Genomic DNA, 62,847 nt, shown 5'->3' on the forward strand with positions numbered 1-62,847 from the left:
GGCGCGGGGGGAGCTGCAGCGCCGGCTGGGCTGCTGTGGCTTAGGGGAGCCCCCCGGGACCCCCGGGACCCCCAGCCCTTCCCCGCTGAGCCGCCCCGGCCTGGAGCCCCCCTGGGAACCCCAAAACTGCCCCGCTGTGAGTCTGGGGTGTGGGGGAGGGAGGGAGGGGGTTTGGGGACCCCTCGGGGGAGGCAGGATGGGGTTTTGGGGCTGACTGGGGAGTTGGTGGGGTTTGGAGATTCCTCTTGGTATTGGGGCGTTATGGGGGATTTGGGGACACCCCTGGGGGATTTGGGGACACCCCTGGGGAGTCTGGGTGGGGAGGGTTGGGTTTTTCGGGGGGAAATGGGGGGTTTGGGGTGTGCTGAACCCCCCAGGAGGGTCCCACAACCCCTCCCACTGCTCTGCTGTGTGTCCTGGGGCAGTGTGGGGGTTTGAGGACCCCCGGGGTGGGCAGGGGGTGTTGGGGATCCCCCTGACCCCCCTGTTTCCCCCCCCAGAGGTGCCAGTTCCCCCCGGGGGGAATCCCCCCGTGCCCCCCCTGCGCCCCCCAACTGCTGCAGCACTCGGACCAAGCCCTCAAGATTTTGGGGGGGGTCGGCCTCTTCTTCAGCTTCACCGAGGTACTGTGGGGTGTGGGGAGCCGCTGGGGGTCTCAAGGGTTTTTGGGGGGATCACACAGCCCCCCAACCCCCTGTTTCTTGCAGGTTTTGGGGGTCTGGCTCGCCCTGCGGTTCCGGAACCAGCGGGACCCCCGAGCCAACCCCGGTGCCTTCCTATAGTGGGGAACCCCTGGGGGCACAGACCTGGGGGGGTCCAGAGCCCCCCAAACGCTGACCAGCTGCCCCCCCGCGGCCGCATGAAGCACTGGGGACAAGGACACACCCCCCCATCACGGGGTGACCCCCGAAAGGGCTGCAGCCCCCCCACACCGGCAGGGGACATGGGGCAGAGTCCCCCCACCCCACAGGGTGACATCTCCCAAACTGGTTTGTACTGGTCATTCAGACACCCCCAGCCCCACCACGGTGTGTCCCCCCCCAGGTCACCCCCAGAGTGGGGAGGGACACCCAGGGCAGGACCCCCACCCCAGTCTGACCCTCCCAAACTGGTGGGCTCCCCTCCCCCATAGAGTCACCCCCTTTGGGGTGGGGGGGCTGAGGGGTCACCACCCCCCCAAATCCAGCAGCTCCCCCATCCCACCCCCCTAAACTGGTCTGTACTGTTTACACCACGAGTGGGACGAGTGACCCCCCAGACCCAATGGGGGGGAGCAGGGGTGTCACCTCCCCCTGCCGCTGTCACCACGGGGTGTCACTTGTCCCCTCCCAATAAACACACAACACTGACCGTGGCTCAGGCTCATTTTGGGGTGTCCCCAAGTGCCCCCCATCTGTCCCCAGTGACTCAGGACACGCAGGTTGGGGGGGGCACTGCCCACACCCCTTTATTGGCAGCAAAATGGGGGATCCCAAAAACTACCCCTCTGATAACCCCAAACCCAGCCCCAGTGCCCCCGGGGGGTTCAGGGTTTTTGGGGGAGCACCCCTCACCCCCCCAGTGGGAGAGGTTAGGGGGTGTTTTTGGGGGGTGTCACCCCACAGTTCCACCGTGCAGCTACCCTGGGGGAGGTCAGGGGTGATTTTTTGGGGGGGTCACCCCTCAGCCCCCCCCTGCAGGTATTGGTGCCCCAAGGCCTCGTGAGCCGAAATTCGCTTGTGGGGACTGAAGGTCAGCAGAGCCTGGGGCAGGGGACACGACAGGACAGCGTCAGGGACATGGTGGGGACACGACAGGACAGCGTCAGGGACACGGTGGGGACACGGTGGGACGCCCTCCCTCCCCCAAAGGGCTACAGAGCTCAGGGGGCTGACAGGGATGTCCCCCCCCGGTGTCCCTGATTGTCACTGCTCAACACAGCATCCCTGTGCCCCCCATGTGTCCCTGATTGTCCCATGTCCTGCCGTGGTGTCCCCTCCACTGTCCCCATGGGTCCCTCAGTGTCCCTGTTCCCCTACCCATGTTTCCCCACCACAGCATATCCCCATGTTCCCCCCAGTGTCCCCCCACCACAGCAGTTGTGTCCCCATGTTGTCCCCCCCACCAAAGCCCCACCAATGTCCCCATGTCCCCCTCACCAGCAGCAGCTGCTCCCCACTGTCCCCAAGCTCAGGGACTTCCCCCCGAGGCTCCCGGGGGGCGCAGGGGGCGAAAGCTTCCCTGGGCAAAGCCACGTCCTGCGGCCACTCGTCCTCGTGGGGCAGCCCGATCAGGCTGGGGGGGCACAGGGGGGGAGGGGGGCTGTGACACTGATCCCCACCCCAAACAGTCCCCAAATGGGTCACCCCACTGCCAGCACCCCACCCACAACTGTCCCCCCATAAAAATCCCCCCCAGGAGATCCCTGCTGTGACCCACAGTGACCCACAGCACCCACCCAGAGCAGCACCTCAAGGACACTGCAGTGTGACCACAGTGTCACCCTGTGACCCACAGCTCCTGGGGCTCATGGCCACCATCACCTGATGCCACCTGAGACCCCTCAGGACCCGTGGCCACCCAGGCCCACGGCCACCTGGCTCTAGGGCCACCCAAGACCCTCAACTCCTGGGGGTCACTGCCACCCCAACCCGTGGCCACCAGGACCCCAAACTTTGAGGATTTCCCAGTCCCAATCCCACCGTGACCCCCACCCAGCACACACCCCCACGCCCCCCAGGACCCACCACGGGGGTCAGGGCCATGTGGCAGCTGTAGATCCGGGCCAGCCCGAAATCGGCCACCTTGAGCTGCCCAGCGCTGGTCACCAGGACGTTCTGCGGCTTGAGGTCGCGGTGGACGATGCTCTGCGTGTGCAGGAAGTCCAGAGCGCGCAGGAACTGCCGCATCAGGTCCTGGGGGGACAGGGGGACACGGGGTCAAGGACATGCCAGCACACCCCCCCAGGGTCTGGGGACCCCCTGCACCCACCTTGATGGTGTCGGGGGGCAGCCCTGGTGGTGGCACCTTCTCCAGGAAGGTTTTCAGGTCCTGCTCCACGTGCTCGAACACCAGTGTCACCTTGGCCTCGTGAGGGGTGTGGGCGCTGGCACACACATCCATCAACCTGGGGACAGGGGACGTGCTGGGGGGCGTGGGGTGGGACAGAGCCCACGGGACAGCTGGTGGGGCTCTGGGACACACATTGCTCCCTAACCCCATTGCTGTGCCCTGGGACCCCTATCACTGCCCTGGGGACTCCCATCTCTGCCCCGGGGTCCCCACCCCTGCTCTAGGACCCCCATCCCTGCTCTGGGTTCCTCATCCTTGCTCTGGAACCTCCATCCCTGCCCTGGAACCCCATCCCTGCCCCGGGGTCCCCAACCCTACTGTGGGACCCCATCAATTGCTCTGGGGTCTCCATCCCTGCTCTGAGACCCTCATCCCTTCTCTGGGATCTCCGCTCCTGCCCTGGGACCCCAACCCTGCCCTGGGACCCCACCCCTGCCCTGAGATCTCCACCCCTACTCTGGGACCCCATTGGTGCTCTGGGACCTCCATCCCTTGCTCTGGGATCTCCATCCCTGCCTTACTACTCTGGGACCCTCCATCCCTGCCCTGAAACTCCCATCCTTGCTTTGAGACCCCCATCCCCACTCTGGGATCTCCATCCCTCCTGTGCGACACCCGTTCCTTGCTCTGGGGTCTCCACTCCTGCTCTGACACCCCATCCCTGCCCTGGGACCCCATCCCCGCTCTGGGATCTCCATCCCTGCTCTGAGACCCTCCATCCCTGCCGCCTGCCCCACGGGGTGTCCTGGCAGGGCAGCCCCCCAGGCCCTCTCGGGCTCTCACCGGACGATGTTGGGGTGCTCGAGGTGCTCGAGGCGCCTCAGCAGAGCCACCTCCCTGACGGTGCTGGGGGGCAGCCCGGCCCCCCCCGTGGCCACCCGCACGTTCTTCAGCGCCACGAAGCGCCCGCTCAGCCTGTCCCGCGCCTTGAACACCGTGCCGTGCGCGCCCACGCCCAGCTCGGCCACCGGCTCGTACTGCACCTCCTGCGCCATCCTGGGGTCGCCGAGACCCTCAGGGACACCCCGGAACCCGCCCGGTACCCCACAGCGAACCGCGCCGGCCTGGGGGGCTCCAAGCGGGCGGTGAGACCCCGGGATGCTCCTGGGGACATCCCGAGCACCCCACAGCGGCTGGCATCGCAGTGTCCCCCAGCAGCACCCAGTGCACCGCAGAGAGACCCCCCAGTACCCCAAACCCCCCAGCACCGCACCCCAAATTCCCCATCTCGGCACCCCCAGACCCCCCAAACCTGCACAACCAACGGGATCCCCGAACACCGCACACCGCCTGGCATCCCAGTGTGCCCCCAGTAGCCCCCAGCACCCCCCAGGGAGAGATCCCCCAGCACCCCAAATTCCCCAGGGAGAAACCCCCCAGCACCCAGTGTCCCATATGGAGAAACCCCCCAGCACCCCACAGGGAGAGACCACCGCCAGCACCGCAGAGCCCCGAGCCCCGCACCCCAAACTCCCCATCTCGGCACCCACCCTCGCGACCCCCAGCAACCCCAAACCAGCCCCCCCGACCCCCCAACCCCGCACAATCAATGGGACCCCCCCTCTCCAGCCCCCCGCGACCCCCGGGCGCTGCCCCCTGCCCCCCCCCGGCCCGCGGGGGTGTCCCCGGGGTTGGGGGAGGGGGTGCCAAAGTTGGGGGTTCCCGGGGGTACCCCGGAACTCACCGGGCGGCGCGCGGGGCAGGGGGAGGGGCGGGGGCGCCGGAACAGGCGGGAGGGGCGAGCGGAAGGGCCGGGGGGGGAGGGGCGGGGCGGGGGGAGGGGCGAGGGACCCCCGGGAACCCCCGGGAGGGGGAGGGGCTCGAAGCCGGGAGGAGCGGGGGGCTGGTGTGGCTGTCCCCGAGGCAGGACCCCCCCTCACCTGGGCCACCCCGCCCTGCGTGCAGCCCAGGTGACTCTCGCCACCCCCCCAGCCTCGGGTCCCTCAGCGGGTGCCACCAGCCCCCCCAGGTGACACCCGGCCGCGGTTTGGGGGTGTCCAGGTGAGCTCAGGGCTGCTGAATGTCCCCAACCTCCCCTCTTCCTTGTCGCGCTCACCTGGTCCCTCTGTCACCTGAGGCTGGGGGGTCACCACGCTCCGCTGCCCCAGGGTCCCCACGAGGGTCCAGAGTCCCCTTGCTGACGTCGTCCCCTCCCCCACCTGGGACATTGACCCCCCCGTGTGGCACCGACCGGGTTAAACCCCCCGGGGGTTCCCCCGACACCCCCAATCCTTCTGGGTCACCCCAACCTCTCCCCCTCATGGTGTCCCTGTGACCCCCAACACCCCTCGGGGTGTCACCCCCTGCCCCACCCCCCATGGGTGCCGCACGTCACCCCTGGGCACACCTGGGCACACCTGGGCACACCTGGGCACCCCTGGCACACCTGGGCAGGTCAGGGCAGGTCACCTCCCCATCCCCAACCGGGAGGGTCACGGGGGGGGGGTTGAGTCACCGGGGGGGGAGGGGCAGCAGCTCCGGCAGCACCAAAATCACTTTATTGCCAATAAATAAACCCAAATCCCCCAGCGGTGGGGGGAGGGGATGGGGGAGGAGACTGCAGGGTTGGGGACACCAAAGAGTCACGGCCACCACCAGGGTTACCATGGGGTTGGGGACGCCTTGGGGTCAAGGCCACCACAGGGTTTGTGACACTGCTTGGGTCAAGCCCACCATGGGGCTGGGGCTACTGCCAAGGGCAGTGTCACTGTGGGGTCAAGGCCACTGCAGGGTCAAGGACACTGCTGGGCTTGGGGTCACCACAGTGTTGGAGTCACCACAGGATCAGGGCCACCACCAGGCTCAGGGACATGATGACATTGGGGACACTGTGTTGTCAAGGCCACCACTGGGGTCAATATCACTGGTGGTGGTGGTGAAGTCACCACCGAGGTCAAGGTCTCCCCTCTGTCCCCGGTGTCCCTGGTGTCCCCATGCCTCCAAAGTCCTCGATGTCCCCAGTGTCCACGACGCCCGCGGTGTCACCGCTCGAGGAAGCGCAGGCCGATGGGGGTGGCAGGGGCCAGCAGGGTCCGCGTCATGGGGCGCACGTGGCCTCCCCTGGGCTCTGGCCGCACCTCAAACCGCAGCAGGATCTGGGGGAGCAGGGACAGGTGAGTGACACGCTGGGGACACGGCGGGGACACGGCGGGGACACGGGGACGTGGGGACACCCACCTGCGCCAGCGCCATGTGCAGCTGCAGCTCGGCCAAGCGGCGCCCGACGCAGCTGCGCGGGCCGAGGCCGAAGGGCAGAGAGGCGAACGGGTGTCCAGGGCCGGAGGGGTGCCCAGAGGTGTCCCCAGAGTCCCCAGCTGTGTCACCGGTGTCCCTGTGGCGCAGCCAGCGCTCCGGGCAGAAGGCGTCGGGCGCCGGGAAGAAGCGGCTGTCGCGGGATGTGGCGTAGTGACAGAGGGTGACAAGGGTCTGCGGGGACACGGGGGTCAGCAGGGACAGCCTGGGGACATCTCGGGGACACCAGGATGGCTGGGGTGTGGGGTGTCCCCCTGCTCACCTGGCGGGGCACCAGGTAGTCACCGACACGGATGTCACGGTCGAGGACAACGCGGGCGTTGGCAGGGATGACAGGGTACAGCCTGCGGGGACACCGGGATGTCACTTCCTTGTCATCCTCATCCCCGTCCTTGTCTTCATCCCTTCCCTGTCCTGATCTTCACCCTTACCCCATCCTCTTCCTCATCCTCATCCTCATTCCCATCTTCCTCTTTGTCCCCATCCCTGTCCGATTCCTGTCCCCATTTTGTCCCCAAACTCATCACATCTCTGTCCCCATCCTTATCTGTCCCATCAGCAGCCCCATCCCACTCATGATCGATTCCTGTCCCTTTCCTGTCCCCATCCTGTCCCTGTCCCCATCAATCTCCATCCTTATCTTTATCCACATCCCTGTTCCCATTCCCATCCCTGTGTCCCTCACCCTCCTCATGTCCCCATCCCCATGTCCCTGTCTGTGTCCCCATTTTTTGTCCCCATCCCTGTATCCCTGTTTCTCTGTTCCTGTCTCCATCCCCATATCCCAATCCCTGTCCCCCTTCCCCATGTCCCTTGTCCCCCTTCCCATGTCCCATTATTATCCCTGTGTCCCATGTCCCTGTCACCTGAGCGTCTCCTTCACCACAGCACGCAGCAGTGGCAGCCGTCCCAGTGCGGCGGCAGTGGCAGCAGCAGTGGCACTGTCACTGTCGGTGACACTGTTGGTGACACTGTTGGTGGCAGTGGCAGCCACCAGCTCGCGGTGCAGGGCTGCCTGAGCCCCAGGGTTCCGTGCCAGCTCATACAGGCTCCAGGACAGCGTGCTGGCCACCTGGGGACACAGGGGACACGGTGACATCAGTGGCACCCACAGTGACAACAGGGACGCCCCAGTGTCACCCCCCTCACCGTGTCCACCCCGGCCAGCAGCAGCTCGGTGACGTTGCCATAGATGCTGCTCAGAGGGATGTGCTCCCGGGCCAGCAGGTCGGTGACACACGTGTCCCCCTCGGCTGGCAGCCCCCGCGCAGCCACCGCGGCCACACGCCGGTCCACGTGTCCCTTGGCTGGGGACAACAACACCCCATCAGTGCCACCGTGGCTGCGTATTGTCATTGAGTCCCTTTACCGGGGACAACACCCTGTCAGTGTCACCGCAGCCACATACCATCAAAGTGTCCCTGGGCTGCAGAGGACGATGGCATAGGACTGTCACCATGATCATGGGACATCCCTGTGACCCCACGGGATGTCTCTGTGTCCCTTGGATGTGCACATGTCCCTGTGATGATTCCCGGTGTCCCCATGTCCCCATGTGCCACATGTCCCCTCAATCAGAGGTGGGCAGGAGTGTCACTACGGCCATGGGACATCCCCATATCCCTGTGGGATGTCCCTGTGTCCCCACATGATGTCCTGGTGTCTCTGTGGAATGGCCCCATGTCCCCACAGGATGTTCTCATGGTGTCCCCTATGACCCCTGTCCCCCCTGTCCCCCCTGTCCCCCATGTCCCCCCTGTCCCTGCAGAGAGCTGGTCCCAGGCACAGCCATGGGATGTCCCCACATGTCCCTCCTGTCCCCGTGTCCCCTCACCGAAGGCAAAGAGCTGGTCCCAGGCACGGCAGAAGGCATCCCAGGGCGCAGGAACGAGGCGCAGGAGGGGACGGGGCAGTGCCATTGTCACCAGCGTCAGGGCCAGCACCGCCCCCACGCACTGGATCACACCCTCGGTGGCCGCGGTGGCTTCCCCGGTGTCCCCCAGGCAGCCCAGGCGGGAGGAGAACAGCACCCAGGAGATGGCTGTGGGGCAGAGGGGACAGTTGGGACATGGGGACACACTGGGGACGTGGAGACACAGGGGATGGGGGGACATGGGGACACTGGGAGCATGGGAGGGACCCTGGGACATGGGGACACTGGGGGACAGAGGGTGCCCTGGAGACTCGGGGGACACAGAGAGCCCTGGGGGTGGAAGGAGACCTGGGGTGCCCTATGGGGGGACACAGGGGGGTCCCTGTGGGGTCACACTTTGGGGTGTCCCATCCCCTTTTGGGGTCCCTCTCACCCTCGAGGCCGAAGCGGTTGAACTCGGTGCCGATGTCGGGGACAATCCCCCGCGGGTGTCGCCGCCGCAGCCGCTGCAGCCGTGCCACCAGCTCGGCCACCACGGTGGCCACGGGTCCTGCGAAGGCTTCGGCCGCCCCAGGGCGCAGCAGTCCCCGAGCCAGCACCCGCCGAGGTCCCCGCCACGCGTCACCCTCCCTGGGGACAGGGACACTGTCACGGGGTGTAGAGGGCAGGAGGGGTATGGGGGACAAGGGGCATGGGGAGGACACGGGGACATGTGTGGGGGACATGGGGGACACGGAGGACAGAGGGACAGGTATGGGTAGAGGACAGAGGACATGGGTGGGGGTTGGGGACACAGGTGACACCGGGCATGGAGGGGACACGGGAACACAGGGGATATGGATGGGGATTGGGACATGGAGGATGCAGAACACAGGTGACATGGGGAACCAGGAGGACACAGGGGACACGGGGGGCGACAGGGACAGGGGGGTGGTGAGGGCATGGGGGATAGGGGGACAGGGGACACAGGTGAAGGACAGGGACATGGCAGGGACAGAGAGCATGCAGGGACACGGGTGGGAGACAGGAACACAGGTGACAGGGGACACACAGAAATAGGGACACGGGGAGGGACAAGGACATGGGGGGACATGGGGCTACAGGTGGGGGATGAGGAATGGAGACAGGGGTGAGGGAGGAGGACACTGATGGGGGTCAGGGACACACAGGGTGAGGGACAAGGGACACGGGGGTTACAGGGGACTTGAATGGGGAATGGGGACATGGGGGTTGTGGGGACACAGGGGACATGGGGGATGGGGACATGGGGAACACAGGCAGGACACAGGTGGGACACGGGGGACACATTGCCCACCCAGGTGTGACCAGGGACACCTGTGGGAGCCAGCGGGTCCCCAAGGTGGGGACAGGGGGCTGCCCGGGGGGTTGGGGTCCCTCCCCCTGCCCACGCCGGGGCTGGGCTCCCCCCGGGCAGTTACTCACATCCTGCGTGGGGGTGTGGGGGGCGGGGGGGCAGGAGGAGGGGTAGAGGGGCTGAATCACGCCTGAGTCACCCCGGGCCCCCCCGCACCCCACGGATTCTTCCCGGAATGGGTGCGGGGGGGGAGCAGAGGCCCTGGGGGCACAGACACCCCCCAGCCCACGGGGGACCCCTGTGCGACCCCCCCGCCTGTGACCCCCTCCCCAAATCCCACATGCAGCCCCCAGCCCCCCATGCCAAGCCTCCAAACCCCAACCCCAGCCCACAGACGCCCCCAAACCCCCACGAGGGGGCAACTCGCAGCCCCCCTGAGCAGCCCCCAGCCCCACCATTCACAGCTCAGCCCTCCCGCAGCCCCCCACCCAATTAGCGACCCCTCCGTGCACTCACAGCGTGAGGAGCCCCCCCGGGATCCCCCGGAGGCTCCGGTGCTCCTTCCAGGGGCAGCTCAGGGATCGGCTGGGTTGGGGACCCTCCTGTCGCAGCACCTGAGCCACCAGCGCGGGGTCGGCGACATGCACCGTGAGCACCGGACCGAACCGAGCCTTCCAGAGCGGCCCGAACCGGGAGCGGCCGTGAACCTGGCGGGGACACGGGGGAGGTCACGCTGCCCGAACCGCGACCGGGCATGAACCGGGAGGTACGGGAGGGAAGGGGGATGGGGGAACATCCCGCACCGGGACCGGGCTGTCGTCCTGGGGGAAAATACAGGGGACTACAGCAGCCCACAGAGCCTTCCGCGCTGTCCTGAACGGGGAGGGTCAGGGGGAAATGGGGTCACCGGGGGTCACCCTGACCCGCACCAGGCACCAGCCTGCGGCTGGGGACACCAGGGTCACACGGTGGGGTGGACGGGTGGCCGGGGCGGAGATCCTCTGCCGCAGGGGGTGTGGGGTGGGACAGGAGAAACAGCAGCACAGGGGGAGGTCCTGGTGTCCCCGCGGTCCCACACCTGCTGTGCCCCCCCGGGGGTGACCAGGTTTTGGGCACCACTGTCCACCTTGGGATGGCACTGTCCCTGTCCCTCTGTGCCCCACTGTGGGGTGACCCCATCCCCGCTGCCACCTCCCCCGCCAGGTCCCAGCACCGACCGCGCCCGGGCTGCTCTTGCATCTGCCCAGCCCCGGGGAGCCGATCGGGGTCCCAGTGCCATCCCCCACAAATCCTGGGGACCAGATCGGGGTCTCCCAACCTCACCCAGCCCCGGGAATGGAGATCAGCGTCCCTCCCCCTCCCCTCCGCACCCCCAGGTGGGAGGACCGCGGTCCCTTCTGTCCCCTCCGAGACTCGGGGTGGTGGCACTGAGGTACGCTCTGTCCCCTCCAAGCCAGGATTGTGACACCAGGGTCCCCAGATCTCCTCCATACCCCAGGACAGCGGGACCAGGATCCCCACCCAGGCTCCACAGCAGTGGGAATGGGGTCCCCCCGCCTCCTCCAAGCCCCAGCTCAGAGACCCCGGCGTTCCCGATGTCCCCAACCCCACTTACCTGCATCTCATGCAGCCTCCGCACGCCTCCTCGGCAGAGCAGCTCGAAGATGAAGGCGGTGGAGCTCGGCCCGGGCATCTCGGCCAAGCCCCGGAGCCGCGAGGGTTCCGGGGGACCCCGGGGGTGTGGAGCGGGGGGCGGTGGAGAGGCAGCAGGGGGGATTGGGGGACCCCGGGGGACCCCCGGCTCGGGCAGGGAGTGCGACAGCAGGGCGGCACGGGCGGGCAGGCGCAGGCTGGGGGGCATGGCGAGTCGCAGGGGGCTCAGGTGGCACCAGGGGCTGAGGGAGAGTGGGAGGGGACAGCCCGGGGACCACGGAGGCGGCGGGGGACACAGGAGCAGCCGGCGGGACACAGGGAGGGGCGCAGGGCTGAGCCTCGGCTGCGCGGGGGGCTTCGGGCAGCGCCTTTATAGCGCCCACGTGCTGCCGGGCAGGCCACGCCCCCTGGGCAGAAACCCCGCCCACAACACCAAACATGGTCACAAACCCCGCCCCCTTACTCTAAACCCCGCCCCCTCACGCATTCAGCCCCACCTGCGCACTGAGCCACGCCCACCCCCGGCCGTGATTTGCATATCGAGCTCTCCGGGCCAATCAGCGCGCACGGAGCGGCAGCGCGGCCCCGCCCCCCAAAGCGCGCACACGCGAGCGCAGAACGGGGGCGCGCATGGCTCCGGGACCCCCAGAGACCCCCCGGCGACACACGGACCCAGCACCCCCGAGGGGACATTCCGGGGGTGTCCTGTCCCCACAGTGCCACTCGCGGCTCCAGCGGCGGCCCCGGTCCCGCGGGCGGGGTTAGTCCCACCGCAGGTCCCTTCGGGAGCACGGAGGGACACACGGCTGTCCCCCCCCGCCCCAGTACCGGATTCCCGGGAATTTCCGCCTTGCACCACCGGCCGGGCCGGGCGGGGCTGCCGGAAAACCCCCGGATGTGTGTGTTTGTCACTGCGTCCCCCACCGCCCCGGGGCTTTCTGCGATGGGGAAACTGAGGCAGGAACTTCATCACTGGGCGGTGGGAGGGGACAATTGGGAGGGGACAATTCCCGGCAGCCTCCGTGGGGTGGGGGAGGGGCGTGTGACCCACCCCCCCTCCAAGGGAGGGTTTGGGGGAGTTCAGAAAAACCAGGCTTTGTCCCCAAATTTTTTACATTTTATTACAAAAGGAGCTGTGCGAGGGAGGGGTCCAGCCCCCCCAGGTCAGGGTCCCCCCGGGGGGGGGTCGGGGCGGCGGCGGAACACGGCGGTGCAGGGGGGGCGCCCCGCCCGCTGGGCCCTCTGTCCCTCCTCTGTCACCGAAGGCAGCAGTGGCACCAGCGGGTCTGCGGCCTGGGGGTGCACAGGGGGTGACACAGGGGACATCCCGGGGACAGCACAGGGGCGTCAGGGACACCCCAGTGAGCCCCACACTGCCCCTCCATTGTACCCCAGTGCCACCCCACTGTGCCTCAGTGCCCCCCATTAACACCCAGTGTCACCCCATAACCCCCAGTGCCCCTAATATTCCCCCATACACTCCTGTGCCCCCAGTTGCCCCCCAGTGCTCCCCCACATCCCCCAGTGTCCCCCCATTAGCCCCCAGTTTCCCCCACTCAATCACAGTGTCCTGCCATGCTCCTCAACATCCCCCAGTTGCCCCCCAGTTGTCCCAGTGCCCCCAGTTGCTCTCACCAGCTGGGCGGGGGGCAGGGGCTCAAACAGGGGGTGCTCCCCAAAATGCTGCAGCATCCACTGGTGCAGCTCAGGCACATCTGTCACCGTGTACACCAAGCCCTGGGCACCCCAAAAACACCGTGACACCCCAGCCACCCCTGGGGCCACACCAGGCCTTGGGGGAACTGCAAAACCAGGGACACCCCAAAACATTTCCCCTGCACTGTGTGTACTTTGGGACACCCTGTAACCTCGGTGACACCCCAAAAAACCCAATCCCAGAAGGGCTGGATCCCCCTCTCCCCAATAATCCCTGAGGATTCCAGGGGAATTTGGAGATCCCTGGGAGTGCTGGGGAGGTCAGGGGGAATTGAGGACCCCCGGGGGGTGACAGGGGGAATTGGGGACCCCCGGGGGATGACAGGGGGAATTGGGGACCTCAGGGGGGTGAGCAGGGACTCCCCAGGGGTGCAGTACTCTGCCAGCAGTGCAGGGAAACAGGGGGGAGCCCCAGGGGTGTCAGGGGGCTCTGGGGTGGGTCAGGGGGTTTTGGGGACCCCCGGGGGTTTGGGGACTCACCCCGGGGCGCAGCACATAGCCGTACTCTGCCAGCATGGCAGGGCTGATGATCCTCCACTTGTGCTTCGTGCGCTTGAAGTGAGGGTCAGGGAACAGGAAGAACAGCTTGGAGAGCTGGGGGGCAACGGAGGGTCAGGGGGTCAGCACCCCACTGGCACTGCTCCTCCCAGACCCCCAAACCCCACGAGGTGAGTGCAGGTTGGCTCAGGGCAAGGGGGACAGCAGGGGGGCTTGGGGGTGCCATGGGGAGGCACTGGAGGGTGGTGGTCCTGAGGGTCCTCACGGGGGTTCCAGGGATGCTGTGGGGTGCTAAGAGGGTCCCAGAGGGGTGCTGAGGGTTAAGGGGTATTCAGGGGTGATCAGGGCGTTTTAGGGTGTCCCGGGGGTCTCAACTGGGTCAGTGTTTCAGGGGTTCCCAAGGATTTGGGGCAAGTCTCAGGGCAGGTTCAGAAGACACAGAAGTTTCAGGGGGTGTTGAGGGTGGTGGTGTGGGTTTTAGGGGATCCCAGAGAGGTCCCGGGTTTTGGGGATCCCGGAGAGGTCCCGGGTTTTGGGGATCCCGGAGAGGTCCCGGGTTTTGGGGATCCCGGAGAGGTCCCGAGTTTTGGGGTCCCTGTCTCACCTGCGCCCTGCGGAAGAAGTGCGGCAGGTGTTTCATGGCGTTTCCCCTCACGCACGCCACGTTCCCGAAGCGGCCGGGCTGAGCCGCCCGCAGCGCCCGGATCCTGGCGCGGGTGAACGCGGCCACCTTGCCCCGCAGCTCCAGCCCCAGCGACAGCGTCTGCGGGAAGCGCTCGGCCAGCGCCACTGCGGGACAGGGCGGGACAGGGCGGTCACACCCCGCGGCACCCCACCGCCCCCCTGCCAGCGCCCCTCCGGCCCCCTGCCCACCCTCAGCCCGCAGCCCCCGCGGCCCGCCGTGCTCACCCAGCAGCCCCCCGTAGCCGCACCCAACGTCTGCGAACTCCACGCGGGCCGGAGCGCTCCCCGGGGGCGCGTCGGGCGGGAAAAAGGTCGGGAACAGCGAGGCCCAGTCCATGTCCTGAGGGCGGGGCGGGCTGCGGGCACCGCGGGGCTGTTACCGGCCGGGAACCGGAGCGGGAACACCGGGGGGGACACCGGGGGGACACCGGGAGGGACACCGGGGGGGACACAAAGGGCGGGGGAAGTGGGGGGTGTAGTCCCCCCTCGGTCGGTGTGACCGGGAGGGGATGGGGGGTGAGGGGGCTCCAGCCCGGTAGTTCCTGGGGCGGTCAGGTTACCGGCGGGGCCATGCCGGGATCCCGGGCCGGGCTGTGCCGGCGGGGCGCTGGGCAGCCCCGGGACCGGGCCGGTGTCACCGGGGGGGTTCCGGATGGGTACCGGGCGGCTCCCGGGGGTCCCCGCACTCACTACCGCAGGGTGTGGTCAGCCAGCGGGTTCGAGTGCGCGCGCTGCCGATAGTAGCGCTTCTGCGGCAGAACCGCGGCCTCCTCCTCCGCCGCCGCCATGGCAGCACCGTGCGGCGCGGCGCTGTGACGTCAGGGTGCGGCGCGGGAATGTGACATCACAGGCAACCTGCCAGCGCGGCGCGGCCTGCCCGAGTTCACAGCGCCCCCTGTCGGCCCAGTGCTCCCAGTGCTTCCCAGTGCCTCCAATGCCCCCCAGTGCTCCTAGCGCCCCCCAGTGCTTCTCAGTGCTCCCAGTGCCCCCCAGTGCCTCTCAGCGCCCCCATAACACCCAGCCTGGCACTCTCAGTGCTCCCCAGTGCTTCCCAGTGACCCCCAGTGCTCCTAGTCCCGCCAGCACTACGAGTGCCCCCCAGTGCCCCCAGTATTCCCAGTCCCCCCACAGTCTCCCCGTGCCGCCAGTCCCACCAGTGACCCCCAGTGCTCTCCAGTGCTCCCAGTTCCCCCATGCCCCTACTTCACCTCTCCTGCCATTGTCCCCAAGTCTCCCCAGTCCCTGCCAGTGTCCTATCCCTCCAGTCCCCCCAGTGCCCCCAATGCCCCCCAGTCCTCCCAGCACCCCCCACTGTCCTCAGTCCCTACAGTGTCCCCAAGTTCCCCCAATCCCCAGTCTCTCCAGTACCCCACAACCACCCCAGTCCCCCCCAGTGCTCCCAGCACCCCCAGTGCTCCCAGTTCCGTCCCTCCCCTCCCCTCCCCGGGCTCTTCCCGCTCGGGGCCGTTTGGGGAATTCGGCTGCGGCCAAGCCGGGGGCGATGTCTGGAAACCCCCGGGGCTGTGGGGAGGGCCGGGGGGTGTTGGGGGTTGAGCAATGTGGGGCCAGACCGTCCCGTCCCGTCCCGTCCCGTCCCGTCCGGGCTTCCAGGAACGGCGCGGGCGGCGCCGGGCGGGGAGCGCCGGGGCGGGGAAGAGGCGGGGGGACTCAGGGATCGCCTCCTCCCGCAGCCCCCCAGGGCGCCCCGACCCCCCCAGGGCGCCCTGACCCAGCGCTGACCCCCGGGGGACACCAGGGCCACCATTAACCCGGTGACGCAGGCGGTGACGCGGCTGCCCGGGGGGTCCCGAGCGGGGCCGGGGGGAACCCGAGCGCTCGGGTTGTTCATTACTCCCCCGGGGTCACCCCTTCCCCCTCCGGTTACTCGTTATCCCGGTGATCCCGGTGATCGCGGGCAGCTCGGGGGGCACCGGGAACGGGGCTGGGACACTGGGAGGGCACGAGGGGGAGATAGATGGCGTTGGAGGGGGAGGGTGCGACCTGGGAGGGGTGGCACGGGGATGGGGGGTGGCACTGGAGGAAGGCTGGCACCGTGTCCCCTTCCCCGGCCAGGGAGAGTGGGACAGGGACACTGGGGTGAGCTGGGGCAGGGCGACACAGGTGAGGGACATGGGGACACAGGGGGACAGAGGGGGACAGGGGTCTGGGGACAGCAAAGCCAAGAAGTGCATAAAGGAACATGAGGGACACAGGGACACCAAGGACAGGGACACACGACCAGGGACATCATGGCCAAGGCCACCAGGGCCAGGGACACCGGGATTAGGGACACGGGCACGAGCAGGGACATGGACAACAGGGACCAAGGACAAGGTGAGGCACACAGGGCTAAGGCCACCCGGACCAAGGACAATGGGATCAAGGTCTGTGGTGATACTGGTGGCACTGGTGTTGATGGGACAGTGACAGGAACAGGGAAGGGACAGGTGGTGGCATCGGGAGGAATCCCTGGAGGGACTGCTGGGGTGAGATGGGGACAGGGCTGGGTGTGGGGTGACACTGGGGACACGGATGGGGAGACAGGGGACAGCAGGGATGGGGCAGGAAAGGGGCTGGGACTGGGGGTGACCACGGCTGGCCTGGGGACATTGGGGACAGAGCAGGGGACATTGGGATGGGAGAGAGGACACCAGGATGAGGCAGGGGACACCAGGGCCGAGCCCAGGGGTGCTGGGGAGGAGAAAGGGGACACTGGAATGGGCAAGAAACACTGCGGGGACTGGCCTGGGGACACCAGAGATGGAGCAGGGGACACCAGGACAGGACAGGTGACACTGGGAGGGACCTGAGGATGGAGCAGGGGACACGAGGACCCAGCCGCGGACACCAGCATGGGGCAGGTGGCACTGGGGACACCGGGATGGGGGAGGGGACATCAGGGGACATCACGGGACATCGGGGGACACCAGACCACCTGGGGACCAAGCGGGTGCCGTGGGCGTGGCCCCATCAACCCTAGAAGGGGCGTGGCTTCACTAGCACTGACCAATCAGGTTCGGGGGCTCGGCCTGGCCACGCCCCTTCCACCATGGCGGCGCCCGGGAGCCACGTGGGCGGCGGGGGGGGGCGGGAGGAGGAGGAAGAGAAAGGGGAAGGGGAAGAGGAAGAGGAAGGGGAAGAGGAAAAGGAAAAGGAAGAGGAAGAAGAGCAAGAAGGAGAAGCGGCGCTGCGGGCTGTGTTCCCCCGAGACCCCGCGCTGTTCGCCGAGTTCTTCCCGGAGCAGCGGCGGTTCCGGCTGTGCGGGAGAGTCCTGCGCATCGCCGAGCACCACGGGCCGCGGCTCGGGCTGGCCGGGGCTGTCTGGGAGGCGGTGAGCGCACCGGGGGACACCGGGGGTGGGGCGCTGGGGAGGGCTGTGGGTGACATCCCGGGGGACACCGGGGAACACCGGGTGATGGGGAAAGCAGGGAGATCCCGAGGGTAGGGGGATGTCGAGGACACCGGGAGAGAGGGAGGTGACATCCCGGCGGTACTGGGAGTGATGGCGAGGGGGACACGGGATGATGGGGTGGCAGGGGATCCCGAGGGAGACACACTCGATATCCCAAGGGTACCGGGAGGGATGAGCGATGGGAGACCCCGGGAGAACCGGGAGTACCGGGCGGGGTGAGGAAAGTCCCGGGGACAACGGAGGGGTTGTGACATCGCGGTGGAGGGATGTGACTTCGTGTGGATGGTCTGGGGTTGGGCGTTGTCCCTACGGATCCCCGGTCAGGGGGACTCCTGGGTGCCCCGCAGTGTTGCCCCCCCCAGTCCCTCTCTGTCCCCTCCAGGCCCTGTCGCTGTGCCGCTTCCTGGGGGAGCAGAACCTGCAGCTGGCGGGGCGGCGGGTTTTGGAGCTGGGGGCCGGGACTGGCATCGTGGGCATCTTCGCTGCCATGCTGGGTGCGGGGGGACCGGGGAGGCCTGGGGCGGGGAGGATTCATGGGGTTGGGGGAGAAAATTCTGGGGCTGGGGGGGAACATCCTTGTGGTTGGGGGTTATCTGTGGGCTGGGGGGACACCTATGAAAAGGGTGGGGACACCTGTGGGGCTGGGGGGCACCCATGGGTTGGGGGGATCCCCATTGCCCTGCCCAATACAGAATATGAAACTGGTGTGAGCAGCTCTCGAGTTTATTAGGATGTGGGGAGTCCAGGGGTGGTGAATCCCCACTTTAGAAAGGTTTATTGGGGTCAGGGGGCTCCGGGGAGGCTCTGGGGAGGTCCAGTGGGGGTGATCATCACTGACTCGGGGTTTTTCGGGATGTGGGGAGGGGTTTACTGGGATCTTGGGGTCACCCGCACTCTGACCCGGGGTTTATTGGGGTCTGGGGGTCACAGGGGTACTCAGGGGGTCCACAGGGTTCCCCGCTGACCGCCGCGCTCCCGGTGCAGGGGCGGAGGTGACGCTCACGGACCGTCCGGCGGCGCTGCCGCAGCTGCGGGACAACGTGCGCCGCAACTTCCCGGGGGGCGCGGGGGAGCCGCGGGTGCGGGCGCTGCGCTGGGGGCGAGACCAGCGCCACTTCCCCCCCAAATTCCACCTCGTCCTGGGCTCCGACATCGTGTACGACCCCCAAGCCTTCGCCCCCCTCCTGGGCACCCTCCGGCACCTCGTTGTCCCCCCCGCCCAGGCTCTGCTCAGCGTCCGCCTGCGGGGGGGCGACGCCGGGACCTCCCACTTCTTCCGCCAGATGTTGCCCCCCTTCTTTCGGGTGCAGCTGCTGCGGCGGGAGCCGGAGGGTGACATCGAGATCTACGCGGTGACACCCCGGGAGGGAGGGGGAGCCCCGCTGGATCAGGGGAGGGGGGCGCTCCCCATCCTGGGGTCTCTCACGGGGGGCTGGGGGGCTCCGGACGGGGATTAAAAGGTCCTCAGCTCAGCCGGTTGTGTGTGATTTGGGGGACAGGAGGGGTTTGGGGTGGGGTGTGTTTTGGTGCTGGGTGGGGGGGGCGGCTGGGCAAGGCTGGAGGGTCTCTAGGGTTGGCAGAAGGTCAGTGGGGTCTCTATAAGGGTCGGGGGGCTCTAAAGGGGCCGGGGGGTTTATGGGGCTGTGCAGGGATGGGTCAGGACTGGGGGTGCTCTATAAGGACCAGGAGAGGTCTGTAGGGCTGGAGGGTCTCTAGGGTTGGCAGAAGGTCAGTGGGGTCTCTATAAGGGTCGGGGGGCTTTAGAGGGGCCGGGGGGTCAATTAGGGTGTTCAGGGGGCGGTCAGGGCTGGGGGAGCTCTGTAAGGGGGTCTGTAGGGCGGCGGGTCACTCGGGCCGGGGGGTCTCTGTACCCCGAAATCTCGGACCGGACGGCTCGGCTCGCTCCTCCCCAAATCCCGCCCCAGCCAATCCCGCCGCTCTGACATCGCATGACGTCACACACGCACAGCCAATCCCCGCGCTCTGACCCGCTCCGGCGCCGTGACGTCAGTGGCGCGCCGAGGCAGGCCGGGATGCAGCGCGCGGCGCTGGGCGCGCTCGGGGGGGCGGCGAGGGTGAGAGAGACCGCCGGAGCGACCCCCACCCTGGAGCCCACCAGCCCCACCTCCCCATCCCGGAGCATCGCCCCGCACCGCTCGGGGCCTTCCCGCCGCTTTCCCCGTGACCCCCCCGTACCGGACAGTCCCCGGGCTCCCCCCGCCAACCGGGACCCCCCCGAGCCCATCCCGGGATCCCCATTCCGCACCCACCGGGACCTCCCCGAGCCCATCCCGGGATCCCCATTCCGCACCCACCGGGACCTCCCCGAGCCCATCCCGGGATCTCCATTCCCCGCCAACCGGGACCCCCCAGATCCTCCACCCCTCCGGACCCCTCCCAGCCCCCTCCCCCGGCCCGGCTCCCCCCCCTCCCGGCTCCGGGGGTCCCGGTGCCGCTGACCGCCGCTCTCCCCGCAGGCCGCCCCCAGCCGCTGGTTCAGCGCGGCACCGCCGGCGCTGCGGGAGCTGCGGGAGCTGCGGGCGCGGACGGGACAGCCGGTGATGCGCTGCCGGGAGGCGCTGGAGCGGGCGGGGGGCGACCTGCAGCAGGTGCGGGGGGCTGGGGGGAGGCAGGGAGAGGACAAGAACCAGGGGGTCACCTGTGGTGGGCGCAGGACCGAGGAGGAGGTGGAGGGGGGCAGCGGCAGGACTTGGGGGTCCTGGGGGAAGTGGGCGGGGGGTGGAGGGCAACCCAGGGAGGCACCGGGGTGGGTGGAGAGCTGTGGGGGCACAAAACCCGGGGAGGGGGGAATGAAGACCCCGGGGAGGGCAGGAGAGGGGGGATGAGTAGGGGGAAACTTGGGGGGAACTCTGGGGGGTCCTTGGGGCAGCTGAACAGAGCAGGCTCATCCCTTGGGGGGCTGCGGGGTTGGGGTCTGCTCTGTGTCCTCCCCATGTCCCCCTGTGCCGAGGCTGGAGGCGAGGGGCAGTGACGGAGGGACATGGGGGTGACCCTGTCCTGTCCCCTTTGTCCCCCCAGGCCGAGGCGTGGCTCGAGGCAGAATCACGCCGCCGGGGCTGGGCCAGAGCTGTGGCCCCTGGGGGTCGCCGGGCACGGGAGGGACTCGTGGGGGTCCTGAGCGAGGGCTCAGCCGCCGTCATGGTGGAGGTGAGTAACCGGATCTGGGGGGAAATCCCACTTTCCCCAGGGGGTCTCCATGTCCCCAGGAGACACGTGTCTCATGTCCCCTCAGGTGAACTGCGAGACGGATTTCGTGGCAAGGACCCCTGACTTCCAGCAGCTGGTGGAGCTGGCAGCGAGAGGAGTGCTCGGGCACTGCCAGGGGGCATCAGGCACCAAGGTGGGGGGCTGGAGGGGTGCTGGGGGGATTGTCAGGTGTCAGGGGAGCTTTGGGGTTGTGGGGGATTTGGGAATATTGGGGGCGTTTGGGGGTTGGGGTAGTGCAGAGGGTGTTGGGTTGTTCAGGAGTGTTGCTGTGCCAGCGGTGCTGGGGGTGCCAAGGGTTTTGGGGTGTTGGGAGAGAGTTTGTGGGTCCGTGGGGGTTTTGGAGTGCTGGGGGAGGGTTTGTGGGTCCCTGGGGGTTTTGGGGTGTTGGGGGAGGGTTTGTGGGTCCCTGGGGGTTTTGGGGTGCTGGGGGAGGGTTTGTGGGTCCCTGGGGGTTTTGGGGTGCCTCCCTGACCCCTCCTCCCCAGCACCTGCTGCGAGAGGATGAACTGGCCCAGCTGCGGGCAGGGGACAGCGGGGACCTGCTGAGTGACCACCTGGCACTGGCTATGGGTGAGTGTGAACCTCAGTGTCTCTCCCAGTACTGCCCAGTCTGCCCAGTGCCCTTTCTCTGCACACCCCAGTCTGCCCCCTCGTCCTTTCCTGTATGTCCCAAACCCCCTCAACTCCAGTGATGCCAAGTAAGCACCCCAAAGCCTGTCAGTACCCCTGGGACTTGCTACTGCCCTGCTGTCACCCCCAGTATCCCAAAAACCTGTGCCCCCAGTGCCCCCAGTGCCCCCAGTGTCCCTTCCCTGTCCTGCTGCTGGCTGGGGCAGAACCCCTGGGTGGTCCTGGGGCCCAGGAGGTGCATTGGGGAGCTCTGGGCTGGGGGGCAGGGTGGTCCATGACCCTTTTCAGACAGTTCTGCTCTCTGTGAGGGTTCATGACCACCCTCCCGTTTTGGGGTGCTGACCATGACCATGACCATGACCCCCCTCTCCCCACAGGCCGCCTGGGCGAGCGCCTGGCGCTGCGCCGGGCCGGGTGGCTGCGGGCCCCGGGGGGCTTTGTGGCCACCTACGCTCACGGCTGGGTGCCCCCCGGTCCCCCCGTGGCCATGGGCACCTATGGGGCGCTGGTGGCCTGTGGGGGGCCAGGCCAGGGCCCCCCTCCACCCGAGCTGCAGGAGCTGGGGCGCAGAGTGGCTCAGCACGTGGTGGGAATGGCGCCCACCAGCCTGGGGACCCCCGAGGACGAGCTGGGGGGTGACACGGAGACACGGCTGCTGGCACAGGGGTCCCTCCTGGAGCCGGGGGTCCCCCTGGGGCGGTACCTGCGGGAGAGGGGGGGACTCCAGGTCTGGGACTTCCTGCGCTTCCAGTGCGGGGAGGAAACCCCCCAGGAGTCCCCCCAAGAGCCCCCTGCCCCTCCAGCCTGAGGGACTTGGCTCAGGGGGGGTTAGCCCATGCTGGCACCCCTGGGGACAAATCACCCCCCACACCAGCCTGGGGGGCAGTGTGAGCCTCCCCCAAAATTTGGAGGATGAGGCTGAATAAAGGTGCAGAGGAACTAGCTTAGGTGTTTTTTTGGGGGGAGGAGGGGAAACCCACCCCCCCCACCCCCTCCCCTGGGCAGGTGTGCCCCCCCTCCACAAGGACTGCTCCCCAACACCCCCAAACCTTCTCCTGCCCCCTCTCCCGCTCCCCTGCTGGTGTTTAATGACAAATCCATACAAAGTGGCCCTTCTGACCCCAAGGACCCTGCACCCCAATGTGGGGGAGAAGAATGGGGGGCACGGGGGGGGCACAGCTGGTACCCGATTGGGTCTGTGGGGTGTCCCCATTCCGTCCCTGACACCCCCCGGGTCACAAGGGACATGGGGTGAGTCACAGGGAGGGGTGAGGGACAAGGGGCACGTGGGGACAAGGGAACAGGTGGCTGGGGGGGATCAGCAGTTGGGGGCGACAAGGGGAGATGAGGGCAGTAGGACGGCGGTGGAGGGAACACGGAGGTGGCAGGAGTTGGGGGACAGCGGTGAGGGGTGACACGGGACCCGAGAGAAGCCGGTGGCCCAGGGTGGGTGCTCTGGCTCCCCTCCCCCCACGGGACTGCTCCCCCCGTTTGTCCCCCCCTCCGTGACGTCACTAGCCACCTCCCGGGACAAGTAACCGGGAACAGGCCGGGCTGGAACAGCCTATCCTGGATTACTTGAACCGGGCTGCGGCCGCCGATCCCCCCGGCCATCCCCCGACAGCCCTCCCGTCCCCCCGTCCCCCGGGTCCCTCCATCCCCCGGCCGCTCCCGGGGCGTGCTGTCACTGTCACCGCCCGCTCACGGTGTCCCCGGGGGCGGGGTGCTTGGGGACACCCCAGCCCCACAGTGTCCCCGCACCGCCTGCAGCCCCCGGGAGTGGCGGGGGGAGGGAGGGAGGGAGGGAGGGCGACATCAACAGGAGGGTGACAGCGACGGGGGGACACGGCGGGAGGACACCCGCGCTGCCCGGTGCATCTCCCGGTGACCACCTCCCCCCGCCCCCCCGTACCTGCCGCTCCCGCCGCCGTTCCGCCCGGGGGGGAGGGGCGGGGTGTCCCCGCTCGGGGCGGGGGAGGGGCGGGGGGGCCGCGCGCGCCCACCGGAGGAAACGGGGCCGCGGCGGTTTCGAGATCCCCGGGCCGGGCGGGGAGGGGGAGGGGCAGCCGCGGCCCGCTCGCGCCGGGATTTTGGGACGGGCGCGCGGAGGGGGCGGGGCCTGGGGAGCCTTGAAACGGGCGGCGAGCGCTGATTGGCCGGGCGGGGAGGGGGCGGGGGCGCGGCGCGGGGATTGGCTGGGCGGGGGAGGGGGCGTGGCCAGGCCGTGTTTACATCTCGCGGTGGGGCGGGGCGTTCCCAGGCCACGCCCCACGTGGAAAAGGGGCGTGGCCTGGGCGGGGCGTTCTTCAGCCGCTTTTCTGCTCGAAATATTGTGAAATCATTAGTTTTGGTAAATAAGACGGAAAGCCCCTCCCTCCCCCCCCGTTTAATTATCAGAGAAACCCCCAAATTTCTTCTGTTTCAACCCTCAATTCCTTCTGTTTCACCTCAGTTGCACCCATTTCACCTCATATTCATCCCGTTTCGTACAAATCCCTTTGGTTTCTCCAAAATTCCTAGTTCCCCCCAAAATAAATTCCACCTATTTCACCGCAAAACTGCTCCTCTTTCACCCCAATTTCCTTTTATTTCCCCCACATTCCTCTGGTTTTCCCCCAGTTTTCCACAGAGGAATTTTTTTTTCTTGTCTTTTTGGTTGTTTTGGGTTTTTTTAAGGAAAATCCGTGGGGAAAAAAGAGGAATTTGGGATTTTTTTAAGGAACATCTGGGTGAAGGAAGAACACCGAATCCGGCGGGATGAGAGCATTACTGCCAGGATGCCCGGAGGGATTGATTTCAGATCCACCGGGATTCGTTAAAAGCCTCTTTTCCACCGGGATAACGTCAGACTTGGATCTTTCCAGACCTTCCCAGCGCAGCATCCCGAAGGGAATTCCCCGGACGAGTGCAAATCCCAGCGGGATCATCCCCCGGAGCCACGCCCTGCATCCCCCGGGATTCGCAGCCAAATTTGGGGCATTTAATTCCTCCTCAATTACGGAGCGAAACTCGTCCCGGGGCGGCACCAGACCCAATTCCAGGGATAAATGGGACAAAGTGGGAATTTGCCGGGCGTTTCCCCGGCGGAGCGTCCTGCTGGCAAACTGGGGGCGGACTGGGAGCAGACTGGGAGTGGTGTCGGAGCGGACTGGGAATAGACTGGACGAGTCCCGCTGGAAAACGGGGCGGACTGGGATTGGATCGCGATCGGACTGGGACTGGACTGGGGGCGGACTGGGACCAAGCTGGGAGCGGAATGGGACCGGGCTGGGACCAGACTGGGACTGGGTTGGAACTGGACCGGGGGCGGACTGAAACTGGACGGAGGGGTGGACTGGGAGCGGACTGGGATCGACTGGGAGCACACTGGAACCGAGCTGGAAGCGGACTGGGACTGGACCTCCAGCGGACTTGGACTAGACTGGAACTGGACTCGGCGTGGATTGGGACTGGGCTGGGACCGGACTGTCGGCGGACTGGAACTGGATTGGGGGCGGACTCGGACCGAGCTGGGATCGAACTGGGACTGGACGAGGGTCGGGCTGGAGCTGGACCGAGGGTGGACTGGGACCGGGCTGGGGGCAGACTGGAACTGGACTGGAACTGGACTGGAGGCCGACTGGAAATGGACTGGGGGGGACTGGGACTGGGCTGAGCTGGACTTGGGGCGGACTGGAACTCGACTGGGAGCGGACTGCGACTGGGCTGGGACCGAACTGGGAGCAAACTGGAAAACGACTGGGACTGCACTAGCACCGCACTGGGATCCCCGTTCTCGTCCCGCCAACATCCGGGTCTGCCGCCACACCCAGCCGCTCTGCATCCCCATTGGCTATCACTCTGTGACGTCACTAATGGGCGTGGTGAGATGGGGAGGGGTGGGGGGGTGCCGCCCATTCCCATGGGATTCCCAAAATCTCACCAGCTCGACCCCATCCCTCACCTGGGGACCCTCTGACCCCCCCAACCCCGCGACCCCCTCCCCAGAATGGGCGGCTTGGGGTCTCCACCAAAAATCAATCCCATGGATCCAATTTCCCCTTGAAACCCAGACGGATCCAGCCTTGGAGCTGTCCCCAGATGCCATCGAAATTGGGAATTCCTTGGGAAAAGGGACTGGGCAGCATAATTTTTATTTCTAAAACAGGCTAAAAACAAGGAAATTCCCAACGCTCCATCGCGTTTTTCGGGAAGTGATGCCCTTGAACCCTTCTGAGGGTCGATTTGGAGCTCTGGAAGCACCCAAAATCCTGGAAATGCTAGGAAATGCCTCCACCACATGTGTCAACCCTGGCCCGAGGCCAGAGCCCAGCAGCAAGCCTGGCTTTTCATGGGAATTCAGGAAGTAGCCTGGAATATCCCCAAGTTAGGGAAAACCCCAAGGAACAATGTTGTACTGGCCGACTGGAGAGATCTGAATGGAAATCCAGGAAGCACCAATGGACTCTTCCTGGATCAGCCATTGGGGGGAAAAATGGGGAAAAGCTTTTGGGGAGTTGCCCCTGGACTGAGGGGTTGGCTGGGGTGTCCCCAGGATCTGCCAGCTCTGCAGCTCCTCCTCATCCTGCCGTCCCTGGGGTCCCAAATCTGCTCCTGCCACGTGCCCAGGGCTGGGCCACGCTCAGTGACAGGGTCCTGTGGCATGGAGGGGTCCATCCCACCATTCGGGGGGTCCTGGGGGGTCCAGTGTGATCCTGGCGCTGGGGTCACCTGGTGACAGACGTGTCGGAATCGACGTGGCCCAGCAGGAAGAGCTCGGGGCGGGCGGCAAAGCCCAGGAGGCCCTGGGGAGGGGAAGGTGACAGTTAGTGCCAGGGGATTTAATTGGGACCAAACTGAGCCTGGTTTAATGAAGCCTGAGCCAAAGAGAGCTGGAGGAAGCACAAGTAAGGAAGCTGAGTTTAAGGAAGCCAGGAGTTTAATGAAGCCCAAAGTTAAGGAAGCCTGAGTGAAAAAGAGTTTAACAAAGCCCAAGTTAAGGAAGCTTGAGCCAAAAAGAGTTTAATGAAGCCCAGAGTTAACGAAGCCTGAGCCAAAGGGAGTTTACTGAATCCCAAAGTTAAAGAAGTCTGAGCCAAAGAGAGTTTAACTAAGCCCAAGTTAAGGAAACCTGAGCTCAGCCTGGTTTACTGAAGCCCAGGTAAGGAAGATGAAATGGAACCTGGTTTGACAAAGCCACAGTTGAGCCCAATTTAAGGAAGCCTAAACTGAGTCTGGTTCAACAAAGACCAAGTTGAGACAGATTTAATGAAGCTCAAATTGAGGATGGTTTACCAAAGCCTGAATTAAGCCTGGTTTGATTAAGGTGATGTTGAGCCCAATTTAATGAGCCTGAGCAGGGCAGGATTTTGTGAAACCAGAGCTGATCCCAGTTTAAGGAAGGCCCAGCTGAGCCCAGTTTAACAAAGCCCAGGTGGGCACCAAGCTGGCAGCACTGGCCACAGCTCCAGAGTCACCGTGTGTCCCCATTAGTTAGCACTGACCCAGCACCAAAACGACCAGTGTTAATTGGGAACAGATCCCGCAGTTAATTGGGGGCAGATCACAGTCCAGCCCCACCCAGGGCTCTGAAAGGCCCCTCCCTCTGCAGCCTCAATTAACTACTCCATCTCAATTAAATTTGGGGCGTGGATGAGCTTTAATTAGCAGTGGCTGCACAGGCTGGTTAATTACAAGACACTCCAAAGCCTCGGGATGATTCTGGTGTTAAACGGGACTGAGCCTGTGCCGGGCTGGGCCAGAGTTGAAGCTCTGGAGGGGCAAAAGCAGTGGAAAAAATAGGAATTCCGGGTTTTTTGGCACAGCTGGTGGGTTTGGTTGGCCAGGGGGGGATGCATGTGAGTCCTGATCCCAAGGAAGGAATTCCAGTGGGAAGGCACTGCAGGGTGGTGACCCCTGTGCTCCCCTGGTGGTGACACAATCACGGTGTGACCCTGGGAGTGAATCCCACGGGATGGGGAGATGTCCCAGCTCATCCTACAGGTGCAGCTCCAGCACCAGAGCAGCCCCAAAAAATGACCCAGGAAGCCAAGTTGGAAAAGTCTCCATGTTTTAATGGGGGTTTGTACAACCAGGACCAAAGGGAAAACCCCCGAATTAGTGCAGCAAGGAGCAGAGGCCAAGGACAGGGAGCTGATCCAGAGGCTCCACCATGGAGCTGCTGCTGCACAGTCAGTGTTTCAGCCAAAATTCCCAATCCAGGAAGCTGGAGGGTGGGAATTCCAAAGCAGGTACAGCAGGATTCCAAAGCCTGAGTCCCGCTCTGGTCCAGCCCCCCATCCTCCCCACCCCACAATTATCACTGCTGTTGTGTTGTGGGAATGAATGTAAAACCTACACGTTACACTACAGGGTTAAATCCTGCTGGAATTCTGGGATAACAACATGGAAACTGGGAATCCACTGTAGTCAGGGGGAGCTGAGAGTCTCAGCTGGTTTGGGAAAGGGTGGGAAGAGGGAGAGGATGCTGCCTCTAATTAAAGAGGAGTTTTTCTGCTGGGCTCTGAGTGTTTTCACCTTCATCCCTGGATGGTGTCCTGGGCACCAGGGAATAATCCCAGACCTTGGGTGGTGATGGATAAAACTCTATGGAAGCTCAGAGCAGGAGGGGCTGCTCTGATCCTGGGAGTGAGTGGTGCAGGACATGGGTTTGCTCATGGAAGGGCGGAAATTCCCATGATCAGATCCCAAACCAGCATTCCCAAGAGTTGGATACTGCAGGGGTTTTATTTCACAGAGAATTCCCTGCCTGGGACTGGGATGGGAATGCAGAGAAATGCCAATGAAGTCCACAGAAGCCTCATGAGGGTGAGGGTTGAACCCCTGGTGCTGGGTGGCCAGAATCCCAAATAAACCAGGATTTGGCTTCATCCCATGGGAGGCAGTTTGGGGCTCCCCACCCACCTCTGCTCCATCCTGCAGATCCATGAAGCCCTTTGGGATCTAAACCCATGGAGCTCCAGCTGGACAGAGAAGCAAATTTCCCTAAATAACCCAAATTTGAGCTTCCAATGCCAAATTTCCATGATGCAGAGACCCAAATCCACCCCAACAGGCACCATGGGACCCCAAAACACCCCTGGGAGATCCAAAGGACACCCTGTTCCCTCCATCCCAATCCACTCTGTCGCACTCAGGTGCATTCCTGGCAAAACTTCTTCCAAAACTCATTAAACAAAAGGGGAATGATGGGAGGGAGTTAAATCCAGGACAAGTGAGAGCAGCAAAGAAACCCCTGGAAAAGGTTCTTGGAGCCTCCACAGCCTGATTCTGAGCTATAATCCAGGGATTTTTGAGAACTCCAAGAGTATTTCCATGGTTCACAGGGAATAAAGTCATAAAATCATAAATAACCATGAACTCGTTTCATTTGCTGACCCCAAAACCCCACACTGGGCCATTAAAAATCAGTAGTGACTTGATTAATGCTGAGGTTTCCCATCCTTGTGGGATCTCCACTGGGAATGGGAAGTGTTTTCCAGTGAAAAAGTACCAAATCTGGTCAGGCTGGGGCAGAGGAGGTAGATCCAACTGTAGTGTCACCCCATGCCCAATGCCAGCAGCATCCCCAAATGTCACCCAAAAGGGGATTTGGGGCTTTTTTAGCTTATTTGTCTACGTTGTCCAGGTCAGTGCCAGAGCAGCGTTCCTGGAAGTCAGTGTTTGTGCTACAGGGAGGTCAAACGCTCCAGGATGAGGAATTTAGAGGGATTTAAAGGAAAATGGGGAGGGGTCAGGCTGCTCCTGCATCCCCCAGCCGTGTCTCCCATCCGGGGATGATTTGGGGATTCAGCAAAGGAACTGCCCCGAATATTCCGGCAGCGCCGGGCGATCCGTGTCCTCCCGCTGTCCCCGAGCTGGGTGTGTCCGTGTCCCCAGAAAACCCGGCTCTGATGGTGGCTGCTGGGCTCCAGACCCCCTCTGGCTACTTGGGGGGGTGGGAGGGCGACTGCTCCGGCTGCAGAGTCCGGGTGACGCTTACCGTGTTCCCGCAGGCCAGGAAGGAGGCACCCAGGGCAATGAGGCACAGCCACGTCTGTGGGGACAGGAGGGGACGGTCAGGGACACTGCGAGGTGGGGCAGGGAGCAGGGTGGTGTGCTGGAATCGTGGGGTGGGTTGGGGCAGAAGGGATTCTGGGATCACTGGGTCTTGGCACTGGCAAGGCCAGCGCTGGCCATATCCCCAAACGCCACATCCACTTTCAGTGCCTCCCAGGGATGGAGACCCCAGCCCTGCCCCGGGCAGCTGTGTCAGGGTTGGACAACCCTGGTCAGGCAGCAATTCTCCCCAGAATCCAACCCAAACCTCCCCTGGAGGCTGTTTCCCCTGCTCCTGTCACTTAGGAGCAGAGCCCAAACCCCACCCTGGCTGCACCCTCCTGTCGGGGAGGCGAGGAGAGCCAGAAGGTCTCCCTTTTCTCCAGGCTGAGCCCCCCCAGCTCCTTCAGCCATTCCCAGGGCTCCAGACCCTTCCCCAGCTCCCTTCCCAGTTCTGGACACACTCCAGCCCCTGATGTTCTGCACTCAGGACCCCAAACCTGAGCCTGGGTGGGTAAACCCCACTGATGGCCCCATAGAGGGATCCACTGGGAATCACTCATTGGATCAGGGATCAGCCAGAATGTTGTGAATTGTGGCCAATGGCTCAATTTCTGGGTGACAAGTGGGGTGCCTTGGTGTCTGTACTGGGACCACAATCTGGGAATGGTCTCACTGGGGACATGGACAGCAGAGTGACACGTAGGTGACACGGAGCTGAGTGGAGAGGGTGACAGTCTGATCTGTCCAGGGGGACCCTGACAGCCTGGGCTGAGCCCCCAGTGTGGGCAGCAGGTGAGGGAGGTTCTGCCCTTCTGCCCTGCTCAGGTGAGACCTCACCTGCAGAGCTGCCCCAGCCCTGGGGCACCAAGACAAGGAGGGTGTGGAGCTCCTGGAACAAGTCCAGAGGAGGATTTTCGGAAGGAATTCCTCCCTGTGAGCATGGGGAGGCACTGGCAGGGATTTCCCAGATGATGCCTCATCCCTGGAAGTGTCCAAGGCCAGGCTGGACAGGGCTGGGAGCACCCTGGCCAGGTGGAAACATCCCTGCCCATGGCAGAGGGGTTGGACAAAATTGCCTTTAAGATCCCTCCAAGCCCAACCCATCCACCGTCACTCCATGATTTCCACCTCTGTGACACACACAGGTACAGAGGAGCTGTGTGCTCTTCCCAAATCTTCTCCCACCTGGAAGGAGGCCCAGGTGGAACCTGACTCACCAGGTACGCCACGAAGGACAGGTAGATAACACTGAGCACAGCAGCCCCAATGTAGAGGGGCAGGTTGTGGAGGGACTTGACGTAAGCCACCACGAAGTACATGTTGATGCAACAGATGAGGAGGATCAGGAGGCCCCCAGCCACCTTCCAGAACCTGGAGCAAGGTGAGACACAGCGGGGTGAGGTGGGGGGGATGCTCCAGGCTGGCAGATGTGCCAGGTGTGCCAGGTGTGCCCAGGTGATGCCCACAGTACTCACAGGCCGTTGGCGAAGTCACGCATGACGCTGGGCAGGCTGGTGAAGGTGAGCACTGGGATCAGTGCAAACGGGAGCTACAACAGGCAGGAAAACAGAGCAGAATGAAGAGTGAGAATTGTTCTGATTGTCACAGAATCCTGGAATGGTCTGGGTGGGAAAGGACCTTAACACTCATCCCACCACATCCCTGCCATGGCCAGGGACACCTCCCACTGACCAGGTGGCTCCAAGCCCTGTCCAACCTGGCCTTGCACACCTGCGGGTTGGGAGAGGCGACATCCCACCTGGCCATGAACAACCATGGGCTGGGAGAGGCTGGACAGCCCTGCTCACCTGGAGGCTCATGAGGACATTGAGGAAGTCGTTCATGCCAGTGAGGTGCTCAACGTCCTGGAAGATGGCGACGAAGAGGGTGGGGGTGACGGCGATGGAGCGAGTGAGCAACACCCGGGCAAAGCGGGACCAGCGCAGGTTCAGGAAGCCCTGGGGGGCACGGGGAGGCCATGAGTAAGGAGGGAGTAAGGAGTGAGTAGTACAGGGCCAGCAGAGGTTCAGGAAGCCCTGATGGCACAGAGCAGCAGGGGTGAGGAGGGAGTAAGGAGTGAGGAATGTGGAGTAGAGGAGGAGTGAAGGCTGAGGAACCCCTGGGGGAGGATGGGGCAGTGGGGCTGAGATGGTGAGGAGGGAGTAGCAGGTGAGAGTAGAGTAAGTAAGGAGTACAGAGTGAGTAAGGAAGACAGAATACAGAGCAAGGAGAAGTGTAGTGAGGTGTAGAGAATGAGTATAGAGTGAAGAGTGAAGAGCACTGAGTAGGAACTACAAAGTAGTACAGAGCATGGAGTAGGTGAATAAGGAACATGGAGCAAGGAGTAAAGAGTACAGAGTATGGAGTAAGGAATAAGGACTGTAGGACTAAGGAGTGTGGAATACAGAGTAAGGAGGGAGTAAGGGGTGAGGAGCAGGAGCTGCATTACCTCCATGACAAACTGGCCTGAGTAGGTTCCTGTCATGGTGGAGCTCTGCCCGGCGGCCAGGATGCCAATGGCCCAGATGTAGAGAGCAGCAGGGCCGAAGTAGCAGCCCAGAACAACACCCTGCATGGGGAGGGAGAGCAGCTCCATCAGCCCAGCCCATCGAGGGCAGGGAGGAGCAGGAGTAATGCCTAGGAGTAAGTACTGAGTAAGATGGGGGCTCAAGGACCACAGGAGTCTCCTACCCCCACTCTGTTTTTGGGGATCCCTTTCCTGGTCCCGGTCCCCAGTGCTCCCAGTTTACCCAGAAGCAGCAGCTGCCACAGACAGGGGCACTGGACTGTGCCCCACAGGGACATCAGAGAGTCACCAACTGTCCCACACATGGCTGTCCCCAACCTGGGGACACCAGGCAGGGTCACCAGCTGTCCCAGATGTGGCTCCACCCCCTGGGGACACCAGATAAGGCCACAGGGCTGTCCCCAAGCTGTCCTGCCCAGGGACACTCACCCCCTTGTAGATGTCCACCTCCAGTGTCTCGTTGTTGTTGGGGAAGAGTGAGGAGTGAGGGCTGCTGGAATTGGCACAGACCTGGTTCTGCAAAGGCACACAAGGGTGGCAATAAGGGAATGGGCTGGGATGGAAACCTCTGGGATCACTGGGGCCAGCAGTGATCTCAGCATTGCCAAGGCCACCACTGACCATGTCCCCAAGTGCCACATCCACACAGCTGTTAAATCCCCCCACGGATGGGGAGTGTCCCCCAGCCTGAGCAGCCTTTTCCATGAATGAATTTTTCCAAAAATCCAACCTAAACTTCCTCTGGACGCCTTTTTGTCTCACCCTGTCACCTGGGAGCAGAGCCCAATCCCCCTCTGGCTGCCCCCTCCTGTTGGGCAGCTGTGGGGAGCAACAAGGTTCCCTCTGAGCCTCCTTTTCTCCAGGCTGAGCCTCCTCAGATCTCTCAGGCCCTCCTGGGGCTCCAGGGTTTTCTGCAGCGCCATTCCCAGCTCTGGACATGCTCCAGCCCCCAAAACTGACTGCAGGATTCAGAGTTTGACCTCAGCAGTGTCCAGCACAGAGGGGTGGGCACTGCCCTTATCCCTCCATCCCTCCATCAGCTCCCAGTTAATCCCACTCCATCCCACTGCTCCCAGCCCCACTTACCACATCTGCATTAGTTTTGTTGAAAAAGGCTTCAGCAAAGACTGTCACCACAAAGATATTGATGATGAAGGAGACGAAGAGAGCAATGCACGACTCGATGAAGAAATACTTGTTGGCCTCTCGCACCTCCCGCTTGTCTGCACGGTTCACCTGCCGGGACTGGGGGGGATGGAGAGAGGAGCAGAGTGGGGAGACAGGAATTCACTATTTACCCCTGAAATTAGGGATAAATCCACTGATTGAAGTGGTGACACTGGGACATGGATCACGGTGGGAAATACACACCCTTGGGTCCCACACCCCACAAGAGCCACACATCCCCAGGCTCTCTGAGGGTGTTTTCCATGCCCAGGTCCCAAGGTGGGACCCCAGGGTGCTCACCTTGACCAGGGCAGAGTGCAGGTACATGTTGTGGGGCATGATGACAGCGCCCACGATGCCCACAGCCTGCTCCAGCTGCGGTGTGCCGCAGTCCCGGCAGTATGGGATGAACAACCCCTGCAGCAGCTTCTCCTGGTTGGGCTTCACTGTGATGTACTGGGCAAAGGGACAGGAAAACAGGGAATTTTGGGGTGTGACAGTGACAGTAGCTGCTCCAGAGCGAAACCATGATGCAGACTCAAATTTCCAATTTTAAATGTCCATCCCTGTGTTTGGTGCTGTTTAGGCACAGGAGTGGGATGATAGCATTGAATCAGGGAATGGTTAAGGTTGGAAAAGACACTGGGATCATTGGATCCAGCACTGGCACCAGCACTGCCAAGGCCACCACTGACCATGTCCCCAAAGGCCACATCCATATGGTTTTCAAATTCTCCCAGGGATTGGGACTCCCTCCCTGCCCAGGGCAGCCTGCAGCAGGTGTGACAGTCCTTTCCAGGAAGGAATTGTCCCCAAAATCCAATCTCAACCTCCCCTAGGAGGACATTTGCTCTTATCCTGTCACCTGGGAGCAGAGCCTGACCCCCACCTGGCTGCCCCCTCCTCTTGGGGATTTGTGGAGAGCCAGAAGGTCCTCCTGAGCCTCCTCTTCTCCATGCTGAGCCCCTCCAGCTCCTCCTGGTGCTCCAGACCCTTCCCTAGCTCTGTTCCTGCTCTGGACACACTCCAGGCCCTTCCCCAGCTCTCGACACACTCCAGGCCCTTCCCCAGCTCTGTTCCTGGCTCTGGACACTCTCCAGCCCCTCAATGTCCCAGGAGGCAGGAGGTACCTCATATCCAAAGGTCAGGGCCATGATGGTGATGAGGAGTCCGAAAAATGCCTCCAGCTTCCGCAAGCCTGGAAAGAGGAGGAAAAGAAAAGCCCCATGGTCACCAACCTGAGAAATGCTGATCCCAGCCTGAGTTCCTAGAATTTCAAAGGAGAAATTACCGTATTTGTCGAGGAAGAGGAAAATGAAGGTGTCGGCGATGGTGATGAGCACTCCTCCCCAGAGTGGGATCCTGCAGGAGAGAGTGGGGTCAGTGCCCAGCCAGAGTGCCAAATCCCTTTCATTTAGGGCTTTTTTGGGATGGGGCTGTGTATCTGGGGGTTCTTCACAGCCTGAGCAGGTGTTGGGGTGCACAGGGTGAGGGACCACAGGGCTGTGTCCTGCTTCAGGGAGCCAAACCCCCAAATCCATGGGAAACCCCATTCCTGCCTGTTATGGGTCCATTTCCTGCCTTCCCAGGAGTCCTGTATGGAACGTGGAGTTTGGCAGGAAGTTGCACCCGAATTTTGTGTCAGTCAGAGGTAAAAACAACCCCAAACCCTTTGGGTGTCCCACAGTCAAAATCCAGCACTGGAGGCTGAGCCAGCGATGAGAGCTCAGCCAGCCGGGGTGACTCACACCCTCAGGGCTGATTTGGGGAGATTTATGGGAAGTGACAGAGCTTTTGGCACAGTTTTTTCCCTTCCTGCCTCATGTGCCACACGAACCCAACTCACTTCCCCATGGAGAGCAGGTTGATGGCGATGGCCGAGCCGATGACCTCCTGCATGTCAGAGCCAATGATGGCGAGTTCCACCATCAGCCACAGGATGATCCGAGGGAACTGGGGGGGAAAGAAACACCCAATGCCATGAAAAATAAGGAAAAAATATCTTCTCCCATGGGGCTGTGGTGATCCTGCATGGAAGGATGGAATTCTCTCCCTGCCTGGGTGTGGGAAACACATATGGCTGCTCTGGAGCTGAAATCCCAGCTCCTGTGGCAATCCAGGGAGGATCCAGGTCACTCCTGTCACCCCAATTCCTGCCCTGGATACAAGAGCCAATTGCGAGAGGGAAATGTGGTGTTTCCACGTGTGGATACACCAGGGAGATGTTGCAGGTCAGAGCAGTGACATCGTGTCAGGAGCTGGATGAGAACAGCCAAGTGCACAAGGATGGGACATCCCAAATGTCCCCACAGCCCTCTCTAGGGCACAGGAATGAACCTCCCCAGTGTCCTCACAGCCCCTTGCTCACTGTCAGCAGATCTTCCTCACGTAAGCCTGAGGAATTCCCAAGAAGGGGATGGAGCAACTGAGAAATGGTTTTGACCCAAAAGGCTGTTTCTCTCCTCATAATTCCTTGGGATTATTTTAGCATTCCTGTGCTGGGAGGCAGCTGGAATCCCAGATTTTATTCCTGAATGGGAAATGGCAACATTCCCCTGCTCCCTCCTTGTGTTTCCCAAGCCAGAACAACACCAAGAGACCCTGAAACAAACCCCACATGCCTCATTAACAGCCCAGCCCCTTAACGATCCTCATGGCACCACCAAGGACATTGTGGAGTCACCCATCTTCACCACCTGCCCCAGCCCCCCAGGACTGTCCCCTGCCCCCCCTGAGGACCTGGGGAAGGGTCACCCACCCTCTGAGCCCCCTGAGGACTCACCTTCTGGTACTGGCGGTTGCACACCTCGGCCAGGTGCAGCCCGGTGACCACGCCCAGCCTCGCCGCCAGCCGCTGCAGCAGCAGCCCGATGATGGTGGCCAGCAGCAGCACCCACAGCAGCTGAGGGACACGGGGACACCAGTGGGTGGGTGACACGGCCACCCACAAGGCCCCCAAACAGTTCTGGGCTGTTGAAAATCTACATTATTGCCATTTTTGAGGCAGTTATGCACCCAGTGCTGGTGTGGAATGGATCCAAAAGGACACAAAGCCAGGATCAGAGACTCTCCTGCTCTCCCTCCTCTCCAGAGTGCTTCCACCAGCACCACCCCCATCCCAACCTCCCAACGGGATGAGTTTCCCTCACAGGTCCTGCACCAACCTTGAAGCCTGCGACAGCCCCAGACTGCAGGTCAGACTCGATGTTTCCAGGGTCGAGGTAGGCGATGCTCATCAGGAAGCCAGGGCCTGTGAATGCCCACAGCTTGCGGAAGCTGAAGCAGGAATGCTGTGGGAGAGGATGGAAATGGGGGAAAATGGGTTAATTCCCTTCCTGACACCACAGACAGGCTGTAGGGTCAGCCCGACCCTTAACCCCATCCGAAATTCTGCAGTGCTGTAAAACCAAACTATTCCCTAATCCCATCCTGAAAATCCTGCCTGTTCCTAATCCCATCCCAAAAATCCTGCCTGTTCCTAATCCCATCCCAAACCCTGCATGTCTGGTCTCAGTCTGAGGGGTTTAGGCTCAAGCTCAGGGACAGCCAAGGCCATGCTCATGGAATCCCAGGGGGAAGCAAGATCCTCCCTGGCTGGCAGCTGAAACTGGGGGCTTCAGCCAAGGGCAAGAGGCACCCGTGGCCCTGGGAGGAGACAAGGGGACAGTGTCACAAGGCCAGCCAAAGCTCATGCACCCTGATAAGGGAACAAAGAGCCCAGGGCCCTCCCTGGGGTATGACAAGGCCTTTCCTTGCTCTTTGACTGCTCCTAGCAGGAGCCAAATCCCTAGGGATCAATCATTAACAGATGCCTCACATCGCCCTGAAGCACAGGAGACCCTTCCCCCTCTTCCCTCCCAAATCTCCATCCTCCAGTCATCCTTCCCAGTCCAGGAGATCCCCCTACCACTTCCCTCCCAAATCTCCCAGTCCAGGCTGGAAGGGGAATTGGTGCCCATGGCAATGACTCAGGTGGGTGTCTGAGGCAGATTTTTCCAGAGGGGTTTTCCCACTCACCGTCTCATCCTCGGGGATTGGGATCTTGCTGTCAAAGTAGGTGGTGAATGGCTCCCCATCTTCGGTGTCGGGGGGCTGCAGGGGGCTTCTGCTGCTGGAGATGGTGCTGACCACCCCCCCGAGGCCCCCAGACTCCCCAGAGACATCCTCTGCAGGGAGAGAGGGAATGGGAGGAGTGAGCATCCCTGGAAAGGCCAGGAATTCTGACAGGCTGGCGAGCCCCACAGGCACAACAGAACAAGCCAGCACAGCTAATGCTAATTAAGTGATAAAGAGATAATTAAATTAAAATATCCCACACTGCTGCACCCCTCAGAGCACGCTGCCTTTTCAGAATCTCCTCTCCCACCCGGCTCCAGGCTGGAGCTGGGGATTTATTTATTCCAATTAATCAAAAAAACCCCATCCTGGGGCCTGATGTGGGGTGATAGCAGCATTGGTGTCCCCATGTTTAACTGGGACTGGATGAGCCAGATCCCAGGGAAATCTGGGACTGCTCCTGCACCAGACTCTCCTGGCTGGATCCCAGGGAAATACATCTGGGATCAAAGGACAGTCAGGACAACTCCCCATCTCCCACAGGGAGAGCCAGCACTGAGAGAATTCCAGGAGCTTCTAAACATATGGAGTGAGGAAAGTGTGCAGGGTCACCCCAGCGATGGCCAAACACATTCCCACATTCCCACACCACCTCCAGCAGCAGCCCTGATCTCCATCTCGTACTCACTCCCAATCCCAAACCCAATCCCATACTCACTCCCCAACCCAATCCCATACTCACTCCGAAACCCAAACCCTATCCCATACTCGCTCCCAATCCCAATCCCAATCCCAATCCCAATCCCAATCCCTATCCTACACTCACTCCCAATCCCAACCCCATGCTCACTCCCAATCCCAATCCCAATCCCAAACCCAATCCCATACTCACTCCCACTCTCCCCACGAGGCATTTCCCTCCAGGAGCAGCTCGGAGCACTCTGGGCTCAGAGGGCTCGGACAGGGCAGCTCTTTGCCTCACCTATTGCATCACCAGAGAGCCCCTCCTTTTCCCAGCCTCCCAGAAACCTGCCAGGGCCTCGTTTACATAAGGGATTTGGAGCTGCCCAGGTGTGCAGAGATCCTGCTCGGGAGATTTCTCCCAGGACATACCGGGCTGGTTCGGCTGGTTCAGCCAGGCTGAGTGACCCCGGGGTGCTGCAAACCCCCTGCGGGGCTCATCCTGGCACTCCAGGACTAATCCCAGCACCCCAGGGCTCATCCTGGCACCCCAAACTAGCAGGGAATGAATGAAAGGAGGGAGGGTGATGAGGGCAGCCCCCCAACCCCCTGCCCTGATCCAGGCTCACCGTAAGACGCCTTCCGGTCCATGTCTGAGTTCCCCATGGTGGAGCTCTTCTCCTGCTCCGGGAACTGCTTTATACCAGAAACATTGGCTGTGGAGAAGGGAAAAATCCTGTCAGGAAGGAGAAGCAGAGCTGGCAGGAGAGCAGGGAGAACCAACAGCTCTGGTAGGGACAGATTTGCTTCCCGGGTTCTTTTTCAGCTCTGAGAAACCTGAGAGGGATGGATTCACTTCCTGGGCTCTTTTCCAGCTCTGAGGGTTTCAGCAGGGATGGGAGAGGGAATTTAGGCAGGGATTTGCTAAGAAAGTCCCCCTGCTCTGCCCAGGGAAGGTCTGATGGGCACCAACGTGGCAGGAATGTCCACAGGCAGCTGGAGGTGGTTGTGAAACTCTGGCCGAGGAAACAAGGGTGGAATTTCCTCGCTGTGGAAACCACATCCCATCCCCCTCTTCCCAGCAGTTATGGCATCTCCAGCACTCCCAAATCCTCACAGCACCCCTCAAAGCCCTCCAGCACTCCCAAATCCTCACAGCACCCCTCAAAGCCCTCCAGCACTCCCAAATCCTCACAGCACCCCTCAAAGCCCTCCAGCACTCCCCAGCCCCTCCCAGCCCCCCAGGCAGTGGGAAGTGGGTTAAGGGCAGGTTTAAGGTTTAACTCCTTCCTCATGGCCTGGGTTTGAATTCAACCCATGCAGGAATGAGCCAGGATCTGGAATGGGGCTGGGGATGGAGCAGGAGGGAACTGGGGATAAACTGGCATCCTCTGGGCTCCAGCAGCTCAGCTCCCCAAGGATAAGCCTATGTCCCTCAGTGCCGAGGTTTGGCCTGCAAAGCACTTAATCCTCTGTCAAATTCCCAAATTCCATCAGATTTGAATGGGAGATTTCCATAAAACACAGGAATATTGGTTCAGTGAGAATGTAAAAGGAAATCATCAGACGGGGATTCAGTTTAAGTGAACTCCAGCTCTGACTCCTCACACATCATTTTCCTTCTTTTTTTAAGCACCAAACCTTACAGCTTCCATTTAGAAAAAAAACCCCAAACCACTGAAGTTTAGCAATAAGCCAACTTTTCTCCAAACTGTGATCCAGGAGGAATGACCTTACCCTGGCAGTGAGTCACTCCATGGTGAAGCGAGGAGGATGATCCTGGGGGGAATGTTCGTTACAGACCCACCTCAGTATCTGCCCCAGACCCAGCCCAGCCCGGGTGGGGTCAGACAGAGCCCCTTATCCGCTCCAGCAGCTGCTGGGCTGATAGACAATGTGTCTTTAGAGACAATGTGTCTTTAGTTCCACTTACCCAGAGGAGACTCTGAGCACACATGGGATACGCCCTTTCCATGAAGGAATTTTCCCTAAAATCCAACCTCAACCTCCCCTGGAAGCCTTTTTGTTTCATCCTGTCACCTGGGAGCAGAGCCTGACTCCCACCTGGCTGCACCCTCCTGTCAGGGAGTTGTGGAGAGCAGCAGGGTCCCCCCTGAGCCTCCTTTCCTCCAGGATGAGCTCCTTCAGATCCCTCAGACCCTCCTGGTGCTCCAGACCCTTCCCCAGCTCTGTTCCCAGCTCCAGACATGCTCCAGCCCCTCCATGACCTGCACTGGGGACCCAAAAATGACCCCAGGATGCAGGGTGGGGCCTCAGCAGTGCCCAGCATGGTGGGATGGACACTGTCCTGGTCCCAGTGGCCATGCTGTGGCCTCCTTGCCCACCTGGGCTCATGTCCAGCCCCAGGTCCTTTCCCACCCAGCAGCTCCCCTGACACCAGGCGTGGGCTCAGCAGGCTTTGTCCCTGAGCAGTCAAACCCCCACTGACAAATCTGGCACCAAACTGGGCAAGGCAGCCACTTCCCACAGGAATATTCCCTGGGATACAACAAGCCCTGTGCAGCACATCACGAGGTCAGCACACAAACCCGCCAGGACACGGCTGCTGCTGTCCAGGCCCTCCCCACGTGCAGAGCAAACAGCAAACAAGGAACAATGGGGTTCTTGTTCCACCCCACGGGTCCTTCCAGCAGCCATGGGCTCATCCTCCTCCTGCTCCTGCTCCTCCCCGAAGGACACAGGAGCAGCCTGGCCCCACGCTGGGAGCAGTTCCTGCCATTGAATGTGCCTTTGATGTGGGGCTTTGAGCCAGGCTGGTTGAATCCTTAGGGATTGTTCTGGATTCACTCCTTTGGGGTGGTTTTGGGGCTAACATCTTGTTTTGCTCCATGCACAGACACCCTGCAGGCTGGTGACACTGTGAACTCACCTGGTGACACTGGGAGCCCCTCACCTGGACACTGACCCTCTGGTCCAGCCCTTCCAGGTGATGTCACACTGGGCACAACACCCCAAACCAGTGCAGACAGCCCAGCTGGCCACCTGCCATCCCAACACAGGCAACTGGTGAACTGGTGCTGGTGAAATGGTTGGACTGGATGATCTCAGAGAGCTTTTCCAAGCCTGATTCCACCCTGTTGACCAATTCCAGGTGGCCCTGCTCCTCTGCTGGCACCAGCACCACAAGGTCCAGGACCTGGAAAACCTTTTCCTCTGCACAGACCCAGTGGGGTCACCCTGGGGACAGCATGGTGGGTCCATCCCTGCAGGATCCATCCCTGTGGGACTCCTCTCTCCTTGCTCTGCCCCACTCCTGCCCACGATACAAGAGGATAAAGGCAGCGGTGACCTCGGCTCTACTCCTGTCACACTGGGACAGGCCACCTGCCCACCCCTGAGCTGGTTGGACCAGCCTGTCCCCTGCCCATCCCTCATCCCATCCCACGCTCCAGCGCTGGGAGATGCCCTAGGTTCAGCAGGGCATGGGGAGCCAAACCTGCCCTGCTCACTGTCCTCTCCGAGAGAGATGGAGGATGACCTGGTTATTTCCACGCCCAGAAACAACCACCTGGCAGGGAGGTGCAGCTCTCATCCCAGCCTGCTCCAGCTCCCAGATTTGGGAGCCAGCCCCTTTATTTCCAGCGTGGGACGGAACAGCTGACACACACCTGAGACTCAGAGAAATTTCCACCACCTGTAATAAACCCAACGGTGTCCAACCCACAAAAACACAGAGCCGTTATCCCATTGCTGGCTGCAGCATCCCGCTGTCCCACACCTCCAGAGCTTGTCTAACAGTTTCCCTGCCAGGGATTCGGACAGAACCACCACGGGAGGAAGCAGACCCTGCTCGGAGCACCTGAACCCACAGCCTGGTGTGGACCTTGGCCAGCCGGGAGCACAGAGCCCTGCCAGGTCACAGCGACATTCCCTGAGCTGCTCCAGGAGCTTTGGCACCGGCCGGACTCATCCTCCCCCGGGGACAAACCAGGGAGGTGCTGGAGCTGAGAGCGGGGACAGCAGACGGAGATCTGCGGGGACAAGGGGACACACAGGGGCACCTGGCTGGGTACCTCAGCCGGGCAGGACGAGCTCCATGGGGCTGCCGGCGCTCCGTGGCTGTGCTCCCATCGCACCACAGCCCGTCGGAATGACGAGGGACAAGGCTTGGGGACCCGCAACCCCCGGGAGAGGGCACAGGATCAACCTCGCTGCCGCCACCCCCTCGCTGCCCGCCGGCTGGGATCCCCGGGACACCCCAAGGTCACCGGCAGCCCGGCGGTCCCCAAGCCCCAGCCGGGGGGCAGGCAGTGCCCAGGCTGCCCTGGGCAGGTGGGGAAGGACAGCAGCTCCACAGCCCCCTTAAAAACCCACCGGGGGTCCTGCAGCACACCCACATCCAGCGGATCCCCCGGGCACCCCCCAAGGCAGGATCCCCGCGCAGCACACCCGGGACCACCCGCGGAAGGTCCTCCCGTTCCCCCATGGCTCACCGGCCCCGGCCGCCCCCGGGCCCGCCGCCGCCGCCTCATGCCCGGCCGGAGCCGCGGACCGGCGCGCTGAGCGCGTCACGGGGCGGAACGGGGCGGCACGGGGAGGGACCGGGGCGGGATCCGGGCTGAGGGAACCGTGGCGGGGACGAGACCCCGGTATGGGGGCATGAGGGGCTGCAAGGCATCCCGCGGTGCGGCCTGAGCCCTCATGTGGGACTGGGGCGCCTGACGGCCCTGTGGGGGGACTGTGCCCCGGCGTGGCCCCGGGGTTGGAAACAGGGCCACGGTCCCAGTTTGGGGGCTCGGGGATGGAGACAGGGCTCCAGGTTCCATTCTGGGGCCTCAGGGTTGGAGAGAGTGCCCCAGTCCCAGTTTGGGGCCACAGGTCACATTTTGGGGCCTCAGGGTTAGAGACTGGACCCCAGGTCCCAGTCTGGGGGTTCAGGGTTAGAGACAGAGCCACAGGTCCCAGTTTGGGGGTTCAGGGTTAGAGATGGGGCCCCAGGTCCCAGTTTGAGGCCCCAGGGTCAGAGACAGGGCCCCAAATCCCAGTTCTGAGCCTCAGGGTTGGAGAGAGGGCCCCATGTCCCGTTTGGGGGCATCAGGGCTGGAGACAGGGCCCCATGTTCCATTTTGGGACTCCTGGTCCCAGTTTGGAGCCCCATGTTCCATTTTGGCACCCCACATCCCAGTTTGAGGCCCCAGTCCCCAGTGCAGACCCCAGTAGGGTCCTGGTGGGGTGCTGAGCCCCAGTGAGGCCCCGGGAGGCTCCCAGGACCCCCATTTGTGTTGGGACACACCAAGGGAATGGCTGGAGCTGTGCCAGGAGGGTTCGGGTGGATGTCAGGAAAAGGTTCTTCCCCCAGAGGGTGGTTGGGCACTGAACAGCTCCCCAGGGAAAGGTCATAGCCCCGAGGCTGGCAGAGCTCCAGGAGTGTTTGGACATCACTCTCAGGGACAGGGTGGGATTGTTGGGGATTGTCCTGTGCAGGGCCAGCAGTTGGGCTCGATCATCCCTTCCAACTCAGCCTATTCCGTGGCTCTGTGATCCCCCCTCGACCCTGCTCCTGCCCCAAGCTGTTCCCAGCAGCATCTCATTCCACCCCAAAACGCAGATCCATTGGGAGCCCTGGAACTCTGCTGGGACCTTGCCTGTGCCAGCAGTGCTTTACATGCCAAAACCCCCAATTTCTGCTCCAGTTCCCTGACTTCTGGTGCTGGCAATGGCTGCAGATGCCATGCCGTGCTAGTGATCCCTGACTGCATGTGGCTCTCCCAGAACGCTGCCTGGTTTTGGGGAGAGTGGCCTGACAGGGCTTTTGTTTGGTTTGCTACTGGATTTTCCAGAGAGAAACGCTGCTCCCTCGCTGAATTCCTCCTCCTCCTCTGCGCACTCCCTTGGGATAATTTTTTCAACCACGCCCTTCCTGAGGACCTAACCCATGGGTTTAACTGGGAATGGGATCCAGCACTGGGCAGGAGCAGCTTGGCATCGCTAATGGTGTTGCTAAACAGCCAAGTCCTGGGAAAAGGAGGAGAAATCCAGGAGGTGGGAGACTCCACCACTGCAGATTCACCCTCAGCCCTGACCCGGCAGAGCGGGTGTTCAAGATGGGAATAACCCAACTTGCAGCATCGCTCCCCACCTGAAACCAGGTGCGACTGACCCCGCAGGCAGCCTGGAGCTGGGAAATTGCCCAAATTCCCCAAATCCCGTGTGTTCTGGTCTGGGGGCAATGCCAGCTCCCCCGGGCGGTCAGGTACTCACCCAGCTCGCAGCCGGGGATGGATTTGGTGGGCATGGCTCCTGCCGTGCTCTCTGGATCCTGGGGCAGCGTCCCACTCACTCCCGCGGGGTGACCCCTCCCTATTTAAGGGGTGTCCCCTCCCTCCCTCCCCTCCGCCCAGAGCAGAGTTCCCGCAGAAGCTCAAAGGCACCTCAAAGGCTCCGGCATCTCCCAATCATTAATTAATTCCCCATTAACCCGCTTTGATGTGCCGGGGCTGATGAAGCCTCCGGCGGCTCCGCTGATCCGCGGCCGCTCGGACTCTGCTCGGGGATACCGCGGTGCTCCCCGGTACGTGCGGCGGGGATCGTGCCGCGGCATCGACCCGGCCTTATCGGCGATCCCGGGGGCAGCAATAACCCCCTGCCCGGCTGGCTGCCGATAAACAAGAGCTGAGTGAGCAGCGCCTGGGCACAGGCGGGGAGGGCAAGGGCTGTGTGACAAGTGCCACATGCCCACGTCCCGCTGGGAACCCACGGTCCGGCTGGAGGGAGGGAAAAACATTCCCAAGGATCCCCAGGACATGGAGGAGCTGAGATCCGGGAATGTGGGCATTTGGTTTCAGGAATTCCTGAGGAGCTGCAGGTGTTCCCGAACAGAGCTCAGGGCTGCGGGTGTTTCCCGAAAATCCCCTGTTTGTTCTGGCACCTGGGACGAGGAAAACAGATATGACCCACATGGGGCTTCAGGGCTCAGGGTGTTTCCTAAAAATCTTTGGACACCGTTTGTTCCGGCGCCTGGAATGAGGAAAACAAACATGACCCACATAGGGCCTGCGGGCAGAACCGGTTCAGCTGCTCGGGGAAGGGAAGGAGCGACAGACGGAGGGCCCTGCCCGGTCCCGGAGCCCCGGGAGGCCCAGGCGGAGCAGGAGGCACCGGGATGGGGCTCGGGGGATCCCGGTTCCTCCTCCGGGATATTTGGCTTCTGGCGTGCCCAGGGCCGGCCGGGGACAGCGGGGAGCAGCTCCTCCACGAGCCCCCCCAAGGGGAAGACAGGGTTTAAACCCCGGTGAAGCGGCGGGACGGTCCCGGTTCAGCCGGCCGCGGTCACCGACTGGCCCAGCGCGGAACCACCGGGACGGGCAGCCCGGGACAGAGCCGCGACCCCCGGGCCGACCGCGGAGCTGGGGATGTCCCGCTGGGGATGTCCCGGTGCGGATCCCCGGGGTTAACGGAGAGCTGGGGATGTCCCGGTGCGGATCCCGGGATTAACGGAGAGCTGGGGATGTCCCGGAGCGGATCCCCGGGATTAACGGAGAGCTGGGGATGTCCCGGTGCGGATCCCCGGGGTTAACGGAGAGCTAGGGATATCCAGGGCAGAACGCTCCGCTCGCTCCACCCGGGGGTCTCGGGGCAATGGGGGGGCTCAGCCCCGGGCAGGGGCACTTCCGGCGCGGCAGCCAATCAGCGCTCAGAGCCCCACGTGACCGCCGCCCCGTGACCCGCCAAGATGGCGCTGTCCAGGGCCGCCGCCCGCGGGGGGATCTGGCGCCTCGGCCCCGCCGCCCTGAGCCCCCCTCGGGGGCGGATGGAGCCGCAGATCGCGCTGGGGCTGTGCAGGTGAGCGGGGAGCCCCGCGGGGTAGCCACGCCCCGTGGTACCGGCCGGGACACACCCCGTCAGGGTGAGCCGCTCCCGCCGCTGCCCTGACGCTCCCCAAAACACCGACCGTAGTCCAGACCCTTCCAATACTGACCGCAGCCTCCCCGAAATACCGATCACACCGCCCTAACACCGATAGTAGCCGTCACCCTTCTCCAAAACACCCCGCCAGTTTACCCTCCTCGCCCTCTCCCGTTATCCCCGGTTCTGGCCATGTCCCCCCCACCCTGTTCCCCACCCCTCGGTGTCCCCCGTTACCGCACAACCTTTCCGTTACCGTGCTGCTCTTCCCTGCCCCGTTGCCACCCGTTTCTCTCCTCCCCGATCCCCTCTCCTGCCCGCCACGGCAATTCTGGAATCAACCAGAGCCCCTCAATCCCCCTGGACCCTGATTGATTCCCACCCCACCGGCCCGGGGGGATCCCAGCTCCCCTCCATCTCCCCAGAGGCGTTGGGAGCCCCAGACCCGGCCAGAGCTGACCCGGGGGGTGGGGCACAGGTCCCAGGTGTGTTTCCAGGTGCGCAGGTCCCAGGTGCGTTCTCTCTCCACCCGCGCTGCCTCCCGTGCCCTCGTGGCCGCCGTGGTCGCTGCAGCCCAGCGGGTCAACGCCAGGTTCGAGAGGTACCTGGAGAGGAGCTTCCCCAAGTTCTACGTCCTGCACAGCACCTTCAAAACAGGTGAGTCCCAAGGGAAACACTGAATGGAGGTCCTAGAAAGTTGGGTTCCAACCGGTGGGTCCAAAAAAGTGGGTCTCAAAGAGGGCAGGGGTTCCAAAAAAGGGTATCCCAAAAAGTGGATCCTGCATGAGGGGTGCTAATGGGGGAGTTCAAACATCTGGGTCTCAACAAAGTAAGTCCCAAATGGGGAATCTTGGAAGGTGGCTCCTGGGAGGAGGATGCATTTAGCTTCTCCAGGTAGAATGGGGACTGTGGCTGCACTGCCTGGGGGGTTTCCTGGGAATCAGTGCCTGAGGGAGTTCTGTCCCTGCAGGAGTCCAGGCGCTCTTCCTGGAAGTGAAGGAGGTCAGCAGGATCAGATCCAAGATGTCTCGGCAGCGGCTGAGCACTCAGCAACTCCCGTACCGGGAGATGGAGCGGCTGCGCCAGGTGAGCCAGCTGCTCCTGCTCTGCCTCCCCGTGAGAGGGGCTGGGATTCCTCTGGCACACATTCCCTGCCTAAAATCAGGGGTTGGGAGCGCCAGGGTGGGGAATTTTGGGAGTTTGGTGTGGGATGCTGACTCTCTTCCCTCCTTCTGGAGGCAGTTCCGCAGGGATCTGCTCAAGGCCATTCCCATCGGGATCATCGCCATCCCACCCTTTGCCAACTTCCTGGTCATTGTGCTGATGTGAGTACTGGGGTTCCCCCATCCTTGGGGTCCCTGATGCCTAAATTCTGTGGGGTTGGGATTTTTAGAGCCAGGAATCTGGCTGGGCTCTCCCTAAGGACAAACACCTGAATCCTGAGGAGGTGAGTGTTGGATTTGCAATCCGAGCTCCTGGGGCTGGCATTCCACCCGGAGGAATCGTGGGATCAATTAAAATAATTTAATAAAATAAATAATAATCAGAGAGACCCTCCCTGGGATTTTGCAGTTCTGCTGCCCATCCTGCCCTCCTCCCATGCCCCCAGTGCTCCAAGTCCTGCTTATTGTCCTTACCTGTGACCTCAGCTCAGAGGGGACATGGGGAATGTGGATCTGCTGGAGGACAGGAAGGCTCCACAGAGGGATTGGGCCAGGCTGGATCTGTGGGATGGAGGAGATGAGGCTGATGGGGTGAGGATTGACCAGCCTGGATCCTGCCTTTGGCTCACCATGGAGCGTGGAATGTTCTAGGCCAGGACAGGAGCAGCTAAGGGCACCCATCCTGGAGGAAAGGAGGCTCAGGGGACCTTCTGGCTCTCCACAACTCCCTGACAGGAGGGTGCAGCCAGGTGAGGGTCAGGCTCTGCTCCCAGGTGACAGGACCAGAAGAAACAGTCTCAAGGGGAGGTTGAGGTGGGATTTTAGGGAAAATTCCTCCTGGAAAAGGCATTCCCATCTTGGCACAGGCTGCCCAGGCCAGGGGGGAATCCCCATGTCTGGAGGGATTTAATGGCTGTGTAGATGTGGCACTTGGGGACATGGTCAGTGGTGGCCTTGCCAGTGCTGGACCTGACAACCTCAGGCTTGTCCATCCTTAACCTCAGGATTTTCCAGGAAGCAGGATTCCCTGATTGAATGGGAACTAACCTTTGGGAATGAACACCCACAGCTCCTGGTCATACTGTGCTGCCCCAGCCCAGGACTTCCCTTGTCCTCTTTCCTCAGCCTGGACTCCACCTGCTCTGTCCTCACCTATGTGCCATTCCCTCCCTGAATCCTTCTCCTCTCCTCTGCCAGGTATTTCTTCCCCCGGCAGCTCCTGATCCGCTACTTCTGGACGCCCAAGCAGCAGGTGGAGTTCCTGGACGCCTATGACTCCATCCGGAGGGATTCTTACCCCGACGTGGTGCGCAGCTTGGCGCTGGCAGCGAGTTCCCTGCCCCAGCCTGAGCCCCGGCAGCTCCTGCAGCAGCTCTGTGCCCAGGTGTGTCCCCTGCGGTGCCACCACCTCCCCTCGGGCCTGTGGGGATTGTTGTCACCTGTCAGAGGTGTCACCTGCACTCCTTTCAGGTGCAGGGAGGAGCTCAGCCCCACCTGGCACAGCTCCTGGCCGTGAGGAGTTTGTTCTCTGGGTCTCTGCTGGCACTGAACAGTCTCCAGGTGGATCATGTGGTGAGTTCAGCTCAGTCCAGATGCTGACCCATTCAGGTGTGCCCCAAAACCGGTCCAGATGTGCATGAAAAGCTGCACAGGTGCCTTCAGCTCCTGGGTTCATCCCCACACTGTGAGGGGGGCTCAGGTGAGACCTCACCTGCAGTGCTGCCACCAACATTAGAAGGATGTGGAGCTGCTGGGAATGAATCCAGAGGAGGATCTGGGGAATTAATTCCTCCCTGTGAAGGTGGGAAGGCACTGGGAGGGATTTCCCCATCCCTGGAAGTGTTCAGTGTCATGCTGGACAGGGCTTGGAGCCACCTGGGCAGGTGGAAGTGCCTGAATGGGTCCCACCCCTGTTTTAGGAGGGGTTGGACGTGTCACAGGTGACCTTTTCCTCCCCAGAGAGCCCTGAGCCAGGTGCTGTTCCTGACCCCACACCTACCAGCCTTTTTCCTGCGCCATCGCCTGCGCAGCCACGTCCTGGAGATCCAACACCTGGACCACGCCCTGCTGCACCTGGGCCCGGGGCAGCTCTCTGAGGAGGAGCTCCGAGCGGTGAGAGCACCTCAGCACACCTGCCATTGGGCTTGTGTCACCCCAGGTGTCACCAGCATGGCCTTGGGGGTCCCCCAGACCCACGGTGGGCAGGTGGTGTGATGCTGATGTCCATCCTGACTGTGGCCGTGTTTCCCAGGCCTGTTACCTGCGTGGGCTGAACTCCACTCACCTGGGCCAGGCCGAGTGCCGAGCGTGGCTGGAGCAGTGGCTCAGGCTGTCCTGTCAGCTCCAAGGTACCTGCTGGGGTGGGGATGGCGCTCAGAACCCTCCTGAGCATCTCTGGGCACAGGGAGTGTCACTCCTGGGGAATTCTGGGGGGATGGGGGGACTTTGTCCCCATCTAGGCTGCCCCCCACACCTGTGCCCAGGTGTCCCTGTCCCACAGGCAGATTTCAGCCCTGAGGAAAGGAAAACAGGAGTGGGGAGGGAAATGTATGACGAGGAGCTCAGTGTTCCCCCCATGCCTATCCCAGTGCTCCCAATCTGCCAAGTTCCCATCTCAGCTCTCGCAGTCTGCCCAGTGTCCCCAAAACCCACCCTGTGCCCATCCCAGTGCCCTTCCCATTCCAGTCTGCCCAGTGTCCCCAAAGCCCACCCAGGGCCCATCCTGTGCCCATCCCAGTGCCCTTCCCATTCCAGTCTGCCCAGTGTCCCCAAAACCCACCCAGGGCCCACCCTGTGCCCATCCCAGTGCCCTGCCTAGCTCTCCCAGTCTGCCCAGTGCCCCCCAGTCTCTTACCCTCCTCCTGTGCTCTTCCAGCTTCCGAAGCTTCACTCCTGGCCCACAGCATGGTCCTGCTGTCCCTCAACTACAGCCAGGCCCCAAAGTGACAGCCACGTGCCACTCAGCCCGGCCTGGTGCCCTGACAGATCGTGGAGTGACAGCTGCTTGTCCCTCACCTCAGCCTTGTGCCCCAACCCGGTGATTCCCAGCCTGGTGCTGCCAAAATCCCAGTGTTTCACTGGGTTTTCCCTTCCTTTGGAGCTGTCAGAGGCCAAGCACAGCCAGGAGAGGTGGCTTCGTTATCCCAGTAATTAACTGCATCCCGTTAATTATGGGAGGGAGCGAGTGGCTCCCTGACCTGGGGATGCTTCCTGTGGGATCTGGTGGATGCTTCCCGTGGGATTTGGTGGCCGTGACTCCGTGCTGGAGAGTTTTCCTGTCTTTCTTTTCTCTACTGAGCAGTCTTAACTTGAACACTCCACCTTCAGAGGTTCAGAAACACCCTCGAGCTCCCCTCAGAGCCTCCCAAATCCTTTTGGGACCTTCCTGAGAGCCTTGTGGGGGTTTTGGGGCTTGGCTGGAGCAGAGGGATGGATGGATGGATATGGGATGGATATGGAATGGATGCAGGATGGATGATGGATGGGGCTGGGAATGCCACTGCTGACTCCAGGGGTGGGAAGGCTCCCCGCTGTGGCTCCCAAATTCAGCCTCCTTGAAGCTTTTTTAGGCTTTTTCCCCTGCGTTTCCCACTCAGCAGTGGTGGCTCCAGGGACTTCTGGGGTTTAAATCCCACCCTGCATGAGGAATTCCTGCTGGCAAGTGGATTTACCCCAAACTTTGGTGGTTTATTAAAGCCCAAAGGAATTGGTGGCTCTGGTGTCTTTGGGGGCCCTTGCTGGCTCTGTGTACTCCTGTGAGGGGACAGGAGGTATGGGGACACCTGGAAAGTGTCCTTTTTGAAGCATATTTGGGGTAAAAAGTGGTAGAACTCGTTCTCCTTCCGCACTTCTTCCTGCTGTTTTTTGTGAATTGTAGATTCCCTCATGAGGAATTCACTGGGGGTGGAGGTTTGACTCGTTTTCAGCCACATCCCATCTAATTTAACCATTTATTTTCTTTTTCCATTTATGTGTTCCCCTTAAATACAGCATTATTCAGGAAAAAGAGCAGGCAAGGCCCGAAAAAAAATTAAAATATTGAGGAGAAGCTTTGGATTCACAAAATTTGGGAAAATAAAAATGAAAAATCCAGTGGGAGCTGGGAGGAATTTGGGGGGACACCCGGATTTTGGGGAGCATGGGGGCTCAGAAGCACCAGGATCAAACAGGACCTGGTAGTGTGGATTAAATAAAATAAAGATTATATTAAAGGGCAAAAATACCCTTGGGTTGCCCCAGTAACATTGAAATATGGCTAAAAGTAGGATAAATTCTGGTAGTTCTTGTGTTTTGGGGAAGCACCATCCACCCCACGGCAGGGGATCCGTGGGGATGAAAAATACGGGAAAATAAGGATTTTGACCCTCAGCCTATGTCACCTCTCAGCCCTGTCACCTCTCAACCCTGTCACCTCTCAGCCCTGTCACCTCTCATTGGGAAAATCAGTGCTGTGATCTTCACAAATGACTTGACAGGTGGGAATCTTCACTAATGTCGCAGAAATGGGTGTTAATGTCACAGAAATGGGTGTTAATGTCGCAAAAATGGGTATTAATGTCATAGAAATGGGTGATAATGTCGCAGAAATTTGTGTTAATGTCACAAAAATGGGTGTTAATGACTTCACCACCGACTGGGTCTGAAAGAACCTGTCACGATCTTCAAACCAGACAGGTTTGTTACAGAACCCAGGCGGTTTGACTGGACAGTTTGAAATCCCGAATTTTAGGATAGGAGGACAAATGGGTCTGCGCAGTCCATTGCAGAGCCCAGGTGGTCAGAATTTCTGAACTTTGGGAGAAAATGTCGATCAAATGTTCCCCTCCGTGTTCAAGGAGGGAAATACGAGGTAGGCAGTTCGGGAATGCTGTTATCCTGGTACCTCAGCGATTGGGAAAGGAATTTAGGATAAAAGGAAGCTGAATCCTCCAAAACCTCGAGAGACAAAACCCCGCGGCTGTATGGCTTTGTGGATTCTCACTTTATCCGAATAAAGTTGCAGGACTCCTCTGTCTCCTTTGTGGACAGTGGCTTTTTGAAGCGTGGCTTTTTCACTCTGTCCCCTGTCACCTCTCAGCCCTGTGTCACTCCTCAGCCCCGTGTCACCTCTCAGCCCCTGTCACCTCCCAGCCCTGTGTCACTCAGCCCCGTGTCACCTCTCAGGCCCTGTCACCACATCCTGGCGCCAGCGGTGGGGGCGGGGGTGACATGCCACCCCGATCCCTTGTGCCTGCCGGTGACAAGAGCGGGGTCGCGCTGTCCCCAGGCTCGGTGACAATGCTGCCGGGGTGGCGGTGGCGCCGGGCCAGCCCGGCCGTGTCCCTCCGTGCCCTGTACAGTTACCGGTACCGGGCGGACGACGGGCGACAAGTGGCCATGGCCGAGGGGGAGAGGCTGCTGCTGCTCCGCAGGGCCACCCCGGACTGGTGGCAGGTGAGGCGACCTGGGGACCCTCCCTGGGCGCGGCCCTTCTTCGTCCCCGCCGCTTACGTGGCTGAGGAAGACTCCGGTAATAGCGAAACCCAGAGACCCACTGGTGAGCGGGGCGGGGGGCTGGGGGGGTCTGGGGTGGCAGGGGAATGGGGCTGGGGGACACTGGGGGTCAGGGTGGGGGACACAGCGCTGAGGGTGCTGGGCTGGGGGTACATTGGGTCTGGGGGTCTCTTTGGGGGCACAGAGATCGGAGATGCCCGTGAGGGACGCAAAGGGCTGGAGTGTCACAGGCTGGCTGGCACGGGGAGCAATGGGGACACACTGGGGACACACTGGGGACACCGGAGCTGGCACCGAGGAGAGTGGGGACTCTGTGCGCCCAACCTGCTGCACGGAGGATTATTTTGGGTGGGTGGGTGCACTTCTCTTTGCCCCCAGGCCTGCGGAGCCCTAGCGCTGCTCACGGGAGGAGCTCTGTGTGTCCCCGCAGGTCCCCCCCGTGCCGTGACAAATGGGGACACCACTTCCCCCCCTCGGTGCCAACCCCAGCAGGACACCGGGGTGAGTGGGTGACACCCAGGACACCCTGTGCCCCCTCCTTGGCACCCTCCTTCCCCCAGCCCTGCACCCCATGTCCCTCCTGCACCCCAATCGCCCCAAAACCTGAATTTCACCCCCCGCCGCCGTTTTCCGCTCTCCGGGGCAGCGGAGGAAGTCGGGGGCGGGGAGGGAAATGGGGAGGGGGAGATGGGCGGCAGCGGGCGGGGGGGCAGGGCGGGGGGGCATTGGGGGATATGGGGTGGGGGGCAGGACAAGGGGGGCACAGTGGGCTGGGGGTCATCCTGCCCTGCCCAGGTGTGATTCACCCAAGGGAGCCCAGAGACACTTCAGAGACAGTCAGAGAAGTGGTTATTTGCTTTTATTCGGTGCACCGGCTGTGGGGGATTCACTCCTCCAAACACACACACCGGGCACTTCCAACAACCCAATATTATAGGTAAAATTCATAAATATTCATCACATTTCCCGGGATAGGAGTGGTTATGCAAATCATTTCTCAGCAGCGGTTTCTGTGCTGGTTTCAAACCGATTCTTGTCCCTTTTATCTGGATAAGATCAAGGGAATCCCGTTTTTCTAGGTTTTATAATTCCCATATTCTGTCTCTCAATAGTCAACCTGAGTTACCTGCTGATTGCCCCTTTCTCAGGTGTTCCCCCCGCGGTCCGCAGGGATCTCCCCCAGGGCGGAGGGGAGGCAGCGAGCATCCCCCCCCGTGCCGGCAGGGCCCCCCCTGCAGGTTTTGGGGTCCTGGGAGCGACACCGCGACCCCGAGAGCGGCCGCTGCTTCTTCTACAGCCCCGAGAGCGGCAGGAGCTCCTGGAAACCCCCGCGGCGGCCCCGGGAGCGGCTGGGCAGCGGGGTGGGGGCGACAGAGCCGGGTGGGTACCGGGGGCAGGGGGAACTCTGCCAGGCTCCCCCCAGGGAGGTCTGCACCCCCAGCCCACCCGTGTCTGCCCCCCCAGCCCACCCATGGCCCCACCAGACCCCCCCTCGTGTTTCCCTTGCCCCACATTGTGCCCCAAAGTCCCCCTTTTGCCCTCCACTCCTCGATTCTCCCAAATTCCCCCCAATATCTCCTTTCCCCATCCTGCCTGGAGACTGAGCTGGAGAATGCGGTGGAAATGGCACGGGTGGGTCATGGGGAGCCCTGGGGAGGGTTGGGGGGTTTCCACACTGTCCTCCCCCCAGCAGGTGACCCCTGGCTGGACCCTCGGCCACTACAGCCCTGAGGAGCGAGGAGCTGCAGCCCCAGCCGTGAGTGGAGATGCTGAGACACTCGGGGTGTGCTGGGGACAGGGGGTGACATGGCAGGGAGCAGCAGGAGGGCTGTGAGGGAATTTGGGGTGCTGTGGACGGTCTGGGGGAACTGTGAGGGAGTGTTGGAAATTGTATCTTGCCTAATGATTTTTTTTTAATTCATGATTTTAATTAACTTTTCTAATTAATTGCTTTAATTATACATAAGCAGTGGGTTAGTCTTAAGCACTGTAATTTCTGCTTTAGCCAGCAATTAACCACCTGGTAACTGTCAGATAATAGTTCTCAATCAAATTTCTTTAAGATATTTTGCTTAAAGAAATGTCCAGCAGGATTATAACCACATCGTTCACCAGCTGAAACCAGGGATGAAATAATAACCCTTTTTTTTCTAGCACAGGTAGTGAAAATGAAAAATTCAGTAATAGACACACTGGTGATGAACTTGAGGGGAGAATACATCATACACTTGATGGCAAATCCCTCGTGGATCCTGCAGGTTTTAGGCAGGAAATGGGAAATAATTACATCTGTTATTTTCCAGTTCTTTAGACACCCACACTGCCTCCTTAGGTTATGAACTGAAATAATTTGCTGTTGTCCTGGTTTCTGCCAGGACAGATTACTTTTTTTAAAGTAGCTGGGAGGGACTGAGGCCTGAATGTTTTTGGATATCATCTAACCCACCACAGCCTTAGTTGGAGCCCAAAATAGGACAACTTTCTGCACTATTTCTCCTGTTCACATGCATTATCTGAAGATTCCCTGCAGTATAAAAAACCTGGTGGTTCTTTATTTAACAAAATCTTTATTACTGCTCTAAATCTTGTTAGTGTGACAGCAGAAAGCCCCTGGCTGACAAGAAAAAAAAAAAAAGAGATATTTGTATTGATGTTTTGCTAAAAGAGGCAATCCACCTGCTCCACCATGTATCTCTTTTTTTATCCTTTTAGCACAGATTCCACCACCTCAGACACCAAGAAGTTCTCTTCAAATGTTTCCCACATCCTTCTTTATCCTCTTGCATAGTTTGTGGAGCATGGACTGTACAAGAGGTTTATTTACATCAGGATAAATATTGACTTTCTTTCCATGGCTCAGTTCCAGCGCCCAGCTGGGGACACCTGGTTGGGTGAGATGTTCCTGGGCAGGAGTTCTCCTGGAATCCTTCCAACAGTACAAAGCTCCACCTGTGCCTCACGTGGTGGTGAATTTCAGGGATCTGGACTGCTGGAAAAAACTTGTTCACTGGTTAAAAAGCACTCAGGAAGCAGTTCTTCTCTACTTTATTTTTTATTATTTCTCTTAAAAATCGTTAATAAAATGGAAGAAGTTACAATGGTTAAGTATCTCTGCAGTTCTTCAATATAATTTCCCAAGCAAAAAAGAGAACAGAAAGCAGCAAAAAGAAACTTTGTCTATAAAACCATCTAAATCCACCCCCAAAGCCCCTCCTAAATCCATTTTATCTAATCTAAATTAATTTAATCTAATCTCATTTGTCATCTATAATCTATGATTTAACATCTAGCATCTCTAACAGAGTCATTGTCCGAGAGCCACAAGGTCTCTGAAGCCACTTGGGCTTCTCAGAGCATGTCCAGAGCTGGGTAGGGACATGGCACAGGGACAGGGACAGTCCCCTGGCATTCGGACCTTGTCACCCCCAGCAAGTCCCTGCAGGGCCAAGGAAGGTTCTTTCCAAGGCTCTTCTCTACTTGGTTTTCTCTATTGTATCACTTAAAAATCTTACTAAAATTAAACAAGTGGCAAAGTATCTGTGCAGTTCTCCAACATCATTGCCCAAGGAAAATACAGGACAGAACGAAGTAAAAAGAAACCTCATAGCTTAAACCATCTACAATGACTCCCAAAGCCCCTCCTAAATCCACCTCGTATAATATAATATAATATAATATAATATAATATAATATAATATAAATTATATATAATATAATATAATATAATATAATATAATATAATATAATATAATAATATATAATATATAATATATAATATATAATATATAATATATAATATATAATATAGAATGTAATATCATCTATCTATCATCTACCATCTACCATCTATGCTCCCTAACAGATTCTTAACTGAAATGGGTCAGAAAGTCCCAGTCCATGCCATCCCCCTCCGGAAAAGCAGCCTGGATGTTTTCAGCCCCCTGCTCCGGGGGGATGCAGCCGCAGAGGTTCTCTCTCATCTCCTCACTCCAGCCCTGCTCCAGGAAAGCTGTGGCCATGAGGGTTTCATCGGCGTGGCTGTTGAGCAGAGCTTCCCAGTCAGTGTCACCCTTCAGCTCGGTCAGCTCGCTCTGCTCCTCCTGGCTGCCCGAGGCGAAGCTGCAAAGCCAAGACGCCTCATCCACTGCCGCGGGCTTGGGCTGCTGGCCTCCTTCGCTCCCCACGGCGTTCCAGTCGTGGCTCTTTCCGAACTCCTCAAACTCCTGCAGCAGCTGCTGCAGCTCCGTGCTCAGCTCCAGGTTGTGCAGGGAGCCGAGGCTGCTCTGAGCTTCTCGCTGGGGTGTTTTGGTGGAGGCTGGCCGGACGTGCTGGGCGAGTGTCCTGCGCTCTCGGCAGGCGTTGTTCTTGAGCCGCTCGGCATAGCGAGGGTGAAGCTTCCAAAAGGCGCCTCTGCCCGGCTCGCCCTTCTGCCGCGGCACCTTGATGAAGCGCTTGTTGATGCACAGGTTGTGCCGGATGGAGCTCTAGGTGCAAAAGAGAACAAAGCCCGGGGATGAATGTTTGTCTGCTGGTGCGGGAGGGATTGAAATGTGGGGGGAGTCTGGTGCAAAAAGCACATTTTTCAGGGAGTCGCTTTGGGAAATGAAAGCAGAAAGGCAAGGTCAAGACATCTCAGGCTGCTGCAGAAAATGCTCTGAATCCCTGAGTGTTCCTGGAGTGTGGTGAATAACCCGAGAGAAAGGAAAGTAATCTGTTGGGGAAATAGCCCAGAGCTGGGGGGCTCCCAGAATGAAAGCCAGAGCAGCCAACTCCTCCTTCTGAAGCTCTCCCATAGCTGCCAGAGCCCAGGGGAGGCTGGGGGAGCCAGGTGGCCCTGAGAGGGAGCAGCAGGTCCAGAGGCAGGAGCCAAGCGCTCTGCCCTGCTGGGAAAGCAGCAGCAGCAGCAGCACTAGTGCTCAGCACCTGCCCAGCCAGGGACTTGTCCAGCAAGCAGCATCTCCATCCCTCCTGTCCTGGGCTGGGAGCTCAGCACGCAGGGATACTCGACCTGGTGACCTCTGAATGTCTGCTCAGCCCTGACCGAGGGACTTGGGAGCTCACAGGAGCTCCAGAAATGTAGGGAACGAGAGGCCAAGAGGACCTCAGGGGCTGGGAACCCAACAGGCACCTCCTAAATCCCAAACTGACCCCAGGCTCTCTCCCAGAAGGGCTCTTCCCCTCCTCCAGGTTGTCTGTGCTCAGCCATGCTCTTTGGTGGTGCAGCCCTTCCCCAGCAGCTGCCGGTGCTGCTCTGCTGCCAGTGGCACCCAGCACGGCCAGGGGAGGCTGCCTGGCAGGGTGGAGGCTGTGGAAAGTCCTGGGCACCCCAAAGAGGGCTCCAAATATCCTCCTACCTGCCAGGCGGGATCAGCAGGGCGGAAGTAGGCGAAGTTGTCACTGATCCACTTGCAGATGGCCGCCAGGGTGATTTTGGGCTTCTTGCTGGCTTCCATGGCCATGCAGATGAGGGTGGCGTAGGAGTAGGGCGGCTTGAGGTCCGGGTTGGTCTTGTAGTCGATGTCCCCCGCGGGCTGCTGAGCCCCAGCATGGTGCAAACTCATGGTTGTGCTGGTGGAGGCTGTGCGGGGAATGTCGATGTAGTGGCAGAGCTCCTGGGCGGTCAGGGGAAAGCCTGGGCACTGGAAGTCCACCAGGCTGACCAGGTTCTCCCAGATGCTGCAGCGATCCTCGGGGTCGTGGCACAGCGGGGGCAAGCCGATGTGGGCGCCTGTGAGCTCAGCCAGCCACAGCAGGTCTGGTTTGTCCCCATGCTGCTCTTCCTCGCTGCTGCTCGGCTGTCCCTGAGCTCTGAGCACGGCGCTGGAGCACACCATGCCTCGGTGTCTGGTGTTCACGTGAAGGGGAGGAAATGGATGGGACAGAGGCTGCGAGGAGAAGATCAGGGTTGAGGTTCTGCTGCAGCTGGGCAGGGCTGGGCATGGGTGATGCCAGTGCTGCTGGCTGAGCCTCATCCCTGGGCAGTGCTGGGCACGGGAGCAGCAACAATGCCTTCCCTGAGGGTTTTTAGCAGCCCCGAGCCTCGGGGAAATTCCCTCTGTGCCCTCACTGCCCAGCAAGCTTTGGGCCACAGAAAGAATGAAAGAAACACCATCCCATTCTGGCCTTTAAACAACCCAAATCCTGTCCTGCCATCCCACCAAGCAAGGCTGTTTCTCCCATCTGCCACGAGCAGCAGGACAAGCTCTCTGTGTCCAACACCTCGACCCAAAAGACCTGAAAGTCGTTCTCTACCCTGTTCCATCCCCATCCCCATCCCTATCCCCATGCCATGCCATCCCATCCCATGCCATCCCATCCCATCCCATCCCATCCCATCCCATCCCATCCCATCCCATCCCATCCCATCCCATCCTGCCCTATCCCGGCCACCAACTTCCCTGGGTTTGATGTTATTTGTTTGCTGTTTCTCCCTTGCCCTGGTCCCCAAAACGAGCCCGCAGCAGTAATGGTCACAGGGACTCACCCCAAACGCAGCGTCCCTCTGAACAAGCCGGCAGCCTCAGGCTTTGGCGAGTGCCGGGCAGGGGATGCAGCGCTGCCTCCGACGCCAGATAGCAAATGCGGAATTCCGGCGTGGATTTTGGTCCAGCGGACAGAGAGAACAGCGAGATGCAGAGCGCCCGTGGGGTTGCGCGGCCGCTGTGGCTCTGGCGGGGCTCGGGCGGCAGCAGCGCTGCGGAACTCTCGGCTCGAGGGCTGCGCGGCCGTTTGGAGCGGAGAGCTCGCGGTGAGCTCCCGGGAAACAAACGGGCATTTCTTCCAAACAAACGGGCAAACGGGCTGTTTGGCCGCAGCCGAGGCTCGGGGCGGCGGCGGCTGCTCGGGTGCCTGGGGCAGAGGGTCAGCAGCCGTTGCCGGTCAGCTCGCTCTGCGGCCGCAGGGAGGGAGCTGCGGGATCCCCCAAGCGCTCCATCCCTCGTTCCCTCGCTCTCTGCAGCCCTCGGCAGCTTCGCTTCTGGCCATGAGGCGCCCAGAGCCCTGAGGGCAAAGCTGAAGTGGGGCTGGCAGAGCCTCGAATTAAAGGTTGGGCTCTGCCCTTGTTGGATTCACAAGATCACAGCCATTGGTTTGGGAGAGAAATCCCTCACTGAGCCCTGAGCCCCCCTGCCCTCCCCAGGGATCTCCCCGAGCCTGCCGCTTTATTCCTGCCGTTTCAGATGGGCTCATAGCTCCTCTCGTTGGCAAAGAAACCACTTTTGCATCCACACCTTGGGTGGTCATGGTGAATTTAAGGGCTTTTCCTCGTAGACACTTCTATCGGCTGGAGCTCTGGAACTTTTACAGTAGGAATGAAAAGCCAAGCTGTTGAGCTTTTTCTCCTGATACCTTCTGTGTCTGAGCATTCCCTGGGGCCCTTCAGGTTGGATCCTGATTTTGTGAGACTGAAGGTTCATGAGGAGCTGAGAAAGAAAGTGCAAATACCAGGGCTGGTGGTGCAGCTCGATGGGTGCAGCTGACATTGGAGTCAGCAACAACTTTCTCAGCTGGCACTTTTCTGAGCTGTGTTTCTGCCAGATGTTTTCAAGTTTGTAGCTGGACTGAGACAATGAAAATATTTATTAGGAGTTCTTGTGTCCTCTTGAGCATGGTGCAAATAAGATTTTGTAGTTGGAAAGGGAAGGTCAGCGCAATCTTTCTGTCCTGAAAGGCAGAAAACAGTGGATTCGCGAGCAGTGAGGTTTTCAGCTTGGTTGCTCGCGTTGGGTGATGCGAGGTGCGTTTGCTTCCTTTGCAAGTCCGCAGCGGCATCGTGTGGTGGTTTAATGAGCACTGACAGTGCCCAGGAAAAAGCCGAGCGTTTTCTGGCTCAGCCAGAATGTCAGTGCTCGTTAAACCACCACACGATGCCGCTGCGGACTGTTTTCTGCCTTTCAGGACAGACAGATTGCGCTGACCTTCCCCTTCCAACTACAAAATGTTATTTGCACCACACTCAAGAGGACACAAGAACCCCTTGGCTCTAATAAGTTTTTTCATTGTCTCAGTCCGGCTACAAACTTGAAAACATCTGGCAAAAACACAGCTCAGAAAAGTGCCAGCTGAGAAAGTTGTTGCTGACTCCAATGTCAGCTGCACCCATCGAGCTGCACCACCAGCCCTGGTATTTGCACTTTCTTTTTCAGCTCCTCATGAACCTTCAGTCTCACAAAATCAGGATCCAACCTGAAGGGCCCCAGGGAATGCTCAGACACAGAAGGTATCAGGAGAAAAAGCTCAACAGCTTGGCTTTTCATTCCTGCTGTAAAAGTTCCAGAGCTCTAGCCGATAGAAGTGTCTATGAGGAAAAGCCTTTAAATTCACCATGACCACCCAAGGTGTGGATCCAAAAGTGGTTTCTTTGCCAACGAGAGGAGCTATGAGCCCATCTCAAAAGAAATGGGATCTCTCCTTTGAAACAAAACATCCAAGGATTCATCTGGTAAAAAAGGTGCCAGAAAACTGTTTCTGGGAATTACCCACCCTGGGCACAATTCCAGCTGCACACCAAGAGCCAGTATAGCTGCTTACCTTGCCTAAAAGAAATGTACTGCCAAAATCTCAAGAGGCCACCTCTAAAGGTGCAAATGACATGCCAAATTGAACCGTTCAGGAGACCACCTTCAAAAGGTGAATTTTTAAATGTTCCTTCGAAAGGTGAATATCAGCTCCCCAGTTGTGTAAGCCCAGCAAATGCTTCCTCACCAAATATGCCTGGACAGAAAGATGCTGCTGCCTTTTATCTGCACTTGGCAGCATCTGAAACCCAGGGACTGTGTGCTTTCCTTCCCATGGCAAAACATTGGCCTCCTTTTTCAGGAACTCACCAACCAAAACTTGGATAGCAAATCTAATATAAAATCTAAGCCCAAGCAGTGCACCTACAGCAAAGGTGCCAGGACAGAAATGTCTCACTGGCATTTACCTCCCCAGGGTACCTTATTCTCTGCTCCCCCAAACATCCTTTGCTTCCCAAGGAAATACATTTGGAGTCATTGGCTTGCCTTGCCTTCAGTGCCATTCCTGAGCTTTGTCCAGCTCACCCTTGCCTTGCCTTGCCTTGCCTTGCCTTGCCCTGTATTCCATTACTGACTGCTCCATGTCCTTCCCTTGCTCTTCCTGTGACTCCTTTGGCTTGCATTGCCTTTCTCACCTGTCCCCCACCTTGACTTCTCTACACCTCTTTTTCCTGGACTTCTCCCCTTGCCAGACCCTCTTTTGATTCTCAGTATTCTGTGAGCATAGCAATGGATTCTTACCCAGTCAGTGTCCCTATGGGGGAGAGGACAGGTTCAACCCATCAGCAGATCCGATGGAGTCTTCCCTAACTTTTCCCCAATTCTTGACTTATTTTTACACTATTTCTTTGTGTTTAGGTGCAGCTTGAGTGACTCAAGTCAGACATACATTTGTTATTGATCAGTGTAAAATTCTCTCACTTCACTTTTAAAAATAACACCAAAAAGAACACAGAGCCCATGCCTGGTGAGGGGTGGTTGTACCTCGGAGATGGGGAACTTTGGGATCAAGGGGTGCATTAATATTATTCTTAGGCTTTAATGAAGCAAGGTCCTCCAAGGAGAGGGATTTATTTCACCACAATTGCTGGCTCTGTGTCAGCACATCTCCCCCTATCTCCACTGGCTGACAGGTCCTCTGTGGTTTATCAGCTGCAAAGCATCATCGAGTTCCCCTCCCTGCAAGGATTCCCACAGAGCCCATCCGTGGTGTCTCCACTCCTCTCCACCCTCCATTCCATCCCCCAGCAGGTGTCTGTGGAATCATCGTGGAATAGGCATCACGTCCTGCCAACTGCATTTCATCCAGGGAGCAGCAACTGCCTTCTACCCTATAATCTCTATACTGTTTTAACTCCTATTAAAATGCTAATATACCTCCTCAGTTTTCTCTAATTGCTACCTACCCACAGGGTCCCCAGGCATTTTCCCACACAACCCCTCTGGGTTCTTCTCTTGCCCTCCCTGCCACTCCATTGCCTTGCTCATCCATCCCCCAGCTTGACTTCTCCTGACAGAACTCTGTCTTCCCCCAAACAACAACCAGAGGGAAACAGGGACAAAACAAAAACCAGGAAAAACTCTTTTTTTGGGTCCAAAACTAAGAGCCAGGTCTGCCAGGTTGCACCTGACAGGGGGTGTCCTAGGGGTGGCAGCTGGACCTGGGCCAGCAGCTGGAATTTGTGGAGAAAAGAGGTTCTGATTTTCCCAGCATGATTTTCCCAGCATGATTTTCCCAGCATGATTTTCCCAGGCAGAGACAGTGAGAAAGAGAGGGGGAAAAAAATTCTAAGAAACATCCTCCCCTGCTCCAAAAACATTAGTTACCACAGCAACCGTGGCCAAAAAGGTATTATGAGATTCTCCAACACCCGGAGAGGAATAAAAGAGGGCTTCTGCCTTGTGCTGCCTAGGCTTGGGGAATCTGCCCCAGGCAAGTCTCTTGGCAGCTGGGCAAGAACAAAAGAGAGAGCTCTGTGTGGTTGTTTCCATCTTTTCAAGGGACCCTCAAAACCCCCCACCTCTG

General features: G+C 60.8%; 9 protein-coding genes and 3 long non-coding RNA genes across 15 annotated transcripts; 6 read left to right on the forward strand and 6 right to left on the reverse strand.

Annotated features, from left to right (window-relative positions):
- The first annotated feature begins 6 nt into the window (after positions 1 to 6).
- On the forward strand, positions 7 to 1,349 carry LOC146420584 (uncharacterized). Its single transcript, XR_014849102.1, has 3 exons — positions 7 to 136; positions 501 to 623; positions 708 to 1,349. It is a non-coding gene; the product is annotated as an uncharacterized LOC146420584 (long non-coding RNA).
- Positions 1,350 to 1,417: 68 nt separating this feature from the next.
- LOC146420585 (uncharacterized) lies at positions 1,418 to 2,345 on the reverse strand. Its single transcript, XR_014849103.1, has 2 exons — positions 2,139 to 2,345; positions 1,418 to 1,742 (listed from the first exon to the last, which is right to left on the reverse strand). It is a non-coding gene; the product is annotated as an uncharacterized LOC146420585 (long non-coding RNA).
- Positions 2,346 to 2,542: 197 nt separating this feature from the next.
- Positions 2,543 to 4,781, reverse strand: LOC146420586 (cyclin-dependent kinase 4-like). The gene is made up of 5 exons (XM_085048105.1): positions 4,736 to 4,781; positions 3,835 to 4,115; positions 2,971 to 3,106; positions 2,727 to 2,894; positions 2,543 to 2,581 (listed from the first exon to the last, which is right to left on the reverse strand). Exons 2-5 carry the CDS (start codon positions 4,044 to 4,046, stop codon positions 2,543 to 2,545), a joined length of 555 nt encoding a protein of 184 aa, XP_084904231.1. The 5' UTR covers positions 4,047 to 4,115; positions 4,736 to 4,781.
- A 746-nt stretch (positions 4,782 to 5,527) lies between these two features.
- Positions 5,528 to 11,608, reverse strand: LOC146420587 (25-hydroxyvitamin D-1 alpha hydroxylase, mitochondrial-like). Its single transcript, XM_085048110.1, has 9 exons — positions 11,107 to 11,608; positions 10,008 to 10,198; positions 8,610 to 8,806; positions 8,138 to 8,344; positions 7,453 to 7,610; positions 7,170 to 7,375; positions 6,566 to 6,647; positions 6,229 to 6,477; positions 5,528 to 6,146 (listed from the first exon to the last, which is right to left on the reverse strand). The coding sequence occupies exons 1-9, from the start codon at positions 11,350 to 11,352 to the stop codon at positions 6,033 to 6,035; spliced, it is 1,650 nt and encodes a 549-aa protein (XP_084904236.1). The 5' UTR covers positions 11,353 to 11,608; the 3' UTR covers positions 5,528 to 6,032.
- A 631-nt stretch (positions 11,609 to 12,239) lies between these two features.
- LOC146420588 (tRNA (guanine-N(7)-)-methyltransferase-like) lies at positions 12,240 to 14,938 on the reverse strand. Its single transcript, XM_085048109.1, has 6 exons — positions 14,733 to 14,938; positions 14,268 to 14,398; positions 13,963 to 14,147; positions 13,341 to 13,454; positions 12,780 to 12,881; positions 12,240 to 12,437 (listed from the first exon to the last, which is right to left on the reverse strand). The coding sequence occupies exons 1-6, from the start codon at positions 14,828 to 14,830 to the stop codon at positions 12,309 to 12,311; spliced, it is 759 nt and encodes a 252-aa protein (XP_084904235.1). The 5' UTR covers positions 14,831 to 14,938; the 3' UTR covers positions 12,240 to 12,308.
- A 2,127-nt stretch (positions 14,939 to 17,065) lies between these two features.
- LOC146420589 (EEF1A lysine methyltransferase 3-like) lies at positions 17,066 to 18,916 on the forward strand. The gene is made up of 3 exons (XM_085048107.1): positions 17,066 to 17,373; positions 17,837 to 17,948; positions 18,439 to 18,916. Exons 1-3 carry the CDS (start codon positions 17,092 to 17,094, stop codon positions 18,909 to 18,911), a joined length of 867 nt encoding a protein of 288 aa, XP_084904233.1. The 5' UTR covers positions 17,066 to 17,091; the 3' UTR covers positions 18,912 to 18,916.
- A 517-nt stretch (positions 18,917 to 19,433) lies between these two features.
- On the forward strand, positions 19,434 to 22,254 carry LOC146420590 (elongation factor Ts, mitochondrial-like). The gene is made up of 6 exons (XM_085048106.1): positions 19,434 to 19,529; positions 19,932 to 20,063; positions 20,494 to 20,622; positions 20,708 to 20,815; positions 21,168 to 21,252; positions 21,690 to 22,254. The coding sequence occupies exons 1-6, from the start codon at positions 19,488 to 19,490 to the stop codon at positions 22,118 to 22,120; spliced, it is 927 nt and encodes a 308-aa protein (XP_084904232.1). The 5' UTR covers positions 19,434 to 19,487; the 3' UTR covers positions 22,121 to 22,254.
- Positions 22,255 to 25,428: 3,174 nt separating this feature from the next.
- LOC146420591 (natural resistance-associated macrophage protein 2-like) lies at positions 25,429 to 44,070 on the reverse strand. 2 transcript variants are annotated; one of them, XM_085048115.1, is made up of 17 exons: positions 44,006 to 44,070; positions 38,413 to 38,499; positions 37,064 to 37,212; positions 36,211 to 36,336; positions 35,829 to 35,948; positions 34,893 to 34,999; positions 34,338 to 34,408; positions 34,177 to 34,244; positions 33,347 to 33,502; positions 32,966 to 33,124; positions 32,309 to 32,395; positions 31,802 to 31,921; positions 31,161 to 31,310; positions 30,828 to 30,901; positions 30,570 to 30,723; positions 29,294 to 29,347; positions 25,429 to 26,096 (listed from the first exon to the last, which is right to left on the reverse strand). In XM_085048115.1, exons 1-17 carry the CDS (start codon positions 44,037 to 44,039, stop codon positions 26,019 to 26,021), a joined length of 1,794 nt encoding a protein of 597 aa, XP_084904241.1. In that variant the 5' UTR covers positions 44,040 to 44,070; the 3' UTR covers positions 25,429 to 26,018. The 2 variants fall into 2 exon arrangements, with proteins under 2 accessions (XP_084904241.1, XP_084904242.1); XM_085048116.1 differs by lacking the exon at positions 44,006 to 44,070 and adding an exon at positions 42,238 to 42,352.
- On the forward strand, positions 42,323 to 44,383 carry LOC146420592 (uncharacterized). Its single transcript, XR_014849104.1, has 2 exons — positions 42,323 to 42,563; positions 42,651 to 44,383. It is a non-coding gene; the product is annotated as an uncharacterized LOC146420592 (long non-coding RNA).
- A 973-nt stretch (positions 44,384 to 45,356) lies between these two features.
- On the forward strand, positions 45,357 to 50,522 carry LOC146420593 (LETM1 domain-containing protein 1-like). Its single transcript, XM_085048117.1, has 9 exons — positions 45,357 to 45,586; positions 46,128 to 46,306; positions 46,620 to 46,735; positions 46,892 to 46,974; positions 48,010 to 48,196; positions 48,283 to 48,384; positions 48,772 to 48,924; positions 49,064 to 49,160; positions 49,688 to 50,522. Exons 1-9 carry the CDS (start codon positions 45,477 to 45,479, stop codon positions 49,756 to 49,758), a joined length of 1,098 nt encoding a protein of 365 aa, XP_084904243.1. The 5' UTR covers positions 45,357 to 45,476; the 3' UTR covers positions 49,759 to 50,522.
- Positions 50,523 to 52,009: 1,487 nt separating this feature from the next.
- On the forward strand, positions 52,010 to 54,091 carry LOC146420594 (rho GTPase-activating protein 9-like). 3 transcript variants are annotated; one of them, XM_085048112.1, is made up of 4 exons: positions 52,010 to 52,348; positions 52,736 to 52,806; positions 53,454 to 53,685; positions 53,996 to 54,091. In XM_085048112.1, exons 1-4 carry the CDS (start codon positions 52,021 to 52,023, stop codon positions 54,034 to 54,036), a joined length of 672 nt encoding a protein of 223 aa, XP_084904238.1. In that variant the 5' UTR covers positions 52,010 to 52,020; the 3' UTR covers positions 54,037 to 54,091. The 3 variants fall into 3 exon arrangements, with proteins under 3 accessions (XP_084904238.1, XP_084904240.1, XP_084904237.1); XM_085048114.1 differs by having other exon boundaries at positions 53,999 to 54,088; XM_085048111.1 differs by having other exon boundaries at positions 53,454 to 54,073.
- A 2,037-nt stretch (positions 54,092 to 56,128) lies between these two features.
- LOC146420595 (forkhead box protein J1-like) lies at positions 56,129 to 58,980 on the reverse strand. The gene is made up of 3 exons (XM_085048108.1): positions 58,790 to 58,980; positions 57,660 to 58,190; positions 56,129 to 56,789 (listed from the first exon to the last, which is right to left on the reverse strand). Exons 2-3 carry the CDS (start codon positions 58,137 to 58,139, stop codon positions 56,172 to 56,174), a joined length of 1,098 nt encoding a protein of 365 aa, XP_084904234.1. The 5' UTR covers positions 58,140 to 58,190; positions 58,790 to 58,980; the 3' UTR covers positions 56,129 to 56,171.
- Between the last annotated feature and the right edge of the window lie 3,867 nt (positions 58,981 to 62,847).

This window comes from Lichenostomus cassidix, unplaced genomic scaffold (genome assembly GCF_008360975.1).
Source record: "Lichenostomus cassidix isolate B80296 unplaced genomic scaffold, HeHo_3.0 HiC_scaffold_749, whole genome shotgun sequence".
In the NCBI taxonomy this organism is placed as follows: Eukaryota; Metazoa; Chordata; class Aves; order Passeriformes; family Meliphagidae; genus Lichenostomus; species Lichenostomus cassidix.

Coding starts and splice junctions, on each gene's coding strand:
- LOC146420587 (XM_085048110.1), bottom strand. CDS start 11,352: ATGCCCCCCAGCCTGCGCCTGCCCGCCCGTGCCGCCCTGCTGTCGCAC. Junction 8,807..10,007: donor CCGGGGGGGCTCCTCACGCT/GTGAGTGCACGG, acceptor CCCTGTCCCCAG/GGAGGGTGACGCGTGGCGGG. Junction 6,648..7,169: donor GTGGTGAAGGAGACGCTCAG/GTGACAGGGACA, acceptor GTGTCCCCGCAG/GCTGTACCCTGTCATCCCTG.
- LOC146420594 (XM_085048111.1), top strand. CDS start 52,021: ATGCCACCCCGATCCCTTGTGCCTGCCGGTGACAAGAGCGGGGTCGCG. Junction 52,349..52,735: donor CGAAACCCAGAGACCCACTG/GTGAGCGGGGCG, acceptor GTGTCCCCGCAG/GTCCCCCCCGTGCCGTGACA. Junction 52,807..53,453: donor AACCCCAGCAGGACACCGGG/GTGAGTGGGTGA, acceptor CCCCTTTCTCAG/GTGTTCCCCCCGCGGTCCGC.
- LOC146420589 (XM_085048107.1), top strand. CDS start 17,092: ATGGCGGCGCCCGGGAGCCACGTGGGCGGCGGGGGGGGGCGGGAGGAG. Junction 17,374..17,836: donor CCGGGGCTGTCTGGGAGGCG/GTGAGCGCACCG, acceptor TGTCCCCTCCAG/GCCCTGTCGCTGTGCCGCTT. Junction 17,949..18,438: donor CATCTTCGCTGCCATGCTGG/GTGCGGGGGGAC, acceptor CTCCCGGTGCAG/GGGCGGAGGTGACGCTCACG.
- LOC146420595 (XM_085048108.1), bottom strand. CDS start 58,139: ATGGTGTGCTCCAGCGCCGTGCTCAGAGCTCAGGGACAGCCGAGCAGC. Junction 56,790..57,659: donor CTGCTGATCCCGCCTGGCAG/GTAGGAGGATAT, acceptor TTTTGCACCTAG/AGCTCCATCCGGCACAACCT.
- LOC146420588 (XM_085048109.1), bottom strand. CDS start 14,830: ATGGCGGCGGCGGAGGAGGAGGCCGCGGTTCTGCCGCAGAAGCGCTAC. Junction 14,399..14,732: donor GCTGACCACACCCTGCGGTA/GTGAGTGCGGGG, acceptor CGGTGCCCGCAG/CCCGCCCCGCCCTCAGGACA. Junction 13,455..13,962: donor ACTTCTTCCGCAGGGCGCAG/GTGAGACAGGGA, acceptor GTTGCCCCCCAG/CTCTCCAAGCTGTTCTTCCT.
- LOC146420591 (XM_085048115.1), bottom strand. CDS start 44,039: ATGCCCACCAAATCCATCCCCGGCTGCGAGCTGG. Junction 34,409..34,892: donor AACCTGCTCTCCATGGGGAA/GTGAGTTGGGTT, acceptor TCTCTCCTGCAG/GATCCCACTCTGGGGAGGAG. Junction 31,311..31,801: donor CAGGCCAGTTTGTCATGGAG/GTAATGCAGCTC, acceptor CGTGCCCCCCAG/GGCTTCCTGAACCTGCGCTG.
- LOC146420586 (XM_085048105.1), bottom strand. CDS start 4,046: ATGGCGCAGGAGGTGCAGTACGAGCCGGTGGCCGAGCTGGGCGTGGGC. Junction 3,107..3,834: donor GAGCACCCCAACATCGTCCG/GTGAGAGCCCGA, acceptor CCCTGTCCCCAG/GTTGATGGATGTGTGTGCCA. Junction 2,895..2,970: donor TGCCCCCCGACACCATCAAG/GTGGGTGCAGGG, acceptor CTGTCCCCCCAG/GACCTGATGCGGCAGTTCCT.
- LOC146420593 (XM_085048117.1), top strand. CDS start 45,477: ATGGCGCTGTCCAGGGCCGCCGCCCGCGGGGGGATCTGGCGCCTCGGC. Junction 48,197..48,282: donor TGCAGCAGCTCTGTGCCCAG/GTGTGTCCCCTG, acceptor CACTCCTTTCAG/GTGCAGGGAGGAGCTCAGCC. Junction 48,925..49,063: donor CTGAGGAGGAGCTCCGAGCG/GTGAGAGCACCT, acceptor CGTGTTTCCCAG/GCCTGTTACCTGCGTGGGCT.
- LOC146420590 (XM_085048106.1), top strand. CDS start 19,488: ATGCAGCGCGCGGCGCTGGGCGCGCTCGGGGGGGCGGCGAGG. Junction 20,623..20,707: donor CAGCCGCCGTCATGGTGGAG/GTGAGTAACCGG, acceptor ATGTCCCCTCAG/GTGAACTGCGAGACGGATTT. Junction 20,816..21,167: donor AGGGGGCATCAGGCACCAAG/GTGGGGGGCTGG, acceptor CCTCCTCCCCAG/CACCTGCTGCGAGAGGATGA.